Source organism: Capsicum annuum, chromosome 8, assembly GCF_002878395.1.
Source record: "Capsicum annuum cultivar UCD-10X-F1 chromosome 8, UCD10Xv1.1, whole genome shotgun sequence".
Lineage (NCBI taxonomy): Eukaryota > Viridiplantae > Streptophyta > Magnoliopsida > Solanales > Solanaceae > Capsicum > Capsicum annuum.
In genome coordinates, this window is record NC_061118.1 from 167,034,039 (window position 1) to 167,086,225 (window position 52,187).

General features: G+C 35.7%; 3 protein-coding genes across 3 annotated transcripts; 1 reads left to right on the top strand and 2 right to left on the bottom strand.

The window, feature by feature from the left end:
• Positions 1 to 13,358: 13,358 nt before the first annotated feature.
• LOC107840301 (40S ribosomal protein S25) lies at positions 13,359 to 21,755 on the top strand. The gene is made up of 4 exons (XM_016684124.2): positions 13,359 to 13,524; positions 13,599 to 13,673; positions 13,764 to 13,898; positions 21,500 to 21,755. Exons 1-4 carry the CDS (start codon positions 13,522 to 13,524, stop codon positions 21,611 to 21,613), a joined length of 327 nt encoding a protein of 108 aa, XP_016539610.1. The 5' UTR covers positions 13,359 to 13,521; the 3' UTR covers positions 21,614 to 21,755.
• A 1,009-nt stretch (positions 21,756 to 22,764) lies between these two features.
• On the bottom strand, positions 22,765 to 24,057 carry LOC107840302 (2-hydroxyisoflavanone dehydratase-like). The gene has a single exon (XM_047395083.1). The coding sequence runs from the start codon at positions 23,974 to 23,976 to the stop codon at positions 23,020 to 23,022; it is 957 nt and encodes a 318-aa protein (XP_047251039.1). The 5' UTR covers positions 23,977 to 24,057; the 3' UTR covers positions 22,765 to 23,019.
• Positions 24,058 to 29,422: 5,365 nt separating this feature from the next.
• Positions 29,423 to 29,932, bottom strand: LOC124886709 (secreted RxLR effector protein 161-like). The gene has a single exon (XM_047395641.1). The coding sequence runs from the start codon at positions 29,930 to 29,932 to the stop codon at positions 29,423 to 29,425; it is 510 nt and encodes a 169-aa protein (XP_047251597.1).
• Between the last annotated feature and the right edge of the window lie 22,255 nt (positions 29,933 to 52,187).

Here is a 52,187-nt window from a genome sequence, read left to right on the forward strand (position 1 = left end):
CTGAACATAATTTATTTAAATATTAATTTAACTTCTCCTTTTCAAATGTTATTTAAAAGATTAAGTTTAGAACTTGAAATAAAATTTTGAATTTTGGCCGTGGCTTTCACATTTGAAATGTGCAGATTGCAGATTGTTAATCATTTTATAAAGATAAACTCACTTTAAATCATTTTATAAAGATAAACTCACTTTCCTATTTTAACAAAAAACGAGTAAAGTATGAATATTGACAGTAAATTATTTCTCTATAAGATTAATCTTTAAATAAACTGCACATTAAATATATGTTGTAAATGTTGTCGTTTGTATATATCTTATTCAAACAAAATTGATTGTGGTTAATTTAAATTTGGGAGCATGGATAATTTTAAAAACACGGTTCCATTTAGAGAATTAAAAAAAATACTATTTATGATAAAAAATAATTACAAAAGTATTTATTCATAAAAAAAATAAGCATTATTCACAAGAATTTCAAAATCTTATACGTATGAGCAAATTAAAACTAAAACCATAACTTAAAATATTTTTCTCAATTCAAATATGAATAACAAGATAAATATGATAAGAAAGAGTGACAACCTAATCCTTTTATAATAAAATGATATAATTTTGAATTTGCAATAAAATTTGAATTCGAATGAAGTTCTAGATTCTTAACTTCTCTTATATATACTTCTGCAATAACATGTAATGTTAGGTTATCTTTTTCATTATTTTTATTTACTGCATACAAAAATGTCCTTTAAAAAAAAATCTGTGTTTTAACATTTTTATTTTTTATATGTAGATGATTGTTTTTTACAGGCTATTCTTCCTAATATATCCATACATGAATTCAAGTAAGTAATATTTTTCATTATGAATATTGTTCGTTTGCTTTAATAAAAATAATATATTTGCTTTTCAGGATTCATTTGTGCAAACCTATATGAAGCATAGAATATCTAAACCATTGTTGGATAGTAGAATTTTGGAGGTGTTGTGAAGGACACACATGAATCAAGATGGGGTATGTGATATGACTGTGATGGTTGGGTGATTCATTTGAGATTGACCCCTTTCTCCTTAGTAAAAATGTTCTGAGGCTTTTCATTATGCATTTGCATGTCTGACGTATAAAGATTCCTTGATTTGGGCACTAAAAAATTATTGATCAACTCTGTTTATTTTGTTAAGCAATTACCTGTGTATTGATTATCAAACATTATATATTTTCGATTGAAAATATTCAACCATAGTCATATGAAATAATTGCTACAGGCGAGGGAATACAAATGGATCAAAAGAACAACAAGCAGTTCTAACACATAGGCTAATTAGTGCCAAGTTGGCTAGCTCAATGCATAAATTTTAATGGGTATTATGATTTAATCATCAAATTAATTCAACTGTTCCTTTTTGTAATTTCGAAAGCCAATAATGTCCTTCAATGTGTTTTCATCATTTATCGTGGTATAAAGTACGAGTAGCAATAATTGATTTCCTCATTAAAGCTAAAGGTATGACTCATCTTATGGTTCTTCACCGCGAAATTATTTGCTTGTGATCCTTTGAGTTTGCCAACATACCCTCAAGCAAAAGATATTGCTGCAAAATCGTGAGATGTTGTTATATTATTAATTTATTAAATTAAATATTTATATATATTTATGTGTTTATATTTTATTTTATTTTATGTATGTATGTAATGGATTCATGTATTTAATTTAATATTAAGAGAAATTTGAGTAAATACATAATTACCCCCTGATGTTGGCTGAAATTTTCAAAAAGACACTTAAACTTTGAATTCGACCTATTACCCCATAATTCTTCTTTATTCCTTTGCAAATACATCATTTTTAGCTGAATTTTAGTCACATCAAAGAGAGTGCAATGCACGCGCCAATCAGGTGTTGTCACGTGTAAATACGTTTAATTTTATTTTTTTTATATTTTTTAATAAAATTTTTCTTTTAATTTTATTTATCAATTAATCAATTTTAATTTTTTTCTTCTCCAATTCTCCATTAATCAATCTTCATATCTTCTTCCTTAATTCTCTATTAATCAATCATCATTTCTTCTTCCCCAATTCTCCATTAACAGTCATTACTCTCTCTCTCTCTCTTTTTTTTTTTATTCCCAATTCTCCATTGAAGCTAGAAAATTTCAGAAAAAACAATTCTCCTTAATGAATCAAACTAGTGGGATACAAAATCATGTATTGACTTTAATATCTTCTTAATTTGTTTAAAAGTTGTGAAATCAAGTTTCTTTTTGTGATTAAATTTATTTTTCGTATTCAACACCATTTACTTGAATCATAAAACTCCATCAATGAAGCTTTATTGGAGGAGTTGAAGAAGACAATAGTATTGAAGTCTCATTACTCATTAGTACGGAGTAATTTCTTCCTTCGTCTTCTTCTCCATCAATCTTCATTAATGGTTTATGAATATTTGACGGAAACTGAAAGTTTTAACTTCGGAGAAAATCGAGTGACACAATTAATGGAGAAGAAGAAGAAGAAGAAGAAGAAGAGGAAGAGGAAGGAAGGAAGTAGAACAAGAAACGAAGGAAGAAGATGGAAAATGAAGAAAAAAATGAAGAATATGGCAAATGAAAAAGATGAAATGAAGGAAGAAGATGAAAAATGAAGAAAAAATAAAACTAAAATACAAAATTAAAAAAGTGGGTTCTTTTTATTACACGTGACACATTTTAATTCGCTGGTTTAATTTTTTCCCCATTCACGTGCTTCAGGTGCGTGTAGACACACAGGGTCAAAATTTTGGTCAAAATGGTGCATTTACAATGGTTTAGGTAAGATTCGTGGGGTAATAGGTCGAAAGTATAGTTTAGATGTCTTTTTGAAAATCTCGACCAACATTAGAGGGATAATTATATATTTTCTCGAGAAATTTAGATGAATTATCCAAAGACAAAAAATCAAACAACTAATAACTCAATAGCTATTATTTTGATGGAAAATATGTTTTCTTATTTGTCATCTAATAACCTATTTAAGGTGTTTTCTGTATAGAGACTGATATAATTGTTTTACTTGCTACTTTAATGATTAATTGAAATTTTTTACAGCTCAATATTAAGTGGCATAAAGTTCCGTTTTATTTTAAAGACTTGGTAGATAGTTATTATACTTGATGCATTAGATCCTATCTAATCAAATGCATATTAATATAGAATTGTTTTCAAATAATTTTCATTCTATTTCTAACATCTTACTAATCGGTTTAATTTTTGAATTTGTGTCAAAATAATTTTTAATAATTAAATAAAGATAATAATTAAATATTTGATTAGAGTAACAATCACCTAACCTAACTTTAAGAAATTGAAATCCGTAAAAATATATTTTACTTTCATAAATTCTTATCCTTAAACTAAAAATATCTTATTTTTGTAAATTCTTATCCTTAAACTAAGTGTGATTTTTTACTAAAGTTAGTATTAAATATATTTTTATATTTCATAGTAATTTCTAAGTAAATATTTTTATCCAATTCAAGTATAGTAATTCTTATCTTTAAAACTACATAATAATAATAATAATAATAATAATAATAATAATAATAATAATAATAATAATAATAAAGGAAGAAAGTCTAGCGTAGGATTAAGCCAAGTGGCAATATAATAGAAAATGTAAACCGAGGATAGGGGGTGAACTGGGCTGGGCTAGGCTGGGGTGAGTGGGAGGAATTGAACTAATTTTGAGAATAAAATGTATTAATTAAATAATATGTATATTAGTAATTATAAATTATAAATGAAAAATATGGGAGACAGTAGGAGAAAAATGTAAATTAGTCTTCATAGTCTAAATTCCTTAAGTTGCAAAAAATATAATAAGAAAAGTATGAAATATAAATTATTACTTTTTTGCAATCACATGATTGTTTTTACTCATAAAGTTAGAAATTGAGAAAGTAAAAATATTAACAATCCAATATCTTTAAATTGTGAATAATATAATAAAGAAAGATATGAAACATAAAATTGTTTACAATTACATGATTATTTTTTCATATAGATTTGGTTTTGGAGGGGGAAAGGGGGTAGAATTTATTATTTTGGAAGAAAATAAATTGACGTTGGGGTGGGGGGTGGAGATGGAGGTAGAGGTGGGGGTAAGGGTAGGGCTAGGGCTAGGGGAGGAAATCAACAAGGGTTGTAGTGGAATGATAAGTGTTTTTTCATCCTTAACTAGAGGTTTCGAGTTCAAGTCTTCTTGGGTATGGAGTCACCTTTGTTAGGAAGCACTTTACCTCTCAATTTGGGACTTTCTGACGTAAATTTAGATTTAATCGGGCTCTCGAGTACTGGATATTGAATGAAAAACTAAAAGAAAAGTTGGGGTAGGAGGTCGATTTTTTTCCTCATATTTTATTGAAAAATTATATGATAGATGATTTTTTTTAAGGTACTTTGATTTAACGTGCTCAAAAGAGATATTCCAATATAAAATATGAAAAATATTACTTTATTATCATCCGTGCATCGCACGGGTACGTATGCTAGTTACTACTATATAGAAGAGTGAAGAAATACATGGGTCTTGATCATGCGTGTTTTTTGCCATTCTTTCATATATTAAGGGCACTTCTGACAATTATTAGTACTGATATTTTAAAGAAATTGTATAAGTTTGCTTTCTGTGATTGTGCTTTTGCAATTTTGGACAAGAAAATCAGTCCATCGTCTGTTTATTACTTGGATCAGTCAAAAGCTTATAGTAATCTTTTTTGTCATGTGGGTCCAGGCATTTTCGGTAAAGTATAGCTTGTGTGTTTAAAGGAAATTGTATGTGTTTGCTTAATATGTGTATCTTTTTATTATTGAACAAAATAACTAGTATATGTGTTGCTTAGCCCCGTTTGGTCATGAAAATTATTTTTTTTTGGAGTTGGCGTTAGCGTTAGAGTTGAAGATGAAGTTGGAGTTGTGTTTAGCGATTAATATAAATTAAAGTTGTTTTTGAAATTTTCTGAGAGAAGTATGAGTGAAAAAAGTGAAAATAAGTAAAACTTGTTTTCACTTTTTCAAATAATTTTTCGAAATTGGAGTTGAAAAATTCATGACCAAACGGAGCGTGTTTTCACTTTTTTCTCTAAAATGAAATAATTTTCCGGAATTTTTTTTTTTATGGCAAGACGACTACTTAATGTCCCAGCTGAAATAGTTGAGCTTTGTTATAGACGTCGGTCCACCATCTTTTTCTATTTTGACTCGAGCTCTTAGTTTTAGATCATGGTTTTAATTTAGTTTCTCTAATCTTTTTATTTTTTTTTTTGAAAATTATATAAATAATTATAAATTTTAATTAATAATTTAAAATATTTAAAAACATATAAAAGTTAGTTGATTCTCGAAATTTCATCTATGTAAACGTAGAAAAATTAAGTAATATATATTATGTAAAATTAGCCCTTTCACTATAAAATAATTAAGAATCTAAATGTGTAGAATCCGTGTAAACGATTTGATTTACACTCAAAATTTCATCCATATCATATAAATTAAAATAAAAGGAGTAATATATATTATGTGAAAATTACGAAAAAGATATTGTAAATCACAATAATTTCTCACTTAAAATATCTAAAAGAACATATAAAAATTGGTTGGCTCTTGAAATTCTTTTTTTTTTTTTGTTAGAAATGACATGCATTAATAAAAAGAAACAGTGATTAATTTACAACCATCTTGATGATTAATTAGGATTAAAAAAGGGATAGTTTTGACCTAGGCAGCTAGAGTCATTAGTGCTAAAACTAATTGTTCTCTCAAAAAAAGTTCCGGAGATGTCTGCCCAAACTACATCTTTTGCGCACATCAGTGGAACTTCAGAAAGAGTGATCTATTAAAATCCGCATACCCTTACTCCATCATGAGCTAATGCATTTGCCACTCCATTTTGTTCCTTATAGCAGTGCCTAACATCTAGGTTCCCTAGCCTTTTTAGTCTTAACCTGCAATTCAAAATCAAAGCACATAGTGGAGATTGCCGTTAGTTAACATGGATATAACTTCTAGGGAGTCTATGTTTATTTCAATAGGAAGGAGATTATTTTGCTCTACCACCTTGATATCTTCAATGAAACCCATTAGCTTCATCATATTGTTAGTAGCCTTGTGGAATTAAATCCTAACACCCAGCCCACATTACTGGATCTAACAACACATCCTATTCTACCCTTCCCGAGGTTCCCAAGGCAAGAACCATCGGTATTAAGCTTGAAGGTATGGTTTATGTGAGGGTTCTACTTAATGTTGACAGTTTGGTTCTGCTTAAGGGATCCATCCTTTTTGGTAAGATGTTTATACTCCACTGCTTGGGAATAAACATGGTTAAAGTTTGGATGGTCTTTTTTGTTATTGAAGATGTTGGAGTTTTTGGTGTTCTAGGTTATCCAAAGACTGAAAGGGAAAATATCGTGCCAGTGAAGAAGTCTATCGAATTGAGAATGTTGAAGAATTCTCCAGATAATGTGACAGTTGAAGGGGGAAGGTTGGTAACAGGAGGGTGGTTGGAATGAGTCATGTTAAGGATGGCGTGTTACCAAAAGTCCTTAAGAATAAGACGTTAAAAAAATGTGGGTAGTGTCTTTCTAATGGTGGTTACAAACAACACAGTTTGCATTCTGCCTAACTCCTCTCTCGACGAGGTTGAAGTTATTGGAAAGTCTATCATGTTGACCAAGCCAAAGAAAGCATTTGAGTTTTTGGGGAATTTGGGCCTTCCAGGTTCAATGAAAGTTGGTTGAATGATTGCTCTTAAAGGTTTTAGCAATATGACTATAAACACTCCCACTAGAGAACAAACCATTCCCAGAGATATTCCATAATCTCATCAGAGTTGTCTCTGGGATTGGGAATGAGAAAATTAGTGAAAGTTTGGATGATATCCTCAGGGATTTGGACAGGAAGATTAGTGAGGTTCAAAGATCCATTATTCTAGACCTCAGAAAGTTTTGTTTCTTGGGCATTTTGAGGAAGGGGGATTGAATGATAGATAGGAAGGGGTTCACAACGAGGGGTCCACCTACTTTCCAAAAATTTATTTTGTCTCCCTTATGGATATTTCAAGAAGATGCAGTTTTACAAATTTCCCAACCCACATGTATATGTTTCCAGATTCTATAGCTATTGGGTTTACAGGACACACCATGAGGACTATATTTGTTTTTAAGGACTTTTGCCCAGAGGCTGTTGAGGTATTTGTAGATCCTCCAGGCCACAATGGACAACATGGTGGTATTCTTAATGGAAGCTTTTTGGAGACCCAGACCTCAATTGGATTTTGTGTTAGTCAAGGTTTGCCAGTTAATGAGCTGTATTTTTTTTTATTAAGGGTAGTACCCCAGATAAATTTTTTTCGGGTTCTGTCAATCAACTTGTGGATTTTAGAGGGAAGCATAATGAATCACATAACATGAGCTGGGATGCTGGAAATGGAGGACTTTATAAGGGTGGTTCTGCCAACCATGTTGAGGAATTTTGTTTTCTATCCAGCCAACTTTATTTTGAGATTATCCAGAATAAATTGGTAATCCCAGTTATGAGGTTTTTGGTGGAAGATGGAAAAACCAAGGTATTTACCAAATTTATCCTCAGATTAGATGCCTAAGATATAGGACAAGGTAACTTTAAACTCCTAGGGGCAATTTCCAGAGAAGATTACTTTGGATTTGAGAGTATTAATCTTTTGTCCTAAGTGGAAGGTGAAACTGCTATGAGTGGTTCTGATGGTTTTACAATTTTTTTCATTAGCAAAAACACACAAGGTGAGATCATCAGCAAAAAAAGGTGAGAGATTTTGGATCCTTTCCTACTGATAGAGATGAGATTCCAGGGTAGGATATTCACCTCATGATCAATTTTTCTAAAGAGAAGTTCTATGCACATTATGAAGAGGTAGAGAGAGATGGGATCTTCTTACCTAATCCCCCTGGTGGGGGTGAAGAAGGGGGCTTTCTCTCCATTAATGAGGACAGAGATGGAGGAGGCAGAGATGCAAGACATGATAAGATTGGTTAGCTTAGAAGAAACATTATAGAAATGGAGATTTTGTCTAATGAAAGACCATTCCAGCCCGTCAAAGGCATTTTCCAGGTCTATTTTAAGGATCATGTTGCAATTTTTTCCTTTTATTTTCCTGAAATGATTGATGATCTCTTGGATAATGATGGCATTATCAGAGGTCCTCCTGTTGGGAATGAACCTAGATTGGGAAAGGATGATAAGTCTAAAAAGAAAGAGTCTCAACCTATTAGCAATGATCTTTATAACAATTTTGTATTGGATGTTACAAAGTCCAATGGGCCTGAAGTTTCTCAAATTGGTGGTATTAGAGCATTTGAGGATGAGGCAGAGGTAGGTGGTATTTACTCTGGGGTCCATGGTGGCATTAGTAAAGGTCTCACTGCAGAATTTGATTGTGGCATGAGCTAAAATATTCTAATATTTTTGGTACATAAGGGGGTGGATCCCATCAGGCCCAGGGACTTTATGAGGCTTAAAAAACAGATAACCTTTTTTATTTCTGCACTGCAGAGAGGGTTATTCAGAAGAGGGTGGTCTTTAGAACTAATAGAGCCATATGAAGAAGGGATGTTCTGGCATCTAATAGGCTATGAGAATTGTTCAGTGGAGAAGAGTTTAAAGTAGAAGCTAAGAATAGAAGTTTGAATATCATCAGGGGAATGATACCAATTTCCGTTGTCATCTTGGATGGCTCTAATCCAATTCCTTCTCCTTCTGTTAATGGTAGAGGTGTGGAAAAATCTGGTGTTGGAATCACCCTCAGTGAGCCAGTCTATTCTGGATTTCATCATTCAGAATTCTTGCTCATCTTTGAGAATACTACTAAAGTCATTTTGGAGAGAAGATTCCAGAGAATGGATCTTAAAATTTATTTGTGCCACATAAATTGGACAAAAATAGTAATATATATTATGTGAAAATTACATTAAAAATGTTATAAATCATAATAATTAATAATTTTAAAGATTTAAAATTATTATAACAAATTTGATTGACTTTTCAAATTTCATCAACGCCACAAAAATTGAAACATAAAGAACATATATTATTTGAAAATTATGTATAAAATATAATAAATCACATCAATTAACAACTTAAAATATTTTAAATTTTATCCGTGTCACGTAGATTGTGAAAAAATGGATAACAGATATTAGGCCCGTGCTGGTACGGGCACCAATATCTAGTATATATATATATATATATAGTAAAAATTACATATATAACTACATGTTTACTAGTATTTTCTAAAAATCTCAATTTTTTTCAAAACCTCATAAAATTCCAACTTTTGGCCATTGATAATACATATTAATTAACTTAGATACATATTAGGGATATGTTTTAATTAAACTAACTAGCACGTTTTAAGGAATGTAACGAATAAATTAGCATTAAAACAACAATTAATCTAACTAATTATGGTTAAAACGAAATAAAATCCCACGATTTATGGCAATTATTTTGTTATTCCACCATTCTAATAAAAAACCATCAACATAATCTGTTTTGAAATTGCAAAAACTTCATATGACTTGTTCAAAATATTTAGACGTCTAGCATAACCGCATCCTTTGTTGACTATGTCTTAGCTCATTCCATTTCTCTTAAAATTTAAAAATTTATACTCGACTGTACTTCGCCATATGGATATTACTTTCTGGTACCTAATGATGCACGTGATAAAAAATTGGTGAATGACTTAGTTTGGCTGTTGAAATAAAATATAGAACATGTATTATGTTCAGATGAAGAGAATGGAGATTGCATGTTGCCTGAATCTTTCTGGACTTGTTCATCTTTGATAAATTTAGTTTTTTCAAGTTGTTTTTTTGAACACTACGTGGTTGTATCGTGGAGGTATCTGAAGAGCATATATTTGGGTATGTGGGGTAAGGAATGGACACATTGTGAATGAGTTATCGGGTTGTCCTGCATTGGAAACTATGGAATTGTATTTTATTGAGGATTTTTGTTGTGTCGATGTTATGTCTTTGAAGTTGAAGAGATTGAAGTTGGATTGTTATTCGTTGCTTGATGATGGAAGAGATCATACCTTGGATGTTGTTTTACAGTAATTTTTTGTCCTTATGTTGATAAGGTCGATATACATTTTTAATGCTAATGATACATTTTGCTTACCTTGTATCTGAGTTTATATAGTTCTGATTAATTATGTATCTCATTTTGTTTTAGTTTTATCTATAACAACATATGAAACAAACGTAAAAATTTCGTTTAGATATATGTTATACATATTTTTGTAGTTGATGTATCTAGTAATTTGTTTTTTGACAGTAACTGAAGAAAAATAAGTTGAAGTTTTATTTTCATTGATTTAGCTATGTCCTACGATGTCGTTCGGAGGATTGTGTTTGGACTAAAGAAAAACAGGCATAAGAAATGAAGTGAAACAATGGCATCGAGCAATAATTATTACGGGAGATGTGGTTATGAAGGTCACAACAAACGTACTTATAACTTTCCAAAAGAGGAGTGACAATGTAGTTGACTGATGAATAATGTTGAATAATTTCTCAGCATGTTGCTGGTTTTTTTAACTCTTTGATTTAACAATTTAATTGATGATATCGTTGTTTTTTTAAGAATTTTAAGAAAAAACAATTACTGAAATAAATTGTTGTCTTCGTACCTTTGTTAATTAGTTATCTATGTTTTCATGAGCTCATTGTCGTGATACATCATATAAAAATTAAGATACATTGAACTGATAATGTTATTAAATTGTATATTAGTAGTTCTGCCATTGTAAATGATTGAAAAGAGAAACATTTTTATAAGATGTATCTACCATAAATTTATAGATATAAGTTTACAAAATTTGTATCTACTGTAAAATATAATTTGTCCATATTATTAAGATTTGGTACTATAAGTTCTTATACTTTTTGTTATGTAGGTTAGAGACAAACATATATTCGGATTAGCAAAAAACTGTTACAGATACATAATAATGCAACATTGTGTTGCTTTCTACTATTATATTATATTATATGTTTCATATTCTAGATACGTATAATTGTAAAATATGTATCTAATACAGTGACTTTATAAAGTGTAAGAAAAACGTATATCAAAACATAATTATATCTTTAAATGCTTCGGCATTGCATTAAAATGAGTGACAAAGTAGAAGTTTTTAATCATTAAAGAAACATGATGCATGTTTATCTAAACATTACTAACATCATCAAAGTTTATAACATCATCAATGATTTTAATATCCAACTAGCAAACAAATAAAAATCTACAAATATGCAAAACACGGTCTGTTTGTTTTGGTGCGAACTTGCTACTTAGCTTTGGTGGATCGTCATTCTCACTAAAGTAACCATTTTCTGCTTTTTCAGATTTGTACTTGCACAAAAATCTAGCATATATCAGACGATGGTATTGAGCATCAATACTAGAAGATAGAATGCCTAATCCCTTGCTCAGATACTTCGCATAGACAGCTACAAATACACCACAATTCCCTGCATACCAATCACTAATTTAATTAAAAACACCTATATACTCATATATCGAAACATTATTATATCTTTAAATATCCCACCATTCTTGAGTTGCAAGTTCCTTACCAACGTCAACATTATTGTAATTCACATAAACCTTATCAATGCACACTTTAAAAAAGCAATTTGTGGTAGTGTATCTTTTGGTTGAAAAATTCTTGTTCTTGTACTTCTTCCTCTAGTAGTACATGATGACATCCAGATGATGTTCAAATTGTAATCAAATGGAATGTATGTTATAGCAGGCAACTGTAATGATTATTACTCAGATACAAATTAAATTATTTTTGTATCTAATGTGATTAAAGAAAAAATCCATGGAACTGAAAGAGCAACAAATGAAAAAGATACATATTAATATTGAACAATACATATTTTGTTATTATGTATCTAAAACAAATTACATTCAGCTAAAAACATCTCAAAGTTCTTTCCTCGCAGCAAATAATCAAATTTGACAGAAACAAGTTTCTTTTTGCATGATCTTTGGGTTAAAACAATTCTTCTAACTTGTACAGTTAAAGTAACAGTCTCATGTTATAGACTTTAATACATCATCATAGATATCACACAATCAGTAATGCATATACTAACGAGAATCTGCTTTAACAATGTTTAAAGAAAAAATGAAGGAAATTGAAATATCAACAATTCTATAAGAAACATATTAATATATGACGATACATCTTTTGTTATTATGTATCTAATACAACATAAGAACAGAATAAATAACCCAACATTATTGCAGCACATAATCAAAATTGTCAGAAACAAGCTGCTTTGCATGTTTTTTTTAATGAAAAATAAGATAAACAATGAATTTCTAAACGTATCATACAAGCCAAAATATGTATCTCGGCCTAACATTCAACAGATTTGAATATACAATTACCTTAGGAAGCTCATCTCTGGAAATTGCTTCAACAATTCTTCTTCTTTTGCTGAGAGCTCGGTTGGATCCCCTTTTCTTAGAAGCACTTTTTTTTCTTGTCCTTCTTAGCATGCTTTTGCCGCAACTTCTTCATAGTTTAGGGATCGTTTCTATGCTTTGATTTATTTTCATCAAAGTCAATAAATTCGTAGTCAAAACTTCCAGGAACGAAGTTTACAATTTTTTGAGATTCTTTGATACTTTCTAATTGAGAAAACCCAAGACTAAAAAAAGTTCCCAAATCTCTATTCATAATGGTAATTCAAACAATAAATCCTAAAAAATGAATAATTGAAGAAATCGCTCAACCAAAACACTGAAATTTCACTTTGTAAATACAGACGCAAAATATTTTTTTTGGAAAAAAAAAACATAAAAAGGATTAGAAGAAATTGAAGCTGATTTTAGGGAGGAAAATTACCTTACTTTAAAGTTTTGAATTAGATGGAGAAATTGGATAGAAATCGCACCAGAAATTGAGGCGTACAGAGAGGAGAAGTGGGTTATTTTGGTAAAGAATTGAATTCTTAGTTGTAGGTATTAACTTATATCTCAACTTTACCAAAAAGTATGAAATATTGGGATTTAAGTAATTTTTTAGAAGTGGGGGAATTTTTAGATATTTAGAAACTTAGGCTGTTTATTTGAGTAATATATAAATATATATGTATATATATGTATATATATATGTATATATATGTATATATATTATGATAATTCGCATTATATAGAGGAGTTACATGAAAAGACCCATTAGAAGGCCCAATTATCCAACTTGACGTTGTTTACAGTTTTGATCCAAATAAAACCCTACTATAGCACTATATAGATGGGTTACACGAGATGGCCCATTAAAAAGCTCAATTATCCAACATTCCGTCAACCTCACGCTTGATCCAAATCAAAATCCTACTATAAAGGTTTTTTATATCGCCCATGTCATTTCTGCCTTAAACAAACTCCGTCGCTCTCCTCCGACCTCTCATCCTTCTCCGATCAATGGTAATCATCTTCAATACTGTTAATTATGCCTAACTTTGTTTTCCAATTTCTGAATTTTGGTAATTCTTTTGTAGGCTCCAAAGAAGGCACAAGCTCCACCTCCATCTTCTAAGCCAGCAAAATCTGGTGGTGGAAAGCAGAAAAAGAAGGTCTTCCAATTGTTTCTCTCATTATATATGCAATTTTAATTAGCCGATGAGAATTTTAAAGGTAGATTTATTATTTATAAATGAGTGCAGAAGTGGAGTAAGGGAAAACAAAAGGAAAAGGTGAACAACATGGTATTGTTCGACAAGGCTACATACGATAAGCTGTTGTCTGAAGCTCCTAAGTACAAGCTCATCACTCCTTCTGTCCTCTCCGATCGTCTTAGGGTATTCTTTTTACTGGCGAATTTCAATTTTCTGGTGATTTATTTGATGCTTCTGTTGTTATTTGGAACATATCTATTCCACACTAGATCTATTATCGTATTCGTATTAGCATTTGTATGTATGCATATATATATATATATGGTAAATTTATAATGAAGTAGATTTTAGATTGGTGATCTGGTGCGAACTTAGCCCAAGTATACATCATATTTATTAATTAATTCGCGTATAGGTAAAAAGTAGTCCGAACATTATTTGGACCTTTATATTAGTGTGGAATTATTCTCTTGATTAATTTATATAGTATTTATTGTTTTAACGATGATTTATATTTTATTTGATATTTGATATAGCTTAAAAGATGATATAAGGAGTGTGAACTGTTGTAAGTTTTTAGGTAGTAGAGTGGTTTAAGCACCACTACCTAGTGGACATCTTGTCTCAAGTCGTCCTTGGATCACCAGAGTCCAGAAATTGTTAACTCAAATGTTACTTTTGATGCTCCTCCGAGAAATACTCCCTTCGTCCTATTTATGTGAAGCTCTTTCTAGATGGGGGAGTTGAATAATTTTTCATCCGATTGTAATCTTCATCTTTATAAAAAAAAGACTTTGAATCAATATATATTTTAATGTATGTTACCTTTCGTTAAGTCTTCAAATATATGTAAAGTTTATTTTAAATAGTATTTGAAGAATCTATGTCTAAATTCAGTGTCTTGACCTTTATACTCCAAACTCCACAAATACTGGGTCAAATGGAGTAATTAACATGATAATCTAGATATTTGTGTTGGTTGTGTTGGGAAAGACAGCGGTAGTATGAAAGAGTTCGACAGGGGTAGTATGAAAGAGTCCGACAGCGGAAGAATACCCAAGTCTAAACTTGCCCTTCCAATTTGAACTAAGAGGAGACAAGCAAACTGAGCAAAACAAACTAATATGGCAACAAATGAATTACCACACAAATGCGATAGGGCAAGAATAAAGACAATCACACAAGACACCAAATTTATGTGGAATACCCTTCGGTGTGAAGAGTAAAAAACCACAGGACCAAACCTCTATTATAATCACCAAATAGTTACAATATTGTTCTCCAAAATGGACACAAAACAAGTGCCAAACAACAAGAACAATACATAAACCACAACACCAAACACTAGAGAAATAAAGGAGTGAAAGCACAAAAAATGCAGCTACTGTTCGGGAATGAAGAACAAGAGCTACAGGCCACCAAATCAAGCTCCGTCAGTTCCTAATCAAAGATTGAGATGAGAGGAACAAGCAGTTCAAAAATTAGCTCAATCGAACAAAAGACGAAGCGGGAATCGCAATTTGAAGTTGACAGTTGTGGCTGGAATTTAGGTGCGAAAATTAGCTTTTTTTTTTTTTCTCCTTGGCTGTTGAAAACTCTTTTTTTGTGATGGTGAATAAGACTTAAAAAGATTAATATATATGCCCCATAGTAATGGGCCTATGGGCAAAAGTGGGTTGGTCCAACTTGGGCTTCATTTATCCACATAGGAAGGGAAAAAGACCCAATAACCCAACAATTCTCCCCCTCCCAACTATGTGGAGTAGACCGCTATCCCGACGATCATGCAACAATCTTCAAACTTCCCTCTTGGCAAAGCTTTAGTCATCATGTCGGAACCATTATCATCCATATGAATCTTCTCAAGTTCAAGCAACTTAGAATCCAACACATCCCGAATCCAGTGGTTCTCACATCAATGTGTTTAAACCGACCATGAAATGTAGAATTCTTGCCAAGATGTATGACACTTTGATTGTCGCAATGAAGCACATACCTCTCTTGAGCACAACCAAGTTCCCCCAAGAATCTCTTTATCCAAAGCAATTCTTTACAAGCTTCAACGGCAGCAATAAGCTCAGCTTCTGTAGTAGATAGAGCAACACATTTTTGCAAACTAGATTGCCAAGACACAGCTCCCCCTGCAAAAGTAACCAAATACCCTGAAGTAGTCTTGCGAGTATCAACATCACCGGCCATATCTGAATCAATATAACCACAAAGAATAGGCTTCCCTGTACCAAAACACAAACTCAGACTAGAAGTGCCACAAAGATATCTTATAATCCACTTCACAACATTCCAATGTTCTCTTCCCGGATTAGAAAGAAAACGACTAACAACACCAACAGCATGAGCAATATCCGGTCTTGTGCAAATCAGTGCATACATCAAATTACCAATAGCTGAAGCATAAGGAACTTTCTTCATATCTTCCTTCTCATCATCACTGGAAGGACAATGCTTCGTGCTCAACTTGAAGTGCATAGCTAAAAGTGTACTGACAACCTTAGCCTTGTCTATGTTAAACCTTCGAAGTACTTTTTGAATGTACTATTCTTGTGATAACCACAACTTCTTGGCCTTTCTGTCACGGACAATTTGCATGCCAAGAATATGCTTTGCTGGTTCTAAGTCTTTCATAGAAAAAGACTTACTCAACTCTTGCTTCAACTTTTGAATCATGCAAGCATTATGACCAACAACAAGCATGTCATCAACATAAAGCAACACAATAATAAAGTTACCATCAAAGAATTTTTGCACAAAAACACAATGGTCTGAAGTAGTCTTACCACTGCCTAGGAGCTTGTTTCAAACCATACAAGCTCTTCTTCAATTTGCAAACATAATTCTCTTTTCCCTTGACTTCAAAACCTTCGGGTTGCTCCATATAAATTTCTTCATCTAAGTCACCATGGAGAAAAGCAGTTTTAACATCCATTTGCTTAACCTCTAAATCTAGACTTGCAGCTAAGCCTAAAACCACACGAATGGATGACATCTTTACAACTGGAGAGAATATCTCATCAAAATCAACTCTCTTTTTCTGGTTAAATCCCTTCACAACCAATCTAGCCTTGTACCGTGGAATTGGGTTACCATCTTCATGCTTCACCTGAAAAACCCACCTGTTTTTCAAAGCTTTTCTGTTTTTAGGCAGTTTAACCAAATCAAAGGTATGATTATCATGCAAAGATTTAATTTCTTCCTCCATAGCATCAAACCACTTTTTTTTCTTCACTTTCCATTGCCTCATAAGACTCTCAGGTTCTCTCCCGTCAGTCAAGAGTACATACTCATTGGGAGAATAACGAGATGAAGGTATTCTCTAGAGTAGATCGTCTGAGAAAACTCTCTGGAACATCAACAACTGGTTGCTGATCAACCATATCAACTTGCACTGGAGCATCAACATCATGCTAGTCATTCTGAACATGATCATCATCTTCATTATCAACTTGATTTTCATCATCATGAAGATTTTCTTTGGGAGCAGTAGTCAAAGGAATTGGATCAACATCAACTAGACTCTCACTACTCTGAGATTCAACCTTCTCAGCTTTGTCAAAATCTTCAATTGTTTGGTCTTCAAAGAACACAACATCACGGCTTCTAACAAGTTTCTTCTCAACTGGATCATAGAAACGATAGCCAAATTCATCTTGACCATAACCAATGAAAATACACTGCCTAGTTTTAACATCCAACTTTGACCTTTCATCCTTCGGAACATGCACAAAAGCTTTAAACCTAAAGACTCTAAGATGATCATAAGAAACATTATTACCAGACCAAACTCTGTCAGGGACATCACCATCCAAAGCAACAGTAGGAGATAAATTGATAACATAAGCAGCAGTATTAAGTGCTTCTGCCCAAAAGAAATCTAGCAGCTTAGCATCTGAAAGCATACATCTAACCCTTTCAACTAGAGTTCTGTTCATCGTCTCTGCTAAACCATTCAACTGAGGAGTTTTTGGAGGAGTTTTCTGATGCCGAATACCCTGCTCTCTGCAATATCTATCAAAAGGACCAATATACTCACCACCATTATCTGAACGGATGCATTTCAATTTCTTCCCTGTCTGTCTCTCAACCAAGGCCTGAAAATCTTTGAACACATCAAGTACTTGATCCTTGGATTTTAAAGGAAATACCCAGAGTTTGCGAGAATGATCATCAATAAAAGTCACAAAGTAAAGTGCACCACCATGAGACCTTACTTTAAAAGGACCACACAAATCAGAATGCACCAACTCCAGCAAATCAAGCTTTCTTGAAGGCGGATGACTCTGAAAAGAAACTCTTTTCTGTTTACCAGCTAAGCAATGAACACACTTTTTCAACTTTGCTTGTTTCACTCCAGAAAGCAAATTTTTCTTAGTCAACCTATCAATCCCCTTCTCACTCATATGATTCAACCTTCTATGCCACAACTCTGATGAAATATCATTCTCCACCAAGTTTATCAAGCCTCTAGAAGTATAACCCTGAAATACGTACAAGTTAGACAACTTGTCACCTCGAACCGCAATCATCGAACCTCTAGTAAGCTTCCACTGGCCAGCACCAAGGGTGTTAACATAATCATCATCATCAAGGTTCCCTACAGAAATCAAATTCAAGCGAACATCTGGAGCATGCTTGACATTATTTAGAACTAGTTTGGAACCATTGTTACTTTCCAAACAAACAGTGCCAATGCCAAGTACTTTAACTTCATCATTATTGCCCATTTTCAACATTCCAAAATTACCTGGAGTATAAGAAGAAAATAATTCCTTCTTTGGCATAACATGAGAAGTAGCACTAGAATCCACAAACCAGCTAGACTCATCATGAACAAGATTGATGGCATTCTCACCACAAGCAATAAGAAGATCATCATTAGCAACAACTGCAACATGATTTTCATTATCGCCTTCGTTCTTTTGCCGTCTCATATCTCTCTTATGCTTGTAACAATATTTCATGATATGCCTTTTTTTGTTGCAATAGTCACATGTAACATTCTTCAATTCGGACCTCGACTTGCTTCTAGTTTTATCTCTTTCATTCGGACCTCTGGACTTGTTTCTCTCCCTCTCTTCAGTAACCAAAACATCAGAGTGTGAAGATGAAGATGAGGCCTGAGATCTTCTCATCTCTTCATTCAAGACACCACTCTTAACATATTCCATAGTTACAACACCACCAGGAGCAGAATTAGTCAAAGAAACTCGAAGAGTCTCCCAAGAGTCTGGCAGAGTATTAAGAAGCCAAAGTCCCTGAATTTCTTCATCGAACTTTACACCTATTCCGGACAGTTGGTCAAGGACACCCTGAAAATCATTTATGTGATCAGAAATAGGACTGCCCTCTTTATACTTGATATTCATCAATTGCTTAAGCAAGAACAACTTGTTATTGCCAGTCTTCTAAGCATAAAGTATCTTGAGGTTGTCCCACAAACTTCTGGCACGTGTCTCATTCACAATATGATTTCTAATATTATTTTCAACCCATTGTATGATATAACCACAAACCTGTAAGTGCTCAAATTCCCAATCCTCATATGTCATGAATTGAGGTTTAGTAGACGCAAACACAGGTAGATGCATTTTCTTGACAAATAGAAGATCTTTCATCTTGCCTTTCCAAGTATGAGAGTTACCACCATTCAAACACACCATCTTGCTCATATTTGCCTCCATCATTCAAATCAACAATCAATAACAACCAACGCTCTGATACCACTTTGTTGGGAAAGACAGGGGCACCATGAAAGAGCCCAACAGGGTAGCAGCGGAAAAATACCCAAGTCTAAACTTTTCCTTTCAATTTGAACTAAGAGGAGATAAGCAAACCAAGCAAAACAAAGTAATATGACAGCAAATGAATTACCACATAAATGCTATAGGGCAAGAATAAAGACAATCACACAAGACACCAAATTTACGTGAAAAACCCTTCGGTGTGAAGAGTAAAAAACCACGGGATCAAACCTTCACTATAATCGCCAAATAGTTACAATATTGTTCTCCAAAATGGCCACAAAGTGCCAAACAATAAGAAATAATACATAAACCACAACACCAAGCACTAGAGAAATAAATGAGTGAAAGCACCCAAAACACAGCTACTATTCGGGAATAAAGAACAGGAGCTACAGGCCACCAAATCAAGCTTCGTCGGTTCCTAATCAAAGATTGAGATGAGAGGAACAAGCAGTCCAAAAATCAGCTCAATTGGAAAAGAAACGAAGCCGGAATCGCAATTTGAAGTTGACAGCTGTGGCTGGAATTTTGGTGCGAAAATCAGCTTTGTTTTTCTCTCTTTGGCTGCTGAAAACTCTCTTTTTGTGATGGTGAATAAGACCTAAAAAGATCGATATATATATCCCATAGTAATGGGCCTATGGGCAAAAGTGGGTTGGTCCAACTTAGGCCTCATTTATCCATATAGGAAGGGAAAAATACCCAATAACCCAACAGGTTGTGCTTACTTTCCGTTGATTCTAGAATTCCAATTAGTATCATGGAGGATTCCACTAGTATATCTGATACGGGAATAATCACGGATATGGACTTAGGAGAATGCGTGTTGGACCCAAGCCTTGGCAGGTGCAATTGAAGTGTAGAAGAGGCCCAAAATGCACCCAAATCAGCCCATAAATTACACTAGATGGGTGCCCACTCTTTGAATGGCCTTTTGGTCATTTTAACTTATATTTTGTTATAGCTATAAAAGGAACATTGTAGGATTTTTAGTTTAGTTTTTGGATGATACTTGGGAGTCTTGTAAGACTTGTAACAAGCTCTCTCTCTGGTGAGAAGAGTGACACTGAAACTAGGATACAAAAATAGGGTGAATTCTCTTTTGTTGTTGCTTGCTTGGAAACGTTGATGTTAGAGAGGTGGAATCCGATCTTGTGTCACGTAAGAGATAGGTTTATTGTTGTGTGTAGTGTTAAGGGTCCAAGAGTGTCCATTCTTGGGTTCTTAAGATTATACCTTCATGTGGTCTATCTATCTATCATTTTACCTTCTTGTAATCTTGTTTAGTGTTTGTGTTGTAATCTTGTGTTCCTGTTGTTATTGTTAAATCCGAATCTTGTGTCTTCTTGTTCATCATCTTATGTTGCTAATCTAGTTTGTTGTCCGCTGATTTGGTGTAATAAACACCTTGTTATCTTCTTGTTATTGTGTTCTTAGGAAGCCGAGACTTGGTCTCCAAAAGGGTTCACGGATTTCTTCCATTTTGTGGATTGTTTTTTTGGACTAATTTTGGTGTTCCCTTGTTTGTCCCGTATCAATATCTGTGCATCTAATGAAGTGTTTTGCTTGCGTTGTTGGTTTTCAAGGATGTAATCGTTTTGAGGCCTTATGGATGTGTCCTGGAATACGTTGTGTGCTCTGGTGGATGCCATATTCTGTCTGCTTGGCTGTATAATCTGTTCATGTTTGAACATATAGCACAAATAGGATAACCATCACAGCCTATGCCATATAGAATAATGAACCTATATTTAATGACCTGTTCTTGTCGTCAAGTCTAGGTTGTTGCATTATGCTTATATGTTCATATGCATACCAACAACATACCCAGTATATTCCCACCAAGCGGGGGCTCATATGCATATCATGATGCTAAATTTTAATCATAAAATTGTTTGTTTTTATTATGTTTTAAGTATTTGGTTGACATTGGCAACAATATTTGAGTCACAACACATTTGTTTGTATGTACGCTGGTATGTCAATTGTAATTTTGCTAATTTGTTGATTTGACTGAATGTCCAGATTAGTGGATCACTTGCTAGGAAGGCAATAAGAGATTTGATGGGTAAAGGTTCGATCAGGATGGTATCTGCTCATGCTAGCCAGCAGATTTACACTAGAGCTACCAACACGTAATATGCATTAATTCATTTGCTTATAGAGCTCTTGTAGGGCCTTCTTGCTTTAGACATGTCTAAGCTTAATTTGGAAGGTATCATGACATATGGATTTCGGCTATTTTGAGCAATGGTTTTGATCGCAGTTACTTCTTTTACTATGTTTTGAGTGAGTTGGCTATTTATTCGAGTTATTGGTCTCTACTTATCTTAGATGTTGAAACTAGATGTCCTTCACTTAGCTGTGTCTAGAATTTCATGAGTTTCTGAGTGATGAAATGGTTTAGTAGAAGAATTTTTCATCTAAATGACCGCTGTTGAGTTGATTTTACCGTTTATTTTTGGAAAGTTCAAAGACGAGGGGTGTAGAGTTTCTTGCCAACTGTCTCATCAAGTGGTGTGGAAAGGGTAATCTGTTTGGTATCTGATCAGTTCTACATCTGTAGATGCTGATCAATCCTCTTAATTTTTCGATTAAAAATGTAGTGGTAGATGTTAGGTGGTGTATGAAGAGATTGCTTGATTTAGGACTTCACCACATTCTCGAAGAAAATTACAGTTGAACACAAGGAAACGTACTTCTACACGTGGAATGAATGATGTACCATAAAATGGTTGTCTCAATACGAACAATTATTGGGAATACGTAAATGAACATGATTTTTATCAAAATTATTTGAGCTCACTGGTAGTTTATAAGTACAAAGGATGGAACAATTATGAATATTTTTTTTTAATTTTAATTTTATAGAAATTTATAAGTAAAAAGGATTGTGCTCTACAAGTAAACAACCACGTTGTAAAAAAGAGAAGCCTTTGTAAAGCAGGAAGAAACAGAAACAGTTAACCAATGAACTATAACAAGCAAAATTAAATAAAATTTAAATAGTGCAAGACGGTTCAGATTGAGTGTAAAAGCAGCTGCCCATTGCTATCCCTACATGTTCAACAACAAAATTTCCTGCTGTTCATCTATGCTCACCTTACCTTTTTAAGTTATATGACACTGTAAAATAACTCGAATCAACTATGATATCTAATACTGAAGATTAACCAATACATGACAGTAAAACTGCGTACGATACGCTCTTGTGGTGAGGCCCTTCCTCGGACACCGCGCATAGCGGTAGCTTTAATGCACCAGACTGCCCTTTTAACAATACATGAAAGTAAAATAACTCGAATCAACTATGATATCTAATACTGAAGGATTAACAAATACATGACAGTAAACTGCATTATTACATTTCATGATACACAAGCAGGTGCATATTCAGGCAGCTGCTTCAGTGCCTGAATCACAAATTCAATTGAAATGCATGCGCAATTAGAAAAGCCAAAACATTTATAAATATAATCACCGTTATTCCGAATTCGCTAATTCTAGATTCTAAATTGACATAACCACCAAGACTTATCATAGCACTAGACCAAGAAGTGGACCAGAGTATTCATCAAGTCCTTGGCTTTCTTAGAAGTTTGATTAAATAAATGGAAGACATGCCCCTCCCCTTCTGTCTCTTTTATCCTCAATTCACCTTTCCACCCAATTTTCTTCATCGTTTCGTAATAAGTCCAAGCTCTGTCTCTCAAATTATCTTTACCAGCAGTAAAAACATAAATCTTAGAGCATTTCAATTTCGACAGTATCTTCGGATGAGCTGCCGGATTGAATCTTGGATCATCAATCCCATTAGTTTTCGGGCATATATACGTCCATAATCCATCAGGCTTACCATTACCAAAATATGGATCCACTAGTGCCATCCCCACTAGTGACAGGACAAAATGACTTTCCTCACTTGCACGAACCATCATGTTGTTAGCTATATTAGCTCCGGCACTATCACCAGCTAAGAAAACATGTGAAAAATTGGCATGTTGTTTCAGCCAGGGCTCTTTCCCTCGTGCAGCCCAATTCATTACATCCCATGAATCATGGTAACATGCTGGAATTGGATGCTCTGGAGCTAGTCTGTAATTAATTGATACGACGAATACATTAGCCTGAGCTGTTAGCATGTGGAGGTAACTATCATACCTGGGAGAAAATGCTGACTCTATGCAAAAGCCTCCCCCGTGGATGTAAAAAAGAAGAGGAAATTTCTGATTTTTTCGACTGATTTTGGGCAGGTAAAGTCGTGCTGATACGTTTTTTTTAGGCAAAATTGTAACGTCTTTGGATTGAACTCCTGTTTTGGGATTGTTTGATGGAGGGACAAACTTGATCTCTTGATACCTATGAACAGTTCCATTAGCATCAACTTTAAAAAATGGATACAAATTGAGGGCTTTTCCTGCATAGGTTGAATTCATACATATGCAGATAGTGATTAGAAATAGTAAAGGAAAATGAGGATGAGAGGGAAAATGTGGTGCCATTATTGTTGAGTTATTGTAGCTAGTGAATAAATGAATGGGACTTAAATTTTATAGAAGTTTGTGACTCAAATGAGAGGAGCAACAGCAAGCATGTGTGTTGGACATTAAAGCGTGACAGATTGAGTGCCGACGTGCCGTGATAGACTCACGAGGTGCTTTCATTGACCTGCACAAATTACAAGTTACATTGTTTAAAAATCTATGATATCAATTAGATTATGACATTTTTGTGACTACATAAAGTAATTTCTAGGATATTCTCTTATTACCATTGATGTCTACGTCCGTCTTATTGATACGAAACCTAAAATTCAAAGTGGTCCTCACAGAAAAAATTATTTCTACATAGTCATGTCTAAGAAGTTTTTTTCTTCTCTCTTAGACTATTTTTTCTATCATACACATCATATAATAAATAGTATCTCAATTTTGTTTGCTTCTTTTTTTCCTTTTTCTATCTTAGACTATTTGCTTCTTTTTTTCCTTTTTCTATCTTAGACTATTCTTTCTTCCCGATACATCATACATAGTGTCTTTGTTTTTGTCCACTCCCTTAGACTATTCTTTTTATCTGACACATGACTGTGAACTCCAAATCTGGAGAAAAAATTGGTAAGCCTTGGGGCAATATTTTATTGCAGCGGTTCTCTTTCAACTACTAATTAATCAACGGTTTACGTTAATTATTCAACTAGTCTGCTTGAACTCTGAATGGAAAAGGGAGAAAAAGAGGAAGGATAAAAAAGTATGGAAAGGTTTATAATCAAGGAGATTAAAATCCCTTCAACAGTATACAATTCCTATCACGCCCTTCATGAAATATGATTGATGGGGTTGGGAATAATTTTTGTTGAAAGTTGCTTTAAGAGTGCAACTATTTTTTTCTGTTTTCTTCCGTTTTTTTTAAGTACAATCCTAGTTAAATTAGGAAGTCCTATCTTTGATAGGAAACTAATTAGTTATTCTAATTTAAGTAGAGGTAGATTGTTTTTTTGTCCTATTTTTAGTTGGAATAACAACTATTTAGGTTGCTAAGTTGATGATAAATTATAGACTGTCTTTCAACAAGAAAATAATTACTCTCTGCATATTCTCTTCTTCAAACTCCATCTCTGTTTCTGCGGCCAGCTTTAAATTGAATTCCTGCGTTATTTCCCTTTAACGGTTTTAAACCAACAATTGGTATCAAAGCTTTAATCTTAAGGGACCTGTGAGTGTGTGCATCAATCTGATCCAGTGGATACCATGAACGGAGAAGCAAATTTTTCTTCAATGGCACCACCAACTTTCGATGGAGAAAGTTATCAAATTTGGGCAGTTAGAATGCGGATATATCTGCAAGCTTTGGATCTCTGGGAAGCTGTTGAAGCTGAATATGAGATAGCTCCCTTGCCGGACAATCCCACGGTGGCACAGATTAAAACTCACAAGGAGAAGAATACTAGGAAATCAAAGGCAATGACATGCTTATTTACTGCAATTTCATTTAATATCTTCACTCGTATCATGTCTCTTAAATCAACGAAAGAGGTATGGGATTATCTCAAAACTGAGTATGAAGGAGATGAAAGGATTTGAGGGATACAAGTGTTGAATCTGGTACGTGAGTTTGAGCTACAAAGGATAAAAGAAAGTGAAACCATAAAGGAGTACCCTGACAGACTCCTTAATTTAGCAAATCGCACCAGATTGTTGGGTTCTACTTTCAATGATTCAAGGATCGTTGAGAAAATCCTAGTAACGATACCTGAAAGATTTGAGGCTACCATAACAACCTTAGAAAATACTAAGGACTTGTCTAAGATAACACTTCCAAAGCTCTTAAGTGCTTTTCAAGCGCAAGAGCAATGGCGTGTTATGAGACAAGGAGGAGCTGCCGAAGGTGCCTTACTAGCCAAGCATCACGATGATGGACGTTCTAAGAAGAAGAAGAATAAGAAGTACCAACCAACTGATGGAGAAGGTGCAGTGCAAAGCAACAAAAACAAAACAGGTGGTTTCAAAAGAAACTACCTTCCTTGTAAGCATTGCGGCAAGCTCGGGCATGCATCTTTCAAGTGTTGGAAGAGGCCTGATGCTAAGTGCACTAAGTGCAATCAGCTTGGGCATGAAGAGATTATCTATAAAAATAAAACTCAGCAACAAGATGCAGAGGCTCGAGTTGTTGATGAACAAGAAGAGGATCAACTCTTTGTTGCATTATGTTTAGCAAGCAGTGTCTCAAGCGAGTCGTTGCAGATCGATAGCGGATGCAAAAATCATATGACTTACGATAAAGATCTTTTTAAAGATTTGAGCCCTACTAAGGTTACAAAAGTTAGGATTGGCCATGGTGGTTATATTCCAGCAAAAGGAATGGGAACCATCACAATTGAAACACAATCGGGCACTAAAACAATTTCTGATGTTCTTTACGTACCCGATTTGGACCAGAACTTGTTAAGTGTTGGTCAGTTATTAGAAAAAGGTTTCAAATTGTATTTCAAAGATAAACATTGCTTGATCAAGGAAACATCTGGACAAGACCTATTTAAAGTCCAAATGAGAGGCAGAAGTTTCTCATTAAATCCATTGGAAGAAGAGCGTGGATTTCACCAATCGCGTGTGGAGCTACCTCTGCTAAAAGAAGACATTCCACCTGATGATGAAGGCTGGCTTTGTCCTGGTTGCGATTGCAAAGTTGACTGCATTGACTTGCTTAATAATCTTCAAGGAAAAGACCTTTCCGTCGCTGACAGCTGGGAGAAAGTATATCCAAGGACGCTGCTGCTACGTTTGGGGAAAAACTAGATGATATCTCTGGACTTCCATCGGATGACTCGGAGAATGGCCTGCCTGACATACCTTGTCCGAATAAAGTTTTTACTAAGCATTTAGGTGAAGAAATTTCTTCGCCTGAGAATGATTTGGTGTTGTCGGGAAATAATTCTGGTCTTGCTGAGGGAGGGGATTATGCTTTCTTAATGGATTCCAGAATATGACTCATTTGGAATATGATTCTGAGTGTAAGCTTTACTTGGAAAGCAATATTTCAGTTTAGAGGAAAGAGATGTCTGAAACTACTAATGCTGATAAATTATCAGAACTGAAACTTGAGAATGCTTGTGATGAGCAGTGTGAGAATGCTACTTAGTCAGATGAGCTGCCTTTGCCGAGCAATTCCCAGTTAGCCCAGGCTGAATCCTGCCAGATTTTTGGCAACAATTCAGTGGGGGATTCGACTCTCACACAGTTTGGAAATCCTTGTTGCAGAACATCAGCTGCATTGCAAGAAATCCAAAAGACAACAGGTAGTTCATCAACCAAGGAGAAACTCAAAGTTGGAGGTATGAGCACCTCTGAATCTCGTTCAAGTGGTAAAATAAAGGCATATGGAGAAGTCACCACCAAGAGACTCTGCGAATACTTCAAGGAAAATAATTATCCTGACTGTGACGTAAAGGAGAAGTTCGAGCAAGGTGGTGGTTGGATATAAGCATTACCTGAAGAAGCTGAGAATAAGAGGATGCATCTGATGACTATAGTGGAGCTAGTACAGCCTAAATGGTATGAGAGGTTGTTAGTTATTTCCGTGCAGAGATCGTTTTTCAATTTTTACTTTGTGCTTTACTTGCTGTTCCCCAAGCTTGCACACAGAGTTGTTGGTTATCTGGAAGAGGAGGCTATACACTCATATACTTTGTATCTTAATGATATTGATCGTGGTGAAATTGAAAATATCCCTACTCCTGCGATAGCAATTGACTACTGGAGACTGCCTAAGGATGCGACTCTAAAGGATGTTGATAAAGCTTACATAGAGACGTTAACCATTTCGCATCTCCATGGGAGACATATCAGGCTAACTTGTCGATTGATCTAAGCAAGCACCATGTGCCTAAGAAATTCCTTGATAAGGTTGCTTATTGGTCAGTAAAACTTCTCAGGATTCCAACCGATTTATTTTTCAAGGAAAGATACGGTTGTTGTGCAATGATGTTGGAAACAGTGGCAGGTGTACCAGGAATGGTGGGAGGTATGCTGTTACATCTGAGGTCGTCACGCAAGTTCGAGCTTCTAAGGCAAAGAATTGGTGTTTGCATTTCATAAAGCAAGGAGGAGTGTTGAAATTTACTTTAAGAATGCAACTATTTTTTTCTGTTTTCTCCAGTTTTTTTAAGTACAATCCTAGTTAAATTAGGAAGTCCTATCTTTGGTAGGAAACTAATTAGTTATTGTAATTTTAGTAGAGGTAGGTTGTTTCTTTGTCCTATTTTTAGTTGGAATATCAACTATTTAAGTTGCTAAGTTGATGATCAATTATAGACTGTCTTTCAACAAGAAAATAATTACTCTCTGCATATTCTCTTCTTCAAACTCCATCTCTGTTTCTGCGGCCAGCTTTAAATTGAATTCCTACGTTATTTCCCTTTAATGGTTTTAAACCAACAATTTTCCCTCTAATCCCAAGTTAATATATTTTTGAGTATTGTCAATAATCAAGATCTACATTGTCAAGCTTACGAAGATAAAACATTCAATATCATATAAGATTGCAAACATGTGCGTGGAGCCTGGAAGTAAATGAAGTTATTAGTTATATACTAGAGGGAAGCAACTTATGAAAGATATTGAGAAATTTATATAATTTTTGCAATGTAACCAAAATATTTAAATATTTGAAGAATCTATGTCTAAATTCAGTGTCTTGACCTTTATACTCCAAACTCCACAAATATTGGAACAGATGGAGTAATTAACATGATAATCTTGATATTTGTGTTGGTTGTGCTTCCTTTGCGTTGATTCTAGAATTCCAATATGTATCATGGAGGATTCCACCAGTATATATGTGCATCTAATGAAGTTTTTTTGTCACACAAAGGGGAGGAAGAACAGGAAAACAACAAGCTGAAACAACAACAAAATGGAGCTGTAAATTGCTGTCAGAAAATAAACTATAGAGAAGAAGAACTGAAACTTGTTTTAATACTCTTATTTTTCTCTTAATTGAACATTACATAGACTACACACATATATATAGTGTGTGTGTGACGATTACAAATCACAAAACAAGCAAAAATATCTACTTACTAGGAATTTCTAGACAAATCCGAAAATATCTTCTGACTAGGAGTTTCTAGACAAATTCGAAAATATCTTCTAACTAGGAGTTTCTAGAAAAATCTGAAAATATCTACTAACTAGGAGTTTCTAGACAAATCCGAAAATATCTACTAACTAGGAGTTTCAGACAAATCTTAATTTCCTAACACTCCTCCTCAAGATTTTTCATTGAAACTCCCTGCAACGTCCTTTTGAACTCAAATTTGTTGGTGGGAAGAGCCTTGGTTAGAATATCGTCTTGTTGTTCTTCACTTCTGCAATGCACCAAATTAACTTCGCCATTCTTCTCCGCATCTCGCAAAGCATGAAATCTGATGTTGATATGCTTCGTCCTTCCATGTCACACTGGATTTTCAGCCATAGTAATGGCTGATTTTTTGTCCACATAGATCACTGTTGGTTCTTCTGGCAATTCAAACAAGATTTTCCTCAACCAAATTCCTAGATTTATAGCAGATGCAGCAGCCACATACTCGGCTTCAGCTAAAGATTGAGCTACGATATCCTGCTTCTTTGTGCTCCAAGAAAAAATGCCTGAACCAAATGAAAAAGAGTAACCATATGTGCTTTTGTAATTGTCCAAACATCCACCCCAATCACTATCTGAATAGCCAATAAGAGCTCTATTCTCCACACTTCTGTACCAAATGCCATAATCAGTTGTCCCTGTAATATACCTTAACACCCTTTTAGCAGCTCCAAAATGCTTGGTGCTAAGACATTGCATATATTGGGACAGTAGACTAGCAGCAAACATCATATCTGGCCTGGTAGAAGTCATATATAAGAAGCTTCCAATAAGACTCCTATAAAGTTTTGAATCTGCATGCTTTTCTTCATCATCCTTCATTAACTTTTCATTCACAACAAGTGGATTTGCAATAGGTTTGCACTTATCAAGTTTGAATCTTTTTAAGAGATTCAAGGCATACCTCTTTTAGGACAAGAAAATTCCTTCAGAAGATTGAAAAATCTCCATTCCCAAGAAGAGCTTCATCTATCCTAGATCAGACATTTCAAAAAATTTTAGCATTGCATTTTTAATTTCTTGAATCGCAAGAGAATCTTCACCTATGATCATCAAATCATCAACATAAATGGATATCACAATCAACATCCTATCAGCTTGCCTTTTGAAGTATAAAGTAGGCTCATTTAGGCTTCTGTTGAAGCCTTAAGGCAACAAATAAGTATCCAGCCTACTATACCAAGCTCTCAGAGCTTGTTTAAGGCCATAGAGAACCTTTTTAAGCTTGTACACCTTGTCTTCTTCACCTGCAACAATAAAACCTTCGGGTTGTTCAACATAAATATCTTCTTCAAGAAATCGATTTAGAAATGCAGATTTGACATCTAAATGGTAGATTTTCCACTTATATTGTGCTGCAAGAGCGACTAGAAATCTTACTGTCTCATGCCTCGCGATAGGAGCAAACGTATCTCCAAAGTCAACTCCAGGCTGCTGGGAATAGCCTTTAACTACAAGTCTGGCTTTATGTTTGAAGATGGAGCCATCTGGATTGAACTTCGTTCTATAGACCCACTTGACACGGATGACGTTCTTTTGGTCAGGCCTATCAACCAGCTCCCAAGTGTCATTTTTATTAATCATGGCAAGCTCCTCCTCTATTACAGAAATCCAAGCTTTATGGCTTGCTTCTTCTTCAAAAGAAGTGGTTCTACCAGAGTAAAATTGCATTGCTCATAAACTTCAGCTAGTGACCTGGTCTTCAAAACTGGAGAATCTAAAGTTAATTCAACATTTGAATTGTTCTCTTTTCCAATAATAGGACTGGAAGAAATATTACTCGTCTGCGGATTTAGAGATACAATTGAAGTACTCTCTTCTTTGTTCTTTATAACAATATCTCGATCCCAATCATAGTAGCTAGACTCGTCCGCCACAAGATCTCTATTGATAAGCACCTTCTTTGTACTAATATTATACACTTTATACCCTTTTGCAATTGTGCTATAGCCCAACAAAATACAGAGTTCTGCGTTGTTTTCCAATTTGCCTCTTTTAGCATCTGGTACATGGGCATAGCACACCGAACCAAATACTTTCAAGTGTCTCGCAGACGACTTTATACCCCTTCATACTTCAAATGGTGTCATGTCTTGGAGTGCTCTAGTTGGTAACCTGTTCAGCAAATAGACTGCGTTATTGACTGCCTCAACCCAAAAATATTTAGGCATCTTCTTTTCTGCCAACATGCATCTCGCCATCTCCATCACTGTTCTGTTTTTCCTATCGAAAACCTTGTTTTGTTCTGGAGTGTAGCTAATAGTGAATTGTTATTGAATACCCAATTCTTTACAATACTTGCTGAACTGATGTGAAGTATATTCAGTTCCATTATCTGACCTGATATACTTCAACCGGCATCTACTCTTCCTTTCGACCATAGCCTTGAATTCTTTGAAAACAGAAAACTACTTAAAAAATAGACCCATAACATTCGAGTTAGATCATCTATGAAGAGAATAAAATATTTATTCTCACTCAAAGAAGATGTCCTCATTGGTCCACATATATCTGTATGAACCAACTCTAGCTTTTCCTTTGCCCTCCAAAGACTTCCTTTAGGAAAGGATCGTCTATGCAATTTACCAAATTGACATGACGTACAAACATCTCAGCACATGTCAATTTTGGGTACATCAAGCACCATACCTTTGGATTGTATATAAATTAATAAACTAAGGTTGTAATGACCGAATCTTTTGTGCCAAAGCCAGGCATCACTCATTTCAACATTGAAAGAGCAACTTTCAGCAGATAGCATGAAATTGGAAAGGAATTACCAATCATGCTAATTTTAGCTACTTCACAACCTTTAGGATCATAATTGACACATTTGTTATCCTTAAAAGTAAGTGAATAACTATTGTGAAGCAACTGAGCAATACTCAACAAGTTTTGAGTCAATCTTGGCACATAGAGAACATCGTTTGTGATTTTCATACCTTCGTCCGTAAGGAATTTTATTGATCCTCTTCCTTGAGCTTGTACCAGTGTGCCATCTTCGAGCTTCACTTTGGTCCTATCAGACCTATCCAAGCTAACAAATATATTTCTATCAATCGCTATGTGCTTTGTGAATGCACTATTGACGTACCAATTATATTGATCAACATGTGATGTGTGCGAAGCCATGAATACCTCCTCTGATTTTTCAACTTGGTGATCTTTTGCAAAATTTACTCGTTGGGAAGACTGACCACTTTGAGCTTGCTTTTGCCTACAATACTACTCAATGTATCCATACTTCTTACAATATCTACATTGAATAGGGGACCTCTTGAACTTCTGCCAACAATTCCTCTCCAAGTGGTCTGTCTTCTTACAAACACCACAATGTGGAAATTTTTCTTTCTTCGATGATTCACCTTGGTATCCACCAAATTTCGCCTCTCCAAAGTGGTCTAAAGAGAATTTTTTGCCTTCCTTTTGTTGCTTGAATTTATGCCTTACTTGAAAGGCATCTTCGACTGTCCCTTCACTTTTCTTGGTCACCCGTTACTCTTGAATTTGCAATTTCGAGATCAGCTCAGCTATAGAAAGAGTAGCCAAGTCACAAGACTCTTCAATAGCTGAGATTTTTGATTTGAACTTGTCCAGAAGGCTGACCATAATATTCTCTACAACTTTCTGATCTGAAAAGTTTTCACCAAGTATCCATATTTGGTTCACAATATCCATCATCTTGGAAGAGTATTCCTTCACATTATCTGAATCCTTCATCTTCAAGCGCTCAAACTCCCTCTTCAAAGCTAAGACCTTAACAGACTTAACTCTGTTACTGCCTTCAAACTTCTCGTTTAGCTTATCCCAGGTTTCCTTGGCTGTCTCACAAGCCATAATCCTTGTAAATATCACTTCCGTAAGACTTGAATGTATGGAAGTGAGAGCTCTTGGAGATCTAGTCACCAACTTAGCATAATTTTTGATTTCATTGAGTTACGTTGTCTCTCAATGCCTGGACAACAACTTCTCCTCTCTCAACGACATCCCACAAGTTGAGAGCCTTCAAATAAGCCCGCATTTTAATGGCCCAAATATGGTAATTCACCCCCGAGAAAATAAGAGGACCCGTTGTTGGTTGATTTTTTGGTGCCATGTTTACAACAAATAGATCCAAGAAAAGGAGTTAAAAATAAGATGAGCCAATCAACTAAAATAGATTCATATCCCGTAATAAATGGGCTCTGATACCATGTCACATGAAGGGGAGGAAGAACAGGAAAACAACAAGCTGAAACAACAACAAATAGAGTTTTAAATTGCTGCCAGAAAACAAACAATAGAGAAGAAGAACTGAAACTTGTTTTAATACTCTTATTTCTCTTAATTGAACATTACATAGACTACACACACGCACATATATATATATATATAGTGTGTGTGTGTGAGGATTACAAACCACAAAACAAGCAAAAATATACTTACTAGGAGTTTCTAGACAAATCTGAAAATATCTTCTAACTAGGAGTTTCTAGACAAATTCAAAAATATCTTCTAACTAGGAGTTTCTAGACAAATCCAAAAATATCTACTAACTAAGAGTTTCTCGACAAATCCGAAAATATCTACTAACTAGGAGTTTCAGACAAATCTTAATTTCCTAACAGTTTTGCTTGCGTTATTGGTTTTTAAGTATGTAATTGTTTTGAGGCCTTATGGATGTGTCCTGGAAGACGTTGTGTGATCTGGTGGATGCCATATTCTGTCTGCTTGGCTGTATAATCTGTTCATGTTTGAACATATAGCACAAATAGGATAACCATCACAACCTATGCCATATAGAATAATGAACCTGTTCTTGTCGTCAAATCTAGGTTGTTGCATTACGCTTATATGTTCATATGAATATCAACAACATACCCAGTATATTCCCACCAAGTGGGGGCTCATATGCATATCATGATGCTAATTTTTAATCATAAAATTATTTGTTTTTATTATGTGTAGACACGTAATTTTATCCCGTCAAAAATAATTCTTACTCCGTTATCACGCACTTTAACCTCGTCTTATAATTTTCTTCAAGAAAAATAAAATAAAATAACCATTTTATTTATTTATTTATTTATTTATTTATCTTTGTCTTTATCCAAATAACAAATCTCAACCAATTTTGTCTTCTTTTTAAAACCTCCCAACAACCCCTCCAATTAAAAAACAACACCTTACCTCTCACCTAACCACCCCATACCCCTACCCATACACCTACCCACGTGACCCCCCCTTAGATTTCTTGTCCACAAAGAAAAAAAGGTACCCTCTAGGAAATACACCAAGGACCCACTCCATTTTTTTAATCTTTTGAAAACATGAGATTTTTTTTTGGCCCATTGGTAGGGATTGACAATTTTAAAAAAAGAGATAGAATTTCCATTTCTTGGGGGATAGGGACAGCAATACAGAGGGATAGAAAGGAGTCCATCATCATCATTCTTTAACCCCAAAAAGAGCCCTTTTTGACGAAAAAAGAAAAACACCATTTTGGAAGGAAGATCGGCTCTCATTTTCTTCTCCATCATACACGCACATATCTCTCACCGTCCTTCACTGGACACACACATATGCACACTGGATATCTGCGAGAGACAAATATTGAGAGTGAAAAGCAAAGGAGATTGATCGAAAAATGAGGTAAACGGTAAGTTGCGGAGGTCGTCGGAGCTTCGACAATGCGAAAACACTGGTTTCAAGCTCCGTAATAATCAAATCCTTCAGAAACGTCACCAACGTCTGTCAGTGACCAGCTCAAGTGAGATAAAAAATGGTAACCCATCTCCGATTCTGGTCGAAATCCATGGAAAATTATCAAAAATAGACCGGCGTCATGGAGCTTTAGGTTCACTGTCGAGTCTGGGTTCGAACTAAATTTTCGATTACGGCTTTTGATATCGAGTTGGTCGAGTTAGTGTTGGGGTTCTGCTCGTTGTTTGAGGTTTCAAGTTGCGGATTCGGAATATAAATTTTTTCTGTTCATTCAAATTATATTTGAATTCGAAAGCGTCATTTGAGGTCCAATTCTTTTCTCTCCCCCTTTATTTTAATTTTGATGTGATTATGGATGTGATTCGATGTCTTTGTGCTATTTGTTGGTTGATTTATGTGCTGTTTGATGTTGTTTTCTTTTGAGTAATTGATATCAGTGGTATAAAAGTGATGATAATGTGAATTTGGGTTTGTATCGAGAAGGAATTTGGGGGCGTGAGAATTGTAAATCGAAAAGAGTAAATATTATAATATTTTGATTCATTATTGATATTGAATGTTGATAGTATCATGACAGGTTGAATTGGATAGGCAAAAGATGTTTAGGTTCGAGTAGGCAAATTTAGGAATGATGTTTAATTGAAGGCGTGGAATGTTGGATGTGTTTGTTTATGTTTTCAGATTGAAATGTATTCATCTGGCCGAGGAATGCCCCGAAGATTGATGTATTTATTCACTGGGGAATTCCCCAATGTATCATGTTGGCGAATGCAGATCGTGATCAAGGCCCGAGGCATCGGGTAAAATCTGAGAGCATAGTTAGGATTAGTATAGGCTAGAATAGGTTTATATTTTCTCATTTTTCATTTTTTAGGACTGTATAATTGGACTGGACACTAAATTTTGGATTGTTTCGTCTTGTTTGTTTGATTGGTTGTTTTGCTTGTTTTGTATGGTTTATACATTCGTAGTGCCAAAATAGTCGATACACTCTACCAAGTGACCGTGGTTAAATCACGGGATCGAGGGGTGCCTAACACCTACTCCTCGGTCAAAAAAATTCCTTAACCAGAATCTCTATTCGCAAACCAGTTTAAAGAGTCAAATCATTTTGAAAAGGATTTTCCTAAGATGACTTGGCACATCGATTATGCCAAGTGGAGACTCTGAATTTTGAATATAAAAAGGCCCTTTTCAAAATAAATTTTCATCTTTTGTCACTTTAATAATAAAACCCTTTTGATCCTTAAAATCAATCTAATCTTTTGGAGTTAAAAAAAAGAGGGTGTCACAGCTCTGGCGACTTTGCTGGGGATCATTTCAGAATTCAAGCTTTTTTTTTAGTTGTATCGGCTTAGTTTGGCATTATGGGTGTATAGACGTTGTTTGTGTTGTTTTGTGTTATTGTTTTTTTTCATTGTTGAGTTCCTGTGTGCTCTTTGTTTACAGTTTTTATCTTATGTGTTACCGTTTTATATCTGACATCATGTGCATAACCCGAGTCATTTTTTTTGCAACAAGTTCGTTGTGCATGCTGTGTACACGACCTCTAGTTGAGTCACCCTTATCTTAGGAGGGAGAGCCGTTGGCTGGTATGGAGTGTGTGGAAAGCTAAAGCAGCCACTATCAACCATACGCTCCCCTGAATAGCGTTGTTAGTGAACCCCAGCATAGGTCTGCCTTTAGGTCATGCTTATTTGTATCATATTGAGACCTAGCGGGTCCCACTTGGTCCTTTGTAGGAAACTCACCTCTGAGGCATCCCTACATACGAAATATTACATCTTTGAGGGTAACGAGGTCATTTGACGGACTGATTTGGGGAAAAACATGTGTTAGAAATAAAGTGTGTAAGCAATGAAAAAAAAAGTGAGTAAAAAAAAAAAAGGAGTTTCGTAGTTTTTAGAGTTCTTTATGGCTTTTGTTTTCCACAATCCAAAAATTCAAAAAAAAAATCTTTTACCTTTCGCACTCATTTTCTTGAAAATACCAAAAAGATTTTTTTTATTTTTAGTTGTTGATGTCAATGTTATGTGAAGTGTCTAATTAAACCCCCCTCCCCCCTCCCTAAAAAAAGATTTTATTTCTCATCGTCTGTCTGTAATTGCGTCTCTCGAGTTAAGTCGTAGTTTGTTTTAATCCTTAATTGTCCAAGCTGGATGAACTACACATACCTTATTCCCATCCCTCGGGACGGGATATGTAGGTAACCCTTTGTGGGTCCGATAATCTTTATTTTAGCCTTTGTCTGAGCCTTAGCTTAGGTCTTTCTCCTCTTAATTTAGTGCTGTTAGTAGGTTTTAGCCAAGTAGGCTGATTTTATTCAGTGATACTGTTCGGCGAATTGGAGTCATAAAGCGGTCTGTCCCTTCAACATATGTCTGCGTCAAAGTCCCAAGGGTTCGGAATCTTTTGTTCCTGTCGAATTTTGAGATAATGTCTTAAGTTTATTACAGGATGGATTTGTCCACAAAGTCTAGAGTCCGGATGGTTGGCAAGGTGCCCAAAAAGTTAATCAAATGGTGGGGCATGTTTAACTATGTCGAACAATGGGAGTTAGAGAAGAAGCTCGACACTCTCATTTCTCTTTTGTCTATCACACCCCGCCCAAACCTAATCAAGGCTGCATTGACTCTTTGGGATCCGACTTGTCTAGTTTTTAGGTTTGGAAGTTGTGAAATGACGCCTACCCTGGAGGAAATACCCGGTTTATTTGGATTGCCCTACATTAAGAACACGATGATTCGGGCGCGATGTCATTCTCCCAATAGGTTTCTCCACTGTTATGGATTGAAAGTTAATAACCAACTAGGGTGACTTAACCAATCTTGGATCTCTTTTGATTACTTGTATGCTCGATTTGGCCTTTCAGACAGTTTCGATTATTTTTGGGATGAATTTTATACAACTAAAAAGAATTGGGAGAAACGTCGCCTTGAGGTCTTCACCTTTGTTTTGTTAGGAACTTTGGTATCCTCTTTGGAAGATAGGCGTCGTAATACTCATTTGCAAATTGTAGCGATGGCCTTATTTAACAAAGATAAGGGAGATGAGGTTACTATCGTACCCATGATCTTAGTAGAGATATACAAAGCTTTGACCGAGGTAAAAAGGGGTATGCGATTTTTTAAGGGGAGCAACCTAGTACTACAGCTATGGATGATGGAGCATTTGCACACCCCTTATTTTCTTAAGTTAGACATAATCGACCGTTGTTTGCCCAGTCGAGTGGAAACCATAGAAGATAGAATGCGCTTTGCTAAATTTTATTGCCCGTAGGAGTCAATGCTTGGATTGAGTTTCTTGAATCAAGAACAGATGACAATATCCTAGGGACCTATCTATGGCTCCGGCCGAAAGTAATCTTGGTTGGATCTAACATACACCCCGTTCTAGTTTTGTTGGGGCTTAATTGTACCCGACCATATACTCCTCTTAGGGTAATGCGTCAATTGGGTAGAGTACAAGATATTCCACCAATATTGGACTTTCAACAGGATGTGGAGTACTTTAGGGACCAAGCCAGGGGTGAGATCAAGTATGAGCAATTCTGGAGTAATGCAACCTGGCAGGGCATGGATACTCTCAGGACAGGTTTAGATAATCTCGGATATACTCAAGGATATAGAATCTAGTTATAATCTATTCCTCGGGGTGTCAGCATACCATTACCAGTGTAGCTTAGAGGGAGGATACAAGATGAATGCATAGTTGGTGTCCGTCAGGATGAAGGGGCGGGGGCCAAAGTAGAGACACTGAGAGTTCAGTTATTAGGTTTGCTCAAAACTATGGAGGGGTGTCAGAACAGTCTTTTCAAGTGTACTCCTCATGAGGCAGGAATACGTGCCAGCGGCATCTTCCCAAATATTGAAGGGTCCTTACAAGATATGCTACATAGTTTGAATGGGAGAAAGAGAACTTCACAGGCAGGTTCATCTCAGCCAGGGTCATCACGCAGGGCACCAGTTTGAAGGAGCATTTCCTATCTTTTATTTAGTTTGAGTCCTTTACTTTTTTGCCATTTATAGTATTGTGTCTTTGTTAAGTTGGTATCAAGTTTGCTTTAACTTTGGAGTCTTTATTAGGAGCATTATATGTGTTGTCATGCTACGTCTAGAATGTCATTCAGTCTTTGTTGATTAGTATCGAGGTTGTCTTAATTTCGTTGTATGTTTTTGTTGTTTCTTTCATCAAAATGTTATGATGTTACGTCTTTCTTTTTTTGTTTGTTTTTGTTTTTCGTGAAAAAAATAACCTTTAATTATGTGATGTTTATGCATATGCATCCCGAACTACGCAAGATCTAATTCATGCACAACATGATACGTAGGCAACCTGCTTTTGGGTTCGATCTAATCATTTTGTTTCGTTGTTTTTCATCATTTTTCCCTCTTTTAAAGAAAAGCAAAAGTTATAAAGAATGATAAAACGAAGGTAGATAGTGAGAGAAGAAAAGAAAGAAAGGATGATGAGAAAGTAAAGAAAGGGAAGTGAGGGCAAAAGAGGTGTGTTTGGAAGAAAGAAGAAAAAGAGTGTAGATGAAAATCGAGATGATGCTAAAATGACCTCGCTACCCTCAAAGGCTGGTAGAAATGAAAATAAATCTAGGAAAATTTTACCAATATGATTCCCATGTTTGTTGTATGGACTAATCCTAACGGATGTTGTCTTTGATGAGTATGTTCTTTCAGATAACAGTGATTGGTTTGCAGCACTCTGGCTAATCACCCGTACTTTACTAGATCAAAAGCAAAGCTCACCATGGCTAGTAGGGAGATTGAAAATTCGCCATTGACCCGAATCAGGATCCCTGGGAAGAAAGTTCAGAACACAATGATGAGGTAGTAAGGCTCAGACAACAATTGATAGATTTGCATCGAGCATGGACTAGTGGCATGCCTCCTCCTCTACTCCTTGAAGGTCTTGGGAATATCTCTAATTGCCCACCGCTCTCTCAGGTGCAATTCTCTACTCCTACTGAATCACCTGAGCACGTACCAGGATTTACTCTGCGACATTATTATCCTAGAACTTCTAGTGTGCCCTTGGCAGCTCCCCAACTAAGACCCGCTGCTCAGCTGGCGCCACTGATCACACCGGTGTTTGTGGCTCCGCCATTACCTGAAGCTCCCACATATGCTATGCGTCTGACAATGGGGCTTCCTCGATCTGTCAGTGAGCCGGTATTGAAGGTTCCAGATAGTCAGTATTATGCCCCAGAGCCTACTTTGAGAATGAATGAACTGTATGGGTACACTCAACCACCTGCATTTCCATTTGATATAGAGAAACCTGTCTCAATAGAGGAACAGGATGTCATAGTGTGGAAATTGAAAAGTTTGGAGCAAGCCATGAGGAATTTACAGGGAATTAGAGGTTATAAGAGTGTTTCCTATAAAGATCTTTGCATGTTCCCAGACGTCAACCTTTCCCTCGGTTTTAAAATGCCCAAGTTCGAGAAGTATGCTGGGCACGATGACCCCGTGGCACACTTGAGACGTTATTGCAACCAATTGAGGGCTGCAGGGGGAAGGAAAAAGTTGCTCATGGCTTTCTTTGGTGAGAGTCTTTCTGATCTGGCTTAAGAATGGTTTTTCGATCATGATATCGACAAGTGGAACAGTTGGGATGACTTAGCTTCTGAGTTTGTGCAATATTTTTAGTATAACATCGACCTGATTCCGAATGAAAAATCCTTGGTCAACATGAAGAATAAAAGCACTGAAAACTTTAAGGAATATGCGATAAGGTGACGTGAACAGGACACTAGGGTAAAGCCTCCAATGAAGGAGAGTAAGCTGGTAGAGGTCTTCATTCAGGTACAGGATGAGACCTATTTTCAATATTTACTTTAGGCAATGGAAAAGTCTTTTATTGAAGTCCTCAAAATGGGGGAGATGATAGAGGACAGAATCAAGACCGGCCGAATAATGAGTTTTGCCGCGTTGAAAGCCACCACACAAGCGATTCAAGGTGGATCTGGAACGTTTGGAGGTAAAAAAAAGAAAAAGGATGTGGTGACCATTATTGCTGGACCCTATTCCTATCCCAAAAGACCGCCTCGCCCCTATCCCCAATCCCAAGTCCAAGCCTATGTCCAAGCTCCGTATATTCCTCCCCACCATTACTACCCTCCGCAAAACCCACCATATGCCATTCTACCCTCTCCTTAGCCAGTATATAACGCACAACCATATGCCCAAACTCCTTCTTACCTGTAATGGCATGCACAAGCTCCACAAAATTGTCATCAACTCCACCAAATTACCAAAACCCCTCCAGACCCGATTTCCAATCCAGGCCCGAGTACAAGAAAGAGAATGCGGTAAAAAATTAGTTCACACCTCTTGGGGAGTCATATGCTAGCTTGTTTGATAGGTTAAGAAAGATGAAGGTCTTAAGCCCAATTCAAGGAAGGCTTACAAATCCACCTCTGAGGAATATCAATTATTCTTTAAGGTGTGCGTACTATTCTGACATAACAGGCCACGATATCAAGAAATGTTGGTATTTAAAGAGAGCTGTCCAAGATTTAATTGACACAAATTAGATGCTGGTCTAGGCCCCAGAGGTTCCGAACATTAACCAGAATTCGCTGCCAACCCATGCTGAAACCAATATATTAGAATTGATATATGATGGGAAAGAGTCGTCAAGATGTTACAAGCCTATTGTCAAGATACAGACCAGTGAGGCAAAATCGGTGAATGTAGCAGAGTCTTTGAAAGCAATGTCATTGAGCCAGGAAGGAATGGGAAAAGACAAATCCCAATAAAGCATAAAGAAACCCCTGATCACAGTGCAAGGTACTAGAAGGTATGTTTATTTAAGTCAGGATAAACCTAAGTTAACGGTGGTAGGAGCTCCGAGTAAGCCCATCTTGACGGTGAAAGGAGCACTGGCAGCGCCTATTGTCCTCAAACTGGTGAACCAACCTTCGATAGTTGATACGAAAAAAGTTCCCTGGAACTATGGGCGAATTATGATGACCTATTAGGGGAAGGAAGTAGTGGAAGATGTAGATGAGGTAGGGGGTTTGACTCGGTCAGGAAGATGCTTCGTGCCTGAAAGTTTAAGAAAGTCCAAGCCAATTGTGAGTGGACCTTCATGTATCAAAAAGCATGTCACTGAAGAAGAAGCCGAAGAATTTCTGAAAAAGATGAAGTTACCAGAGTATTCACTAATAGATCAATTGAAGAAAACCCCTGCTCAAATTTCCCTCTTATCGTTGTTGTTGTATTCCAAGGAACATCGTGATATTATACTAAAGGTATTAAATGAAGCGTATGTTACTAGGGATATTACAGTAAATCAACTTGATAAACTAGTTGGAAAAATCTTTGAGGTCAATCGGATCAGCTTCTCTGACGATGAATTGCCGATTGAAGGTACGAGGCATCACCGGGGCCTTTACATTACAGTGAAATGCAAAGATTTCTATGTCACTCATGTCATGATTGACGGAGGTTCAGGAGCAAATATCTGCCCTATTTCTACTTTGCAAAAGTGAATATTGGTGTTGAGAGGATTAGGCCCAACAATATATGTGTCAAGCCTTTCGATGGTGCAAAATCAAATTCCATTGGCGAAATAAAATTAATGCTAATTATTGGGCCTGTCCAATTTGCCATAGAGTTTCAAGTATTGAATATCGAATCCTTTTACAATCTGTTATTGGGAAGACCGTGGATTCACAAGGCCAAGGCGGTTGCATCTACACTGCACCAGATGATTAAGTTTAAGCATGACAGGCAAGAAGTGGTTATTCACGGTGAAGAAGATTTGTCCACTTGTGAAGATTCTCCCTTGTCTCTTATTGAAGCAAACAATATAGCGGAGACATTTGTCTATCAAATTTTTGATACAGTGCCGTGGATCGTACCCTTGAAGGGCAGGTTATACCGGGAACACAATTGTCTTCCGTTTCTATCATGATGGTGAGTGAACTTTTGAAATACGGATTCAAGCCAGGAAGGGGTTTGGGAGCATCTCTGCACGGTATAGTTCGTCCCATATGTCTCAGTGAGAACGTGGGCACTTTTGGTCTAGAATTTGAGCGAAAGCCAAGAGAAGGAAAAAGGAAACATGGTCACTCCCCCGCCCAATGCCACTACTCAGTGAATCATTTATTAAGAGCGGTGTCACGAAGCAGGTCGAATTTGAAGATGATTTGGTTGATGACTTCCAGAATCTTATTATTGAAGTTGATATGGTTAAAGCAGGAGAAGGTATCAGTAAGGCAGATGTGAGTTCATAGGCCCAGCTGTCCATCTCAATAATTGGGAAGTCACTCCTCTCCCCGTCAGGAAGGAGTTTTGGTAGTTCATTTTATTTTTCTTTCTGTTTATTCGAGTTATTCCAGGGTTGTAATTCAGAATTTAGCTTGTTTAGATTTTGTTGTTTGTGTTTAAACCCTCCCATCTTTCCTTTTTAAATGAATGCAATGTCCCTCTTATTTTGTGTCTAATATATTTCGTTTTTGTCTTTTTCTTTATATAGTTCTCTTTATGCTGATTCTAATGACATGACATGCGTGCAAAATTTTTAGCCTGATCTTAAAATCTAAACTAATCAAGATATAATGAAGCAAGGGGGGAATATGATGAAGAAGAGGCACTAGAAGAAATAAGCAAAGAGTTGGAACAGTTTGAAGACAAACCGAATCCTAATTTGAATGAAACTGAGCTAATCAATCTAGGGAATCAAGAAGATGTTAGGGAAACTAAAATCAGTGTACATGCATTGCCATAGTTAAAAGAGGAAATAATTCAAGCATTAACTGATTATAAGGATGTTTTTGCTTGGCCTTATGATGATATGCCTGGTTTAAGCACTGAATTAGTGGCCCATAAATTGCCAACTGATCCGCCATTCCCTCATGTCAAACAGAAGTTGAGGAAGTTTAACACTGATATACGTATTAAAATCAAAGAGAAAATCATGAAATAACTTGAAGTCAAAGTAGTTCGAGTGGCTCGTTATCCCACCTGGTTATAAAATATTATTTTTGTCCCAAAGAAAGATGGCAAAATTTGGGTATGTGTTGATTACCGCGATTTGAATAGAGCAAGTCTGAAAGATAATTTTCCATTGCCCAACATCCATATTTTGCTGGACAACAACGCTAAACATGAGGTTGCCTCTTTTGTGGATTGTTATGCCAGATACCACCAAATCATTATGGATGATGAAGACGCGAAGAAGACGTCTTTTATCGCACCATGGGGGACCTATTGCTATCGAGTGATGCCGTTCAGTTTGAAGAATGCTGGAGCAACATACATGAGAGCCATGACCACTATGTTTCATGATATGATGCATAAGGAGATTGAGGTCTACGTAGATGATGTGATTATTAAGTCAAAAAGTCAGGTTGACCATGTTAAAGATTTAAGAAAGTTCTTTGAAAGGCTTCGCAGGTATAATCTCAAGCTCAACCCGACAAAATATGTATTTGGAGTTTTGTCTGGAAAGTTGTTAGGGTTTGTAGTCAGCCGTTGGGGAATTGAATTGGATCCCTCAAAAATCAAAGCTATTCAGGATTTACCCCCGCCCAAGAATAGGACAGAGGTGATGAGTTTGCTTGGTAGACTGAACTATATCAGCAGGTTTATTGCTCAACTTACAACCACGTGTGAGCCTATTTTCAAGTTGCTGAAAAAGAGTGTTGTGGTAGAATGGACTGAAGAATGTCAGGAAGCATTCGACAAAATTAAAAGATATTTGTCAAATCCGCCCATGCTGGTACCACCAGAGCCTGGTAGGCCTTTGATCTTATATTTATCAGTCATGGACAATTCTTTCGGTTGTGTCCTGGGTCAACATGATGTCACAGACAAAAAGAAGCAGGCTATTTATTATCTTAGCAAGAAGTTCACCGCATATGAGGCTAGGTATACTCTTCGTGAAAGAACGTGTTGTGCCCTAACTTGGGTAGCACAGAAGTTGAAGCATTATCTCTCATCCTACACCACTTATCTCATCCTCCGCATGGATCTTTTGAAGTATATTTTTTAGAAGCCTATGCTGACAGGTCAATTGGCAAAGTGACAAATATTTCTTACCAAGTTCAATATTGTATATGTGACTCGAACCGCCATGAAAGCCCAAGCCTTGGCAGATCATCTTGCTGAGAATCCCATTTATGAAGATTATAAGCCGCTAAAGACATACTTTCCTAATGAAGAGGTGTTGTGTGTCAATGAATTCATTATAAATACTGATCCAGGTTGGAAGTTGTTCTTTGATAGAGCCGTTAACATGAAGGGAGTCGGAATAGGTGTAGTTCTTATCTCTGAATCAGGGCAACATTTCCCGCTAACAGCACAACTTTGATTTTATGGTACCAATAACATGGCGGAATATGAAGCGTGCATTCTTGGTTTAAGGCTAGCTGTCGATATGGGAGTCCAGGAATTATTAGTTTTGAGGGACTTTCTCGTCCATCAAATTCAAGGTGATTGGGAGACATGAGATTTAAAGCTCATCCTGTATCGACAATGCTTGCAGGAGCTATGTCAATGATTTGTTTTAGTAAAATTTAGGCATATTTCAAGGATTCATAATGAGATTGCTGATGCTTTAGCCACTCTGTCTTTAATGCCTCAACATCCTGATAAAACCTACATCGATCCAGTGCATATACAGAGTCGTGATTAGCATGCTTACTATAATACGGTTGAAGAAGAGAACGATGGAGAACCTTGGTTCTTTGATATCAAGCGAAGAATATCCTACACACGCCACCTGCGATCAGAAAAGGACTATTAGACATTTGGCTAGTGGATTTTTCTTATGTGGGGGAATCTTATATAAGAGAACCTCGGATCTAGGACTTTTGAGGTGTGTAGATGCAAGAGAAGCCTTGATGATCATAGTTGACATACACTCTGGAGTATACGATCCGCATATGAATGGTTATATCTTGTCAAAGAAGATACTTTGAGCAGGTTATTATTAGCTGACTATGGAGCGGGATTCTATTCAGTTTGTTCGAAAATATCATCAATGTCAAGTACACGGTAATCTAATATATTCCCCTCCTGCTGAGTTACACGTGATGTCTGCTCCATGGCCTTTTGTAGCTTGGGGGATGGACGTGATTGGGCCGATTGAACCAAAAGCGTCAAATGGACATAGATTCATTTTGGTGGCCATTGATTACTTCACAAAGTGGGTAGAAACAGTAACTTTCAAGTTAGTAACAAAGAAGGTTGTGGTAGATTTTGTTCATACCAACATTATTTGTAGGTTCGGAATCCCAAAGATGATCATTATGGACAATGCTGCCAATCTCAATAGTCATTTGATGTAAGAAGTGTGCCAACAGTTCAAGATCGCCCACCAAAATTCCACTCTATATCATCCAAAGGCTAATGGTGTGGTGGAGGTCGCTAATAAGAATATCAAGAAGATACTGCAGAAAATGGTACAAGGGTCTAGATAATAGCATGAGAAGTTGCCGTTTGCTCTGTTAGGTTATCGCACTATGGTTCGCACTTCAACATGGGCAACTCCATATTTATTGGTGTACGGGACAGAAGCAGTCATTCCTGTAGAAGTTAAAATTCCCTCTCTTTGAGTTATTGTGGAAGCAGAGATTGATGATGATGAGTGGGTCAAAACTCGACTGGAACAATTAAGTTTGATTGAGGAAAAAAGGCTAACGATGGTATGTCATGGCCAATTGTATCAGAAGAGAATGGCTCAAGCGTATAACAAAAAGGTACGACCCAAGCATTTTGAAGTTGGTCAGTTGGTATTGAAGCGTATCCTTCCTCACCAAGTTGAAGCGAAAGGCAAGTTCTCCCTAAACTGGCAAGGTCCCTTGATTGTAAAGAAAGTGTTGCCCAATGGAGCCTTATATTTGACAGATATTGAAGGCAAAATGGAAGAAATGACTATCAATGATGATGCCGTCAAAAGATATTATGTATGATATTTTATCTTTTGTTGATGTTATTGGATGTTTAGTACTTGCATTTTTGGAGATTGATATTATGAAGGCATTTTATTCTTCTATCCAAACATTGTGTCATCCTTTGTTTACCCGAGCTTAGTTTTATTTTTCTTTCATATCCCTCTTTTGGAATCAAAATAAAGTCAAAGATAAATGTCAGGAAAATAAGAATAAAAGAAAGACTTCGAAAATAAAAGAAAAAAAGAGAAAAAAATCAATCAAATCAAAACAAAGAACAAGCTGATAGAACTACGTGCGACCTGATTCTCCTCTCTCGAGTGTGAGATATGTAGGCTGCCCTATTTCGGGCTCAGTCCAACCAAATAATATTTTTAGAGTCACCCAGTCAACGAAAAATTGGGGCATGAGTTAATGTGTTGTTTGAGTCGATTCCAAAAGTTGTATGTCCCACCCCCACTTCAAGTGTCATTTGAGCCTCTTGCCATCCTTTTCTAACCTTATCCAAAAGCCAAGTTACAACCAAAGAAAGTCTTTCAGATCAATTTTTGATAATGTTAATGTTAAGCATGCAATGGATATGATAATACATCATGGGGTACTACTTGTTTTCCTCAGCGTAAGAAATCAGGAAGGAAATGGAAATGAGAGAGTCTTATTGGTGAAAACCCTCATGGGCACCATAAGACGATGGTGAGTTGAGAGAAATAAAAAATGAGAGAGTCTTACTGGTGAAAACCCTCACGGGCACCGTAAGGCGATGACAAGTTCGAAAGAAAGGTGAAAGAAAAAGAGGTTTGTTGGCGAAAATCTTTCAAGATGTCCTCAATTGAATAATATATATGAGTCCAATGAATTGGAAGAAGCAGCAGCGGCAAAGGCACGATCTCAACAACAAATGGGAAGTTTGGATAGGAAGATCAAACAGCTTAATCCAAAATGCATGTCATAGTCATTGGAGTTGGTTGCCATCTTCAGATAAGTTTTCTTCTTTGTTAAAAAGAGGGACATTGACCTTTTCTTTCATTTACATATTCATGCTTTTTGTCTTTTTATGTCATTTATCAAAATAAAAGATACCATCATTTCTTTACATTTTAAGTCAAGTCTGTGTCAAAACAAGCGAGAAAGAATTTCAAAACTTGCTACCAGTCTTTCCAATTGTATGAGGAAAAGCCAAGGACCAGCACATGAAAGAAATATGACCGTAATTCAACATGAAGAAAAGGAAGTCTATCAACCGACAGGTTGTTGGATTCGTGGGAGCATTCAGATTTGGAAAAGGGTGCACCTCAGAGGCATGGTAAAATGGAAACCTATTGTTCGAGTCAGAACTCATTTTCCTCAAGCTGGATTTGGGTCAATGATGCGGCAAGAGAGGGCAAGTGTCAGCGATTTGGAACAAAGATGAAAGGAACGAGTGTTGGGGCAGATGCCTGAGAAGCCAAGTGCTGCAAGCCACCACTAAGTTTTTAACTGACAAATTTTCTTTGTTGGAACAGGGGTAAATTCAATTCACTTAATTCAGCTACCATTGAAAAAACACATCCATGGGGACTTTACTTTCTGTTCAGAACCCTCCTGAAAAAATGAGATTTTACTTTCTGTTCAGGACCCTCCTGAAAAATGAGATTTTACTTTATGTTCAGGACCCTCCTGAAAAATGGGACTTTACTTTCTGTTCAGGACCCTCCTGAAAAATGAGATTTTACTTTCTGTTCAGGACCCTCCTGAAAAAATGGGATTTTACTTTCTGTTCAGGACCCTCTTGGAAAATGAAATTTTACTTTATGTTCAGGACCCTTCTGAAAAATGAGATTTTACTTTATGTAGGACCCTCTTGAAAAATGGGAATCTACTTTACTTTCTGTTCAGGACCCTCCTGAAAAATGCGACTTTACTTTCTGTTCAGGACCCTCCTGAAAAATGGAATTTTACTTTCTGTTCAGGCCCCTCCTGAAAAATAGAACTTTACTTACTGTTGAGGACCCTCCTGAAAAATGAGAATTTACTTTATGTTTAGGACCCTCCTGAAAAATGGGAATTGACCTTATGTTCAGGACCCTCCTGAAAAATGAAATTTTACTTTATGTTCAGGACCCTCCTAAAAAATGGGAATTAACTTTCTGTTCAGGAGCCTCCTAAAAAATGGGACTTTACTTTCTGTTCAGGACCCTCTTGAAAATGAAATTTTACTTTCTGTTCAGGCCCATCCTGAAAAATGGGACTTTACTTTCTGTTCAGGACCCTTCGAAAAAATAGAACTTTACTTTCTGTTCTGACGGGCCTTTGAGCAACAGTAAGCATGTGTGTGTGGGACAATAAAGCGTGGCAGATTGAGTGCCGACGTGCCGTGATAGACTCACGAGGTGCTTTCATTGACCTGCACAAATAACAAGTTACATTGAATTTTGCTATGTGACATGCCACGCTGAATTGGGACCCACATGAATAATGTACTACATTACATCGAATACATTATTGTTATTAAAAATGCAATACAAAATTGGAGTAGTAAGTATTAGTACTCTCTGATTTCATATTATGCAGAGCGATATATTTTATCAACCATAGAGTTATTTAAAAATCTATGATATCAGGTATATTATAACATTTTTGTGAGTGTGATATCAAGTAATTTCTAGGATATTCTCTTATCACTTGATACGAAATCTAAAATTCAAAGTGGTCCTCATGGAAAAAATCATTTCTACATAGTTATGTCTTATAGTAGTAGTTTTTTTCTTCTCTCTTTGACTATTTTTTCTATCATACACATCATATAATAATATCTTAATTTTGTTTGCTTCTCTTTTGCCTTTTTTCTATCTTAGACTATTCTTTCTTTTCGATATATCACACATAGTGTCTTTTGTTTTTGTCCCCTCCCTTGGACAATTCTTTTTATCTGACATATGACTATGAACTCCAAATCTGGAGAAAATTTGGTAAGCCTTGCGGCAATATTTTATTGTAGCGGTTCTCTTTCAACTACTAATTAATCAATAGTTTATGTTAATTGTGTTTCTTAAAACTGAATTATTCAACTAGTCTGCTTGAACTCTGGACTAAAAGGGAGAAAGAGAAAAGGAAGGATAAAAAAGTATGGAAAGGTTTATAATCAAGGAGATTAAAATTCCTTCAACAGTATACAATTCCTATTATATCCTTGATGAAATATGATTGGTGGGTTGGGAATAATTTTCCCTCTAATCCCAAGTTAATATATTTTCGAGTACTGTCGATAATCAAGATCTACATTTTCAAGCTCACGAAGAGAAAGCATACAATATCATGTAAGATTGCAAACATGTGCTAGAGACTGGAAGTAAATGAAGTTATTAGTTATATACTAGAGGGAAGCAACTTATGAAAGATATTGAGAAATTTATATAATTTTTGCAATGTAATGAAAATATTTAAACATTTAAAGAATCTATGTCTAAATTTAATGTCTTGATCTTTATACTCCAACTTTTACAAATACTGGGACAAATAAAGTAATTAACATGATAATCTAGATATTTGTGTTGGTACCGAAAGTGGAGAATCCCCAAAGGTACACAAAGCAAAGACCAATAGGTCTTAGCAACTTCAGCTATAAAATTATTTCGAAAATGCTGAACACCCGACTTATCAAGGTTATTCATAAAATAATTTCACCAAATCAAGCGAGTTTTCTGAAAGGTAGATTTATCTCTGATAACATTATGTTAACTCAAAAAATGGTTTATAACATTGGTAAAAATAATACTAATGGTAATGTTGTATTAAAACTTGACATGACTAAAGCTTTCGATAGAGTAGATTGAAAATATCTTTGTCAGGCACTTAAAACTTTTGGATTCTCTGATTATTGGACTGACGTGATTTGAAGGCTTCTTTCTAATAATTGGTACCCTGTTAATATTAATGAGGAAAGACATGATTTCTTCAAATCAAGCAGAGGAATTAAGCAAGGTGATCCTCTCTCTCTCTTTATTATTAGCTTTGAACTACTGTCTGTTCTAATGGATCAAGTAAAAAATGAGCATTTTATTCCATATACTATTGATAAAGGTTCTATTCTCTTTAGGAGATCCTTTGTCACTTACGGCCATGATGAATAAACTAGCTGTTTATGAAAAATGTTCTGGACAACTTATTAACAAGAGAAAATCTTGCTTCTTAGTTGGTCCAAATACTTCTCAATCTACCATTAATGACATCAAACAAGTTACAAGTTACGATCAACAAAAGTTTTCTTTCGATTACTTAGGAGCTCCTATCTACAACGGAAGGAAAAAAGTTGTTTATTTTTAAAAATTAGCTTCTAAGGTTGCTAACCGAATGCAAGGCTGGCAAGGTAAGATGCTTTCTCATGGAGGTAGGGTTGTTCTTATAAAATCTGTCCTTTTCTCTATGCCTTTACATACTCTTTCTGGGATTCAACTTACCAAAACAACTATTAATCAAATTGAGAGCTTATGGCTAATTTTTTCTGGAGTGATGGGGATAGTAAAAAGAAAATGCATTGGATAGCTTGGTGGAAATTGTGTTTCCCTACTTTAGAAGGTGGGGTTGATTTTAGATCAATTCAAGACATCAATAATGCTTTTGGTGCTAAAATATGGTGGAATTTCAGAACTAAGGATTCTCTTTTGAAAAAGTTTCTAGAAAATAATTATTTTCCGAAAGTAGGGCTGTGCAAAAATCGAACCGACCGATAAATCGAACCGATAAAAATGTTATTGGGTTATTGGTATTGCGTTATCGGGTTAACGGTTTTTTTATCGATTTTATTAAAAAATCTATTGGGTAAACGGTTCGGTATTGGTTTTAGCTTATTGGGTTATCGGTTAAACCGATAACCTAATAAGGATACATTAAGTTATTGTTTTATCCCTATTTATTTTATATATTTAAATCTTGATCTGTCTATCTGTGTATCCGTCTATCTGTCTATCTGTCTAATCTGTCTAATTTGTCTAATCTGTCTGTCTGTCTGGTGTGTCTGTTCTGTCTGTTCTGTCTGTTTTTCTGTTCTTCTGTCCATCTGTCGGTCTGTCGGTCTGGTCTGTCTTGTCTAGTCCATCTAATCCATCTATTCCATCTATTCTATCTAATCCATCCATCTAATCGGTCTAATCAGTCTAATATGTCTGTTTGTCTGTTTATCTGTTTGGTCTGTCTGGTCTGTTTGGTCTGTTTGTCCTGTCTATTCTGTCTGTTCGTCTGTCCATCTGTTCGTCTGTTTATCTGTCCGTCTGTCGGTCTAGTCGGTCTGGTCTGTCTGGTCTGTCTTATCTAGTCCATCTATTCCATCTATTCGTCGGTCTGGTTTGTCTGGTCTGTCTTGTCTAATCCATCTAATCCATCTATTCCATCTAATCCATCTCTATTCCATCTAATCCATCTAATCCATCGATCCATCTATCCATCTATATATATATATATATATATATATATATATATATA

Excerpts from the sequence above, each read along its gene's own strand:
- LOC107840302 (XM_047395083.1), bottom strand. The coding sequence starts at position 23,976 with ATGGCACCACATTTTCCCTCTCATCCTCATTTTCCTTTACTATTTCTA.
- LOC124886709 (XM_047395641.1), bottom strand. The coding sequence starts at position 29,932 with ATGAAGGATGATGAAGAAAAGCATGCAGATTCAAAACTTTATAGGAGT.
- LOC107840301 (XM_016684124.2), top strand. Across the intron at positions 13,674-13,763 it reads GTGGAAAGCAGAAAAAGAAG|AAGTGGAGTAAGGGAAAACA; the intron begins GTCTTCCAATTG and ends AAATGAGTGCAG. Across the intron at positions 13,899-21,499 it reads TCCTCTCCGATCGTCTTAGG|ATTAGTGGATCACTTGCTAG; the intron begins GTATTCTTTTTA and ends CTGAATGTCCAG.